General features: G+C 33.3%; 3 protein-coding genes across 3 annotated transcripts; 1 reads left to right on the plus strand and 2 right to left on the minus strand.

Annotated features, from left to right (window-relative positions):
* Positions 1-33,553: 33,553 nt before the first annotated feature.
* Positions 33,554-37,253, plus strand: LOC139876659 (uncharacterized). The gene is made up of 4 exons (XM_071864017.1): positions 33,554-35,184; positions 35,268-35,479; positions 35,574-35,818; positions 36,375-37,253. Exons 1-4 carry the CDS (start codon positions 33,635-33,637, stop codon positions 37,155-37,157), a joined length of 2,790 nt encoding a protein of 929 aa, XP_071720118.1. The 5' UTR covers positions 33,554-33,634; the 3' UTR covers positions 37,158-37,253.
* A 1,511-nt stretch (positions 37,254-38,764) lies between these two features.
* LOC139876661 (acyl-coenzyme A thioesterase 2, chloroplastic) lies at positions 38,765-43,893 on the minus strand. The gene is made up of 5 exons (XM_071864019.1): positions 43,359-43,893; positions 42,610-42,787; positions 41,118-41,584; positions 40,433-40,561; positions 38,765-39,130 (listed from the first exon to the last, which is right to left on the minus strand). Exons 1-5 carry the CDS (start codon positions 43,728-43,730, stop codon positions 38,969-38,971), a joined length of 1,308 nt encoding a protein of 435 aa, XP_071720120.1. The 5' UTR covers positions 43,731-43,893; the 3' UTR covers positions 38,765-38,968.
* A 2,009-nt stretch (positions 43,894-45,902) lies between these two features.
* LOC139876660 (probably inactive leucine-rich repeat receptor-like protein kinase At5g48380) lies at positions 45,903-49,591 on the minus strand. The gene is made up of 3 exons (XM_071864018.1): positions 49,378-49,591; positions 47,687-48,527; positions 45,903-47,083 (listed from the first exon to the last, which is right to left on the minus strand). The coding sequence occupies exons 1-3, from the start codon at positions 49,401-49,403 to the stop codon at positions 46,073-46,075; spliced, it is 1,878 nt and encodes a 625-aa protein (XP_071720119.1). The 5' UTR covers positions 49,404-49,591; the 3' UTR covers positions 45,903-46,072.
* Between the last annotated feature and the right edge of the window lie 11,357 nt (positions 49,592-60,948).

Genomic DNA, 60,948 nt, shown 5'->3' on the forward strand with positions numbered 1-60,948 from the left:
ACCCAGTCAAGCGTATGTGGTTATATATAAATACGTCAAATTATAAGTTTGTATATTAAATTAACAAGGTATTGTTTAGTTAATATAAAACCCATTAATAGCCCATAGTCTAATTTCCACAAGTGTCGTTCTTTTATCCAAACCCCAATTATGGTACAAAGCCCAATTACCCAATTTTAATATTTTTAGCCCAACATCATGATTACTTCGGTATTAAATAAGCATAATAATAACTTAGCTACGAGACATTAAATTAAAAATGTTGAACATAACTTACAATGATTAAAAATAGCGTAGCGTTACACGGACATAATTTCGACTTACACCCTTACAACATTCGCTAACATACCCTTATTATTAGAAATTAAAATTAAAATTAAAATTAAAATATAAATATATATATATAATACGTTTAGATAGAGAGATTGATATATGATATATAAAACGTTCAGAATGCGTTGCCTTTTATAGGCATTTTCGAATTTGGCTGCTCCGCAACTCGCGGCACTTTTGCACTACAAACTCCGCAACTCGCGGAGTTCGTAAAACCAGCTCACACAAGTTTGGATCCTAGTCTGCCGACGGTTTTAATATAAATATAATATATATATAATTTATATAATTAATTATATATTATATTATATTTATATACATAGTTAACTTGTAATTTTTAGTCCGTTGCGTCGAGCGTTGAGAGTTGACTCTGGTCCCGGTTCCGGATTTTCGAACGTCCTTGCGTACAATTTAATATCTTGTACTTTGCGTTTTGAATCTTGTACTCTTGTAAATTCGAGACGTTTCTTATCAATAATTGGAACCTCTTTGATTGTATTTTGTACTTTTGAGCTTTTTGGTCGTTTGCGTCTTCAATTCGTCGAATCTATCTTTTGTCTTCACCTTTTATTATTTAAACAAATATCACTTGTAAATAGAACAATTGCAACTAAAAGCTTGTCTTTCTTGAGGAATAATGCTATGAAATATATGTTCGTTTTTAACATTATCATATTCTCAGCCCAAAAATATAGATTGCAAAAGCAATTAAAAAGGGAGCAAATGAAACTCACCTTAGCAGCACATAAGGTCATTTATCAAAAAGTTACCGAAACTCGGAATGCAAAATTAATCATAGATCTCAACCTATAAAATATATGTTGATCAATACATGTCTAATAAGCTAGGTTGGGTCATAGTGTATCACAATCCTAATGCTCGAGATTGACATACAAAAGTTATCAAAAGTCATTTCAAAAAGTCAACCTGGCCCAATATGATCTTTTAAAACCTATACTATAGTTTGAATGATCATGGTAATCGAAAATAATTTAACATTTCACATGGTTTCCCAATTCTTGAATAATTAGACTATAGTTTTATAAAGCTTTAAAATATGATAAAACAGTCAATTTCAATTTTGACAATTATTCAACAAATCGAGACGTGCCTTATATAGAAATTCATTTACTCGATTAGTAATATTTGAAAATCCAAATTATCAATCTTATAAACAAGTTGTTTAAATATCAATTGCAGATTCAAAAGCAATTTCAATTAATGTTAATCATAATTCAGTTGTCCATATCTTTTAATTCGTTCATCGAAATTACGCGATCTCTAAATGAAAAGTTATTGATTTTTCGCCAGCTTTCCAAAAACATGCATATCATATACCTTATATCAGTAATATATATATTAAATTCGTGATCTATCATAAACTATTTAATGACAAAATTAATCGTACTAGCATGCATAATCCTATATACTCGAGCACTAGTCAGGGATACACTATTAATATATAATAGATAAGATATAAATGCTTACGTATCAATATTGTGATTTAGTATTGTAGGAAAGTACGTAGACGCAACGGAGATGATAAATACTAGTTTGACTCACGAGCAAAACCCTTGAACAATACCCAAAACCTCCTTAGTAATAACCCATAGTTTCCTTAGCTCTATCCCGCTTGAAAACCCATTTTGAAAGTGACACGCTCATGACCTCGTCGTAGTATTTTAAGTGATATAATTAGTAATAATAATAATACTACTAATAATAATAAAATAAATAATAATAATAATCTTAATAATAATAATAATAATAATAATAATAATAATAATAATAATAATAATAATAATAATAATAATAATAATAATAATAATAATAATAATAATATTAATAATATTAATAATATTAATATAAATAATAAATAATAATATTATTATAGAGGGAGTAGTATATGTGTAAAAATAACTCGAGCAGAAACTGGCCTTTTATAGGCAACTTTTTAGAATCTGATGCCCATGCGATCGCATGGGTTTTTAGTGTATTTGCCATACGATCGCATGGCCACCTGATCCAGCTCAAATTATTTTTGTTTTCTTGTTTGTCGACATAATATTATATAATATATATATAATATATATAATTTAAATAATTAATTATATATTATATTAAATTCATGTGCATAGTTGACTTGTAATTTTCGTTCCGATGACTCGTACGTTGTCACTCGACTTATGTCCCAGTTCCGGTTTCTTGAACGCATTTTCGTACGCTTAGAAAACTCGCTATTTACGTTTTGTGACTCGTACCTTTGTCAAAATATAGTCTTAAATTATCAATAAACTATATCATTCAAAGTGTATCTTAAACTTTCGAGTGTTTTGGTCATTTACTTCTATAAATCACTGTCTCGCTATTTGTTAATATATATATAATAACAAATCGTTTTATGACCAAGTTAATATATATTTTCAACATTCATAAACACGTTTTAAATATACGTCGCAAGTTATTCATATAATTAATATTCCAACTTATCATATATATTTAAATAAATATTTAAACCAATAAGTTTAATGTACGGTATCAAATAATTAATACATTGTTACGTTTTCAAGTTATAGTATATATATATGTATATATACATATAATTGTTCGCGAATCGTCAAGAACAACCGAAAGGTATTTGAATATATGAAAGTAGTTCAAAAAATTTGAGATTTAGTTTTACAGACATTGCTTATCGTGTCAGAAATGTTAATCATACAAAGATTAAGTTTAAATTTGGTCAGAAATTTCCGGTTCATCACAGTACCTACCCGTTAAAGAAATTTCGTTCTGAAATTTGAGTGAGGTCGTCATGACTAACAATAAAAATGTTTTCATGACGTATATGTGTTGATAAATAGAGTTTTATCACCGTTGAATAATATGGATAAAACAATCCGATTATTCGAAGCGTATGAGAGAAGTTATCGTAAAAGAGTGAAATGAAGAATAGAGATTCGTCTTAACTCTTGAAAAATTAACGATTGATTTCCGTAATTTAAGGAATATAAAATCTTCATAATCTAAATAAGATTTGATTCTTCGAAATTTAAAGAAATTAAGATTTCTTTTGATTAAATGCGTAATTTGCCTTGATTGCTATGCTTGATATTTCGCTATAAATTAACCTCTTCCATTTCATTATTTTCATCACTCTTACATCTTCTTCCTCATTTCCTATTTTCAAAAGATTGTGAAAAATGCTTCATCCAGTTCTGATTCTTGATATACTCCTAACTTTCATATCTGTCATTCTTCTTTTTCATCTACCATCGGAGGAATCTGCTTACTTCTACTTTGCCCTTGGGGTTATAATGCTTTTAATTCTCTCTTGTCTTTATGTTGCGATAAACATTGATATACACAGTTTGTAATTTATGTGTTGTTATCGGGCTTTATATTCTCCCTTATATTTCAAAGTTCATGCTTCTGTCTTCTATAATTATTGTCATCCCCAGTTAATGCTTTCTTTTATTTGCTGCGATTTATACCCCAATTTCTATTTCGGAGTTTTGTCCCTTCGTTTCTTCTTCTTGTGACTAAGCATTGCTTGTAATGGTCCAGAATTCACATATATGAATCTCGGAATGAACATTGTTAATGTTCTAAGAAGAAAATGGTAATGGCACTATCTTGATTTGTTAAATTACCAGAATATCCCGGAAAAGGCCGAATCATCAAGAAAAATATTTTCTTGAGAGGTTAAGTAGGATACAAGAGTCGTGTAACATGGCACATGATGACGTTATGATCTGTGAATCATCACATTCCATTTAGAAACTCAGCATGACTTATTATAATATAATCACGTTGATCAAGTGTCATTATATTATACTAACTCATGCTTCAGCTCCCAACACCACTTCAAAAATATTCATATTTTAAACTCGAAGGTTTCAGAATTTAGAAACTAAAATAGTTTCTTTTATGATGTAATACATATATCATAAGGAGAAAATTGATTTCCGATAAGAATGATTATGGAATTATCTCCAGAAATATGGAGGATATTTATAATGAAAGATACGATGATATCTTAGAATTTCTAATATCATAGGATGATGAAGAATATTGTCGGATTTAGATTCGAAAGCAAGGTATTCGTTAATGGCTTCAGCAAATACTGAATCATTTGGATTCTTGAAAGGCAGGTTTCGTCCTTGTGATTTATCCACAGCCTCCTTCATACTTTCCTCAATCCGTTTTTCAGTTCCAAACCTTTTCTTTTTCTGAGCTTTGCCAACATACTATTCTTTATCATCAAACTTTTTACTGTTAAGGTCGTTTATAGTTTTTGCTGCTTCATCAATACTTTTCAAAATTTCGAGAACTAGTTCGCAGTTTAGGGTGTTTTTCAGAAACTTCGCATTCGGAGTCTGTAAGTCTTGGAGGTAAACATTATATGTATATATATAACTGTTGGCGTAAAATTACTACGAAATTCAAAATACTGATTGCTAATTCTCAGTAGTTGGTATGACAATTGTTGTTACAAGTCGTAGATGAGTACTTGATATAGTTTCAATGAATAAGTATCGTGATTTTTCGGAGAGGCTTAACGATCAATGAAGTTGTTGATAAGTTTACTGCTAATGTGGCGAGATATGAAAGATTTCCCGGTAACAATGATGAAGGGGTAATCGTTAAAATAAGGCTTATTCGAATGAACAATTGAAGGTGATTTGCTGAAGTAGTGACAAAACTGTCTATTTTGAAAAGGGATTGAAAAGTTATTTTAGCTAATAAATGCCAAAGGGTCTGACACGGATACGTGTTAAACTATGACTTTGATTTCGAGGGTTCTTCGGGTACAAGACTGTGGTTAACATGTGGTTGGATCATCATCTCGATGATTCATTATTTGAAGCGTCTTCAGGAATTTTGAGGGATTTGAACATAGATTGTAATCGTTAATATTCATATGATGTTCTAGGAATTTGAATGATACAAATACTTTTCTGGGTTCTATGATGTTCTAGTACAGTTTTAAAGTCAAAGTATAGCTTCGAAAGATGTAGGAATCTAAGAATGATGTCTTTTGTTAAATCTTGACTTGGATTTTGATTTGTCAAAATCAAAATATGTAATCAAATTTGGATGAGGATGGTTGCTTTGATTTTTATAAAAGAATATATATTGTTGTGAAAGTAGTGAGTATAGTTGATGATTTATTGAATCAGAATCGAAGAATGTAACATATTAATAGTGAATTTATATATCTCTCGAGTATTACCTACCCGTTAAAATATTCTCACCATTAACAGTTTGTACAAAAGAGTTTTCTTAATTACATTCTTTATGAAAATACACCTACATATATATTTTCTTTAGATGTAATCATGATTTTAATGAGTTAACATAATATTAATCTCATCTGGTTTTCGACTAGGACTAGAATATAATCTCTAAAACTTTTAGAAACTACATATTCTCTGCAGAATATTTCTTCGATGAAGTTATGAATCAATACTTCAACGTTTGTTGTTGTTGGTATTCCTTGGTATCTATGGTGCGTATGACGTTGATGTTCGAGGTACAGATTGTGATATTGAGGTGTGCGATGCGGATGTTGTTGTTGGTGGTGGTGATTGTAGTGACCCGAACTTTTCCATGTTTATATATATTAATTGAGATTGATATTTACATGATTAAATGTTTCCAACATGTTAAGCAATCAAACTTGTTAAGACTTGATTAATTGAAATATGTTTCATATAGACAATTGACCACCCAAGTTGTCCGGCGATTCACGAACGTTAAAACTTGTAAAAACGACATGACGATATATATATGGATATACATATGGTTAACATGAGATTATGATAAGTAAGTATCTCCATAAGTATATTAACAATGAGTTATATACATATAAACAAGACTACTAACTTAAGGATTTCGAAACGAGACATATATGTAACGATTATCGTTGTAACGACATTTAAATGTATATATATCATATTAAGATATATTAATATATCATAATATCATGATAATATAATAATTTAACATCTCATTAGATATAATAAACAATGGGTTAACAACATTAATTGAGATCGTTAACTTAAAGGTTTCAAAACAACACTTACATGTAACGACTAACGATGACTTAACGACTCAGTTAAAATGTATATACATGTAGTGTATTTAGATTTATTAAAATACTTTTGGAAGACTTCAAGACATATATCAAAACACTCATACTTAACGAAAATGGTTACAGTTACTTTCCCATTCTTTTCTTTCATCAAGAATTCTAGTCGTATTCTTACCCGTATTTACACAGCTTCAAAACGTACTTACTATGGGTATATACCAATAGGAACTAGCATGGGATTCCACTCTTGATTATGTCATGTATGACTAATCAATTTTAACTTCTACCATGAGCTAGTCAACTAACTAGAACTCCTTTTAACCCCACTCACCACTCACTAATTACCACTCATCATTCACTCCATTTCACTTCCAATTCTCTTTCTAATTCTCTCTCAACACACACACACTATTATGAACGTATTTTTCCAGTAGTTAATCATCATCTTCATCAAAAATCACTTCAAGAATCAAGCTATAATCATCATAGGAAGAACACTTCAAGAACACTTCAAAAATCCCTTCAAGGTTACTAATTTACTTCCAAGCTTTCTAATCCATTCCAAGTAATCATCTAAGATCAAGAAACCTTTGTTATATACAGTAGGTTATCTTTCTTATTCAAGGTAATATTCATATTCAAACTTTGATTCAATTTCTATAACTATAAACTATCTTAATTCGAGTAAAAATCTTACTTGAACTTGTTTTTGTGTCATGATCCTACTTCAAGAACTTTCAAGCCATCCAAGATCCTTTGAAGCTAGATCATTTCTTGTTACTTCCAGTAGGTTTACCTACTAAACTTGAGGTAGTAATGATGTTCATAACATCATTCGATTCATATATATAAAACTATCTTATTCGAAGGTTTAAACTCATAATCACTAGAACATAGTTTAGTTAATTATAAACTTGTTCGCAAACAAAAGTTAATCCTTCTAACTTGACTTTTAAAATTAACTAAACACATGTTCTATATCTATATGATATGCTAACTTAATGATTTAAAACCTGGAAACACGAAAAACACCGTAAAACCGGATTTACGCCGTCGTAGTAACACCGCGGGCTGTTTTGGGTTAGTTAATTAAAAACTATGATAAACTTTGATTTAAAAGTTGTTATTCTGAGAAAATGATTTTTATTATGAACATGAAACTATATCTAAAAATTATGGTTAAACTCAAAGTGGAAGTATGTTTTCTAAAATGGTCATCTAGACGTCGTTCTTTCGACTGAAATGACTACCTTTACAAAAACGACTTGTAACTTACTTTTCCGACTATAAACCTATACTTTTTCTGTTTATATTCATAAAATAGAGTTCAATATTAAACCATAGCAATTTGATTCACTCAAAACGGATTTAAAATGAAGAAGTTATGGGTAAAACAAGATTGGATAATTTTTCTCATTTTAGCTACGTGAAAATTGGTAACAAATCTATTCCAACCATAACTTAATCAACTTGTATTGTATATTATGTAATCTTGAGATACCATAGACACGTATACAATGTTTCGACCTATCATGTCGACACATCTATATATATTTCGGAACAACCATAGACACTCTATATGTGAATGTTGGAGTTAGCTATACAGGGTTGAGGTTGATTCCAAAATATGTATAGTTTGAGTTGTGATCAATACTGAGATACGTATACACTGAGTCGTGGATTGATTCAAGATAATATTTATCGATTTATTTCTGTATATCTAATTGTGGACAACTAGTTGTAGGTTACTAACGAGGACAGCTGACTTAATAAACTTAAAACATCAAAATATATTAAAAGTGTTGTAAATATATTTTGAACATACTTTGATATATATGTATATATTGTTATAGGTTCGTGAATCAACCAGTGGCCAAGTCTTACTTCCCGATGAAGTAAAAATCTGTGAAAGTGAGTTATAGTCCCACTTTTAAAATCTAATATTTTTGGGATGAGAATACATGCAGGTTTTATAAATGATTTACAAAATAGACACAAGTACGTGAAATTACATTCTATGGTTGAATTATCGAAATTGAATATGCCCCTTTTTATTAAGTCTGGTAATCTAAGAATTAGGGAACAGACACCCTAATTGACGCGAATCCTAAAGATAGATCTATTGGGCCTAACAAACCCCATCCAAAGTACTGGATGCTTTAGTACTTCGAAATTTATATCATATCCGAAGGGTGTCCCGGAATGATGGGGATATTCTTATATATGCATCTTGTTAATGTCGGTTACCAGGTGTTCACCATATGAATGATTTTTATCTCTATGTATGGGATGTGTATTGAAATATGAAATCTTGTGGTCTATTGTTACGATTTGATATATATAGGTTAAACCTATAACTCACCAACATTTTTGTTGACGTTTTAAGCATGTTTATTCTCAGGTGATTATTAAGAGCTTCTGCTGTCGCATACTTAAATAAGGACGAGATTTGGAGTCCATGCTTGTATGATATTGTGTAAAAACTGCATTCAAGAAACTTATTTTGTTGTAACATATTTGTATTGTAAACCATTATGTAATGGTCGTGTGTAAACAGGATATTTTAGATTATCATTATTTGATAATCTACGTAAAGCTTTTTAAACCTTTATTGATGAAATAAAGGTTATGGTTTGTTTTAAAATGAATGCAGTCTTTGAAAAACGTCTCATATAGAGGTCAAAACCTCGCAACGAAATCAATTAATATGGAACGTTTTTAATCAATAAGAACGGGACATTTCAGTTGGTATCCGAGCGTTGGTCTTAGAGAACCAGAATTTTGCATTAGTGTGTCTTATCGAGTTTGTTAGGATACATTAGTGAGTCTGGACTTCGACCGTGTTTACTTGAAAAATGATTGCTTAACAAATTTTGTTGGAAACTATATATTTTTAACATGTGAATATTATGTGATATATTAATCTCTTAACGCGTTTGATATTATGTGATAGATGTCTACCTCTAGAACAAGTCCCATTGACTCACCTAATAATAATGAAGGGTCAAATGTAAATTGGAATGATTCGTGGACTGATTCATAAGTTCCCGAAGAGGAACCGGAAGAAGAGTCGGAACCGGAAGAAGAATCGGAACCGGAAGAAGAATCGGAACCGGATGAAGAAATAGAACCGGTGGGGGAAATAATAAAACGGTTAAGTAAAAGAAAATTCTCAACCAACCGACCAAGGTTAATTATGGTCAATGGTGTTTCCGCCAAGGAAGCAAAATATTGGGAGGATTACCAATTCTCCGATGAATAGGATTCCGACGAGAATTCCGATGATGTTATAGAAATTACCCCAACTGAATTTAAAAAGGCAAAAGAAAATAATAAGGGAAAGGGCATAAAAATAGAGAAATCTAATTCCAACCCCCGATGAACTTTATATGTATCGTCAACCCCCGAAGTCCTTAAGTTGTAACAATGACCCGGGAACCTCTAAACCACCAGGTTTTTCTAAACCAATGTGGATAACGACGGCTCGTATTAGGGGAACATCATATATCCCTAGAAACTTGGCAAAACGAACCAAAACCGAAGAAGAAGAAACAAGCAAGTCGGAATAAGATAGTTGTATTCGTGTGGTGTAATATATGTAATATAGTGTGCTTATGCTTTATGATATATGTAAAAATTTCTTGTATTAATAAGTATTTTTTTATGAATCTAACTCTTGTCTATTTTACAGTATAAAAACACAAAATGGATAGACAACCCAATATTTTAAGAGACCTACCCGGAGACATGATTGATGAAATCTTGTCTAGAGTCGGTCAGAATTCTTCGGCACAACTATTTAAGGCGAGATCAGTTTGTAAGACATTCGAAGAACGTTCCAAGAATGCCTTGGTTTATAAAAGGCTTTCGTTCGAAAGATGGGGGATATCACATTGGGAAATCCATAAGTTACGATGTATTTACTTTGACGCATATATTACGGGGAACCCAAATGCTATTTTACGCAATGGGTTAAGAAATTATTTTGACTCAATATATCCGAATATTGGACTTCGTGATTTATAAAAAGCGGCTAACATGCAACATAAAGAAGCATGTTATGCTTACGGATTAGTAATGTTCGCTTCTCACCAAAGTGAGAACAAGAACATCGGGCTACAACTATTAAACAAAACGTTCCCACAAGTGACGGAGTCGGTAATTGGGGTAAGAAATGAGGTTTTTAGATTGTTACGGGACTGTTGGACATTACGTAACCCTCGTCCCTTTGACGACGTTACAACACGCTGTCTTATCAACGGCCATAACGGTTATGTTCCACAAGACCAAGGATGGGAAGTAATCCTAGTAAAACCAGAATGCATGACTTGTTTCTGGACGTATGAATTACGTGTCTTTATTGCCTTTGCTGAACGACTTGTGTACTAGCTAGAATTATCTTCACAACCATCTTGTATCAAATTTATTGTGTGCTATATTTCATGCTATATGTAAAATAAGCGGTATTGTAAGTTTGTAAAATATTGTGTAAAAGTTTGAACGCGAAATATTATTATAATCAGTTTTTCATATAGAATTGTAGTAGTTGAATTGTATATTAGCTACTAAGTATGAACTTAACGGGTAGGTACTACCCAAATTTAAACTTATAAAACGCTAATATGAAGAAAAAGCTTTTATAAATGAGTTCATATTATGCTACGAAATACTATTAACTACTCTTAATATTCTGTATGATTAACTTGTTCCATTTGACTATTTTGAAGGAAATGGCACCGACTACTCGACACACCGTGAATATGAATGAAGAGGAATTCCGTACTTTTCTAGCTTCAAACATAGCCGCAGTACAGGCTGCGCTACATACCAACAATAACCTTGGATCTAGCAGTACAGGAAATCGTGTAGGATGCACCTACAAAGAATTCACTGCCTGCAAACCTTTGGAATTTGATGGAACCGAAGGACCGATCGGATTGAAACGGTGGACCGAGAAGGTCGAATCGGTGTTTGCCATAAGTAAGTGTACTGAAGAGGACAAAGTGAAGTACGCTACGCATACCTTCACAGGTTCTGCATTAACATGGTGGAATACCTATCTAGAGCAAGTGGGACAAGACGATGCGTACGCACTACCGTGGTCAGCATTCAAGCACTTGATGAACGAGAAGTACCGTCCCAGAACCGAGGTCAATAAGCTCAAGACAGAACTTAGAGGGTTACGAACCCAAGGATTTGATATTACCACGTACGAAAGACGATTCATAGAATTGTGCCTATTGTGTCCGGGAGCATTCGAAGATGAGGAAGAGAAGATCGACGCGTTTGTGAAAGGATTACCGGAAAGAATCCAAGAAGATATAAGTTCACACGAGCCCGCCTCCATACAACAGGCATGTAGAATGGCTCACAAACTAGTGAACCAGATTGAAGAAAGAATTAAAGAACAGACTGCTGAAGAGGCCAATGTGAAGCAAGTCAAAAGAAAGTGGGAGGAAAACGGTGATAAGAATCACCAATACAACAACAACAGCAATTACAACAATAATCGCAACAATTATCCCAACAATCGCAACATCAATCGCAACTACAACAAATGGCCAACAACAACAACAACAACAACAACTACAACAATCATCCCAATAACAATAATAACCGCAACAACAACAACAATCAGAAGCAGCTATGCCAAAGGTGTGAAAAGTATCACTCGGGGTTCTTCACCAAATTTTGCAACAAGTGTAAAAGAAATGGTCATAGCGCGGTGAAGTGTGAGGTCTACGGACCAGGGGTTAATAGAACGAAAGGAACAAATGGTGTCGGAACGAGTAATGGCGGAGCAAGTAGTGTCGGAGCAAGTTATGCCAATGTAGTTTGTTATAAATTTGGAAAACCGGGCCACATTATTAGAAATTGCCCGAACCAAGAGAACACGAATGGACAAGGCCGCGGAAGAGTTTTCAATATTAATGCGGCAGAGGCACAGGAAGACCCGGAGCTTGTTACGGGTACGTTTCTTATTGACAATAAATCTGCTTACGTTTTATTTGATTCGGGTGCGGATAGAAGCTATATGAGTAGAGATTTTGGTGCTAAATTAAGTTGTCCATTGACGCCTTTGGATAGTAAATTTTTACTTGAATTAGCAAATGGTAAATTAATTTCAGCAGATAATATATGTCGGAATCGAGAAATTAAACTGGTTAGCGAAACATTTAAGATTGATTTGATACCTGTAGAGTTAGGGAGTTTTGATGTGATAATCGGTATGGACTGGTTGAAAAAAGTGAAAGCAGAGATCGTTTGTTACAAAAATGCAATTCGCATTATACGAGAAAAAGGAAAACCCTTAATGGTGTACGGAGAAAAGGGCAACACGAAGCTACATCTTATTAGTAATTTCAAGGCACAAAAACTAATAAGAAAAGGTTGCTATGCTGTTCTAGCACACGTCGAGAAAGTACAAACTGAAGAAAAGAGCATCAATGATGTTCCCATTGCAAAAGAATTTCCCGATGTATTTCCGAAAGAATTACCGGGATTACCCCCACATCGATCTGTTGAATTTCAAATAGATCTTGTACCAGGAGCTGCACCAATAGCTCGTGCTCCTTACAGACTCGCACCCAACGAGATGAAAGAACTGCAAAGCCAATTACAAGAACTTTTAGAGCGTGGTTTCATTCGACCAAGCACATCACCGTGGGGAGCTCCTGTTTTGTTTGTCAAGAAGAAAAATGGTACATTCAGGTTGTGTATCGACTACCGAGAGTTGAACAAACTTACCATCAAGAACCGCTACCCACTACCGAGAATCGACGACTTATTTGATCAACTACAAGGCTCGTCTGTTTATTCAAAGATTGACTTACGTTCCGGGTATAATCAAATGCGGGTGAAAGAAGATGATATTCCAAAGACTGCTTTCAGAACACGTTACGGTCATTACGAGTTTATGGTCATGCCGTTTGGTTTAACTAATGCACCAGCTGTGTTCATGGACCTTATGAACCGAGTGTGTGGACCATACCTTGACAAGTTTGTCATTGTTTTCATTGATGACATACTTATTTACTCAAAGAATGACCAAGAACACGGTGAACATTTGAGAAAGGTGTTAGAAGTATTGAGGAAGGAAGAATTGTACGCTAAGTTTTCAAAGTGTGCATTTTGGTTGGAAGAAGTTCAATTCCTCGGTCACATAGTGAACAAAGAAGGTATTAAGGTGGATCCGGCAAAGATAGAAACTGTTGAAAAGTGGGAAACCCCGAAAACTCCGAAACACATACGCCAGTTTTTAGGACTAGCTGGTTACTACAGAAGGTTCATCCAAGACTTTTCCAGAATAGCAAAACCCTTGACTGCATTAACGCATAAAGGGAAGAAATTTGAATGGAATGATGAACAAGAGAAAGCGTTTCAGTTATTGAAGAAAAAGCTAACTACGGCACCTATATTGTCATTGCCTGAAGGGAATGATGATTTTATGATTTATTGTGATGCATCAAAGCAAGGTCTCGGTTGTGTATTAATGCAACGAACGAAGGTGATTGCTTATGCGTCTAGACAATTGAAGATTCACGAACAAAATTATACGACGCATGATTTGGAATTAGGCGCGGTTGTTTTTGCATTAAAGACTTGGAGGCACTACTTATATGGGGTCAAAAGTATTATATATACCGACTACAAAAGTCTTCAACACATATTTAATCAGAAACAACTGAATATGAGGCAGCGTAGGTGGATTGAATTATTGAATGATTACGACTTTGAGATTCGTTACCACCCGGGGAAGGCAAATGTGGTAGCCGATGCCTTGAGCAGGAAGGACAGAGAACCCATTCGAGTAAAATCTATGAATATAATGATTCATAATAACATTACTACTCAAATAAAGGAGGCACAACAAGGAGTTTTAAAAGAGGGAAATTTAAAGGAAGAAATACCCAAAGGATCGGAGAAGCATCTTAATATTCGGGAAGACGGAACCCGGTATAGGGCTAAAAGGATTTGGGTACCAAAAATTGGAGAGATGAGAGAAATGGTACTTAGAGAAGCTCATAAAACCAGATACTCAATACATCCTGGAACGGGGAAGATGTACAAGGATCTCAAGAAACATTTTTGGTGGCCGGGTATGAAAGCCGATGTTGCTAAATACGTAGGAGAATGTTTGACGTATTCTAAGGTCAAAGCTGAGCATCAGAAACCATCAGGTCTACTTCAACAACCCGAAATCCCGGAATGGAAATGGGAAAACATTACCATGGATTTCATCACTAAATTGCCAAGGACTGCAAGTGGTTTTGATACTATTTGGGTAATAGTTGATCGTCTCACCAAATCAGCACACTTCCTGCCAATAAGAGAAGATGACAAGATGGAGAAGTTAGCACAACTGTATTTGAAGGAAGTCGTCTCCAGACATGGAATACCAATCTCTATTATCTCTGATAGGGATGTCAGATTTATTTCAAGATTCTGGCAGACATTACAGCAAGCATTAGGAACTCGTCTAGACATGAGTACTGCCTATCATCCACAAACTGATGGGCAGAGTGAAAGGATGATACAAACGCTTGAAGACATGCTACGAGCATGTGTTATTGATTTCGGAAACAGTTGGGATCGACATCTACCGTTAGCAGAATTTTCCTACAACAACAGCTACCATTCAAGCATTGAGATGGCGCCGTTTGAAGCACTTTATGGTAGAAAGTGCAGGTCTCCGATTTGTTGGAGTGAAGTGGGGGATAGACAGATTACGGGTCCGGAGATTATACAAGAAACAACCGAGAAGATCATCCAAATTCAACAACGGTTGAAAACCGCCCAAAGTCGACAAAAGAGCTACGCTGACATTAAAAGAAAAGATATAGAATTTGAAATTGGAGAGATGGTCATGCTTAAAGTTGCACCTTGGAAAGGCGTTGTTCGATTTGGTAAACGAGGGAAATTAAATCCAAGGTATATTGGACCATTCAAGATTATTGATCGTGTCGGACCAGTAGCTTACCGACTTGAGTTACCTCAACAACTCGCAGCTGTACATAACACTTTCCACGTCTCGAATTTGAAGAAATGTTTTGCTAAAGAAGATCTCACTATTTCGTTAGATGAAATCCAAATCAACGAAAAACTTCAATTCATCGAAGAACCCGTCGAAATAATGGATCGTGAGGTTAAAAGACTTAAGCAAAACAAGATACCAATTGTTAAGGTTCGATGGAATGCTCGTAGAGGACCCGAGTTCACCTGGGAACGTGAAGATCAGATGAAGAAGAAATACCCGCATCTATTTCCAGAAGATTCGTCAACACCTTCAACAGCTTAAAATTTCGGGACGAAATTTATTTAACGGGTAGGTACTGTAGTGACCCGAACTTTTCCATGTTTATATATATTAATTGAGATTGATATTTACATGATTAAATGTTTCCAACATGTTAAGCAATCAAACTTGTTAAGACTTGATTAATTGAAATATGTTTCATATAGACAATTGACCACCCAAGTTGACCGGCGATTCACGAACGTTAAAACTTGTAAAAACGACATGACGATATATATATGGATATACATATGGTTAACATGAGATTATGATAAGTAAGTATCTCCATAAGTATATTAACAATGAGTTATATACATATAAACAAGACTACTAACTTAAGGATTTCGAAACGAGACATATATGTAAAGATTATCGTTATAACGACATTTAAATGTATATATATCATATTAAGATATATTAATATATCATAATATCATGATAATATAATAATTTAACATCTCATTAGATATAATAAACAATGGGTTAACAACATTAATTGAGATCGTTAACTTAAAGGTTTCAAAACAACACTTACATGTAACGACTAACGATGACTTAACGACTCAGTTAAAATGTATATACATGTAGTGTATTTAGATGTATTAAAATACTTTTGGAAGACTTCAAGACATATATCAAAACACTCATACTTAACGAAAATGGTTACAGTTACTTTCCCATTCTTTTCTTTCATCAAGAATTCTAGTCGTATTCTTACCCGTATTATACACAGCTTCAAAACGTACTTACTATGGGTATATACCAATAGGAACTAGCATGGGATTCCACTCTTGATTATGTCAAGTATGAATAATTAATTTTAACTTCTACCATGAGCTAGTCAACTAACTAGAACTCCTTTTAACCCCACTCACCACTCACCAATTACCACTCATCATTCACTCCATTTCACTTCCAATTCTCTTTCTAATTCTCTCTCAACACACACACACTATTATGAACGTATTTTTCCAGTAGTTAATCATCATCTTCATCAAAAATCACTTCAAGAATCAAGCTATAATCATCATAGGAAGAACACTTCAAGAACACTTCAAAAATCCCTTCAAGTTTACTAATTTACTTCCAAGCTTTCTAATCCATTCCAAGTAATCATCTAAGATCAAGAAACCTTTGTTATATACAGTAGGTTATCTTTCTTATTCAAGGTAATATTCATATTCAAACTTTGATTCAATTTCTATAACTATAAACTATCTTAATTCGAGTAAAAATCTTACTTGAACTTGTTTTTGTGTCATGATCCTACTTCAAGAACTTTCAAGCCATCCAAGATCCTTTGAAGCTCGATCATTTCTTGTCACTTCCAGTAGGTTTACCTACTAAACTTGAGGTAGTAATGATGTTCATAACATCATTCGATTCATATATATAAAACTATCTTATTCGAAGGTTTAAACTCGTAATCACTAGAACATAGTTTAGTTAATTCTAAACTTGTTCGCAAACAAAAGTTAATCCTTATAACTTGACTTTTAAAATTAACTAAACACATGTTCTATATCTATATGATATGCTAACTTAATGATTTAAAACCTGGAAACACGAAAAACACCGTAAAACCGGATTTACGCCGTCGTAGTAACACCGCGGGCTGTTTTGGGTTAGTTAATTAAAAACTATGATAAACTTTGATTTAAAAGTTGTTATTCTGAGAAAATGATTTTTATTATGAACATGAAACTATATCCAAAAATTATGGTTAAACTCAAAGTGGAAGTATGTTTTCTAAAATGGTCATCTAGACGTCGTTCTTTCGACTAAAATGACTACCTTTACAAAAATGACTTGTAACTTATTTTTCCGACTATAAACCTATACTTTTCTGTTTAGATTCATAAAATATAGTTTAATATGAAACCATAGCAATTTGATTCACTCAAAACAGATTTAAAATGAAGAAGTTATGGGTAAAACAAGATTGGATAATTTTTCTCATTTTAGCTACGTGAAAATTGGTAACAAATCTATTCCAACCATAACTTAATCAACTTGTATTGTATATTATGTAATATTGAGATACCATAGACACGTATACAATGTTTTGACCTATCATGTCGACACATCTATATATATTTCGGAACAACCATAGACACTCTATATGTGAATGTTGGAGTTAGCTATACAGGGTTGAGGTTGATTCCAAAATATGTATAGTTTGAGTTGTGATCAATACTGAGATACGTATACACTGAGTCGTGGATTGATTCAAGATAATATTTATCGATTTATTTCTGTATATCTAACTGTGGACAACTAGTTGTAGGTTACTAACGAGGACAACTGACTTAATAAACTTAAAACATCAAAATATATTAAAAGTGTTGTAAATATATTTTGAACATACTTTGATATATATGTATATATTGATATAGGTTCATGAATCAACCAGTGGCCAAGTCTTACTTCCCGACGAAGTAAAAATCTGTGAAAGAGAGTTATAGTCCCACTTTTAAAATCTAATATTTTTGGGATGAGAATACATGCAGGTTTTATAAATGATTTACAAAATAGACACAAGTACGTGAAATTACATTCTATGGTTGAATTATTGAAATCGAATATGCCCTTTTTATTAAGTCTGGTAATCTAAGAATTAGGGAACAGACACCCTAATTGACGCGAATCCTAAAGATAGATCTATTCGGCCTAACAAACCCCATCCAAAGTACCGGATGCTTTAGTACTTCGAAATTTATATCATATCCGAAGGGTGTCCCGGAATGATGGGGATATTCTTATATATGCATCTTGTTAATGTCGGTTACCAGGTGTTCACCATATGAATGATTTTTATCTCTATGTATGGGATGTGTATTGAAATATGAAATCTTGTGGTCTATTGTTACGATTTGATATATATAGGTTAAACCTATAACTCACCAACATTTTTGTTGACGTTTTAAGCATGTTTATTCTCAGGTGATTATTAAGAGCTTCTGCTGTCGCATACTTAAATAAGGACGAGATTTGGAGTCCATGCTTGTATGATATTGTGTAAAAACTGCATTCAAGAAACTTATTTTGTTGTAACATATTTGTATTGTAAACCATTATGTAATGGTCGTGTGTAAACAGGATATTTTAGATTATCATTATTTGATAATCTACGTAAAGCTTTTTAAACCTTTATTGATGAAATAAAGGTTATGGTTTGTTTTAAAATGAATGCAGTCTTTGAAAAACGTCTCATATAGAGGTCAAAACCTCGCAACGAAATCAATTAATATGGAACGTTTTTAATCAATAAGAACGGGACATTTCAGTGATGGTACTGTTGGTGTTACTGATGGTGGTACTGTTGCTGCCGGTGCTGCCGCTGGTGTTTGTAACCTTTGCACCATATTCTCTAAAGCCACTACCCGAGCGCGAAGCTCGTTGACTTCTTCTATTACACCGGGGTGATTGTCGGTTCGGACAAGCGGATGAATAAGATCTAGAATTTGAGATATCATATAATCATAATGAGATACTCTGGAAATGAGGGAGAAAATGGTGCTTCGGATAGGTTCACCGGTAAGTGCTTCAGGTTCTTTGCTAAGAGGGCAATATGGTGGATGGAAGGGATCACCTTCTTCTTGTCTTCAATGACTAAGTAGGCTACGAACCCATCCCCAATTCATCTAGAATAGATGATGGCTAATTGGTTGATCCATTTCGGATACACTGTCTTCGGAGTTCAGGTGAATATCCATATCGGAATAGCTGTCGGAATCTAAGGAATTTGAACTAGATACGTGATCCATCTTGTATAATTAGAGAATTGATTTTTGATATGAAGTAGATTATAGAATTTAGATTGGTACTCTTCAATACATAATTTACATATGTATATATAATACCAAAATCCATAAATCACGGAGAAATTTTCGGAAGATGTCAGGAAAAGTTTACAGTAACAGATACGCTAAGATATGAATTTTTGTCTATACACTATTTATGCAATAAATGCAGGAAAACGTGTCTAGACTTAAGAATGATAAACATGTAATTTCCGACAAGAAATGATAAGCAAAACTTTTAACATGCAGACACGGTCGAAGTCCAGACTTACTAATGCATCTTAACAACTATCAGTTAGACACACTCATGCAAGACCTGGTTCGCTAGGACCAACGCTCTGATACCAACTGTGACGATCGCTCCAAATCCATATGGACGAACACGTCAGTCATCGATTTCATTGCGAGGTATTTGACCTCTATATGATACGTTTTGTAAACATTGCATTCTTTTGAAAAGGCACACCATAAATGAATATATAAATCCAAGATTTTTGATGTCTGATGATTTCTACGTATAGACAATCACCGTATATAATAGTTTACAATACTACATCCGTTGACAATGCAGTCAAAATAAGATACATGGTGATGATTTTGTGAATGCAAAGTTTTCTTGAATAAAGCATCTATGACTCCATGCACATAGCTTGTATAACGTATAAGCAAACAGCAGAAGACTTCTAGAAACCTGAGAATAAACATGCTTAAAAGTGTCAACACAAAGGTTGGTGAGTTCATAGTTTTAATGTTGCACATAAATCGTATGTAACGGTGGATCACAAGATTTCAGTTGTTTCATCCAGAAACGTTTATCAAATGATTCTACGTAACAGAGCACCCTGGTAACTAAACTTTAACGTTATAATGATAATTACCCCATTCGTTTTAATACACGCAAACCAACGTGTCATAAACTCAACTAACATACGTCCATTAAAAGGCTAGCGCTCTAGCTCGGACGGGGATGTCAAGCCCTATGGATCCATATACTATTATTCGCGCCCACCAGTCCACATCCTATGTACTGGCAGCTACCAGTTACCAAAGCTAAGGGATTTTCGGTTCAAACTCAGTGTAGAATTAAGTATGTACTTGTATCCATTGCGTTTAAATATATTGCATGTATTCTCAGCCCAAAAATATAGATTGCAAAAGTAATTAAAAAGGGAGCAAATGAAACTCACCTTAGCAGCACATAAGGTCATTTATCAAAAAGTGACCGAAACTCGAAATGCAAAATTAACCGTAGATCTTAACCTATAGAACATATGTTGATCAATACATGTCTAATAAGCTAGGTTGGGTCATAGTGTATCACAATCCTAATACTCGAGATTGACATACAAAAGTTATCAAAAGTCATTTCAAAAAGTCAACCTGACCCAATATGATCTTTTAAAATCTATACTATAGTTTGAATGATCATGGTAATCGAAAATAGTTTAACATTTCACATGGTTTTCCAATTCTTGAATAATTAGACGATAGTTTTATAAAGCTTTAAAATATGATAAAACAATCAATTTTGACAATTGCTCAACAAATCGAGACGTGCCTTATATAGAAATTCATTTACTCGATTAGTAATATTTGAAAATCCAAATTATCAATCTTATAAACAAGTTGTTTAAATATCAATTGCAGATTCAAAAGCAATTTCAATTAATGTTAATCATAATTCAGTTGTCCATATCTTTTAATTCGTTCATCGAAATTACGCGATCTCTAAATGAAAAGTTATTGATTTTTCGCCAGCTTTCCAAAAACATGCATATCATATACCTTATATCAGTAATATATATATATTAAATTCGTGATCTATCATAAACTATTTACCGACAAAATTAATCGTACTAGCATGCATAATCCTATATACTCGAGCACTAGTCAGGGATACACTATTAATATATAATAGATAAGATATAAATGCTTACGTATCAATATTGTGATTCAATACTGTAGGAAAGTACGTAGACGCAACGGAGATGATAAATACTAGTTTGACTCACGAGCAAAACCCTTGAACAATACCCAAAACCTCCTTAGTAATAACCCATAGTTTCCTTAGCTCTATCCCGCTTGAAAACCCATTTTGAAAGTGACACGCTCATGACCTCGTCGTAGTATTTTAAGTGATATAATTAGTAATAATAATAATAATAATACTAATAATAATAAAATAAATAATAATAATAATCTTAATAATAATAATAATAATAATAATAATAATAATAATATTAATATAAATAATAAATAATAATAATATTACAGAGGGAGTAGTATATGTGTAAAAATAACTCGAGCAGAAACTGGCCTTTTATAGACAACTTTTTGGAATCTGATGCCCATGCGATCGCATGGGTTTTTAGTGTATTTGCCATGCGATCGCATGGCCGCCTGATCCAGCTCAAAATATTTTTGTTTTCTTGTTTGTCGACATGTTATTATATAATATATATAATTTAAATAATTAATTATATATTATATTAAATTCATGTGCATAATTGACTTGTAATTTTCGTTCCGATGACTCGTACGTTGTCACTCGACTTATGTCCCGATTCCGGTTTCTCGAACGCATTTTCGTACGCTTAGAAAACTCGCAATTTACGTTTTGTGATTCGTACCTTTGTCAAAATATAGTCTTAAATTATCAATAAACTATATCATTCAAAGTGTATCTTAAACTTTCGAGTGTTTTGGTCATTTACTTCTATAAATCATTGTCTCGCTATTTGTTAATATATATATAATAACAAATCGTTTTATGACCAAGTTAATATATATTTTCAACATTCATAAACACGTTTTAAATATACGTCGCAAGTTATTCATATAATTAATATTCCAACTTATCATATATATTCAAATAAATATTTAAACCAATAAGTTTAATGTACGGTATCAAACAATTAATACATTGTTACGTTTTCAATTTATAGTATATATATATGTATCTATATACATATAATTGTTCGCGAATCGTCAAGAACAACCGAAAGGTATTTGAATATATGAAAGTAGTTCAAAAATTTTGAGATTTAGTTTTACAGACTTTGCTTATCGTGTCGAAAATGTTAATCATACAAAGATTAAGTTTAAATTTGGTCAGAAATTTCCGGGTCATCACACTAATAATTATAAATTAATTAACTAAATCATAGTACAAATTTAATAACAAAATGTACAAGTGAATTTTTCCAATTCCTTCGTGATACATTATGCTTTAAATAGACTAAATGCATGGCTATCCAAAATTGGCTATACTTTGGCATGGTACCTCCAATTGTGCCAAAGTTGGGTAGTGAGATTGGAAATGTATTAACAATACCATTAGAGATGCTCTAACACGTTTGATAATGTACGCTTGAAAAATAGAAGATTTAGAGTTTTTATTTTCATTGCAGTTGATAACGGTAAAGATGACTTGCTTACCAGTTGCCACTTTGAATTAGAAGACTTAGGATTTTTGTTTTCTTTGCACTTGAAGTAGCGGCAGCCAAGGTTGCAAAATTCGCTATTCGGGGATTAATCGGTTAGGACTTTGGAATGATTAATCGGTAATTCGGGGATTAATCGGATTGTATTGTATACATTTAAATATTAAATTTTAAAAATTTTATGTGTAACTATAGAAAAAAACCATAAATATATAGATAGTTTTTAACATAATTGTATAAAATTGTTCATTTTGCTTCAAAACTATAAAATTTTAGTTTAAATACATGTTAAAATGTTAACCATTTTGATTTTGACTGACTTTGATTACAAAATTTGATTTTGATTTATCAATTGACATTGACCGTTAAATTAAACGAATTTTTGGAAATCGGAACAGATTGCTCCTAAAAATGATTAATCGGGAATTAATCGGCGAGTAATTGGGTTTTTTACAACACTGGCAGCGGCACCCAAAACTACACAACCTTAATTTTTGTGATGTCATTAACTAAATTAGTCTGTATATATTACTATCTACTAGCATATTTAGTTTTGAATATGGGTATTCCAATCTAGCATTGTATGACTAGCATAATTTGTTTTTGTGTTTAATCATATACCTCATGGTGACGACTCGGAAATTTCCGACCAAATTTAAACTTAATCTTTATGTAATTCCGACTTGATAGCAATGAATTTTAATAAATCTTGAACCTCCGGAAAGAGTTTTACACAAGCTTTTGGTCACCCTTTTATTCCGACGATTCACGAACGTCATAACTTGATTTAATTGTTTAATTGTTTAATTATTGTGTATATATATGAATTTATATATATTTAACTTGAAAATATGATAATTAAATATCTCATTAAGTATATTAACAAAGTATTATCTATATTTTTTTATACTACTAATTTAAAGAGTTTTCAAACAATATATATGTTACTATTTAAACGACGTAATTAACTTATGTTAAAATGTATTTACATATAATGTATTACGAGTGTAAATACATCCTTACAAGTATTGAATACACTTTATAATATACTAATACATATAAAGGATAGCTATACTCGTATTTCTGTTTAATTTCTTCAAGAATTCTACTCACATTCATACGGTATTTTTACCCGTATTATACACAGCTTCTAGAAGTATTTACTATTGGTATATACCAATAGAAATCTGCAATTATTTGTGTAATATGTCATCCATGACATAATCAATTTAATATGTCATGAATGACTTACTACAATTTAACTTATCTTAGATATTTTCACTAAAAGCCAAAATTATAAACTTATAAATAAGGACCATTTTAACTCATTTTTACTCCACATTTTCTTAAACTAAAAACATACACTTGAATGCTCTCATATCATAGTTTAATCTCAGAAACTTTCCTCTTCATAATCAAGGTAAAATACTTCTCAAAATCCTTGTTCAATTCCTTGTATAGTTGCTATCTTATTATACTTATAAAACTTGTAAAAACTAGAACTTGTTTTGGTGAACACCAAGCTTGTTTGAAAAACTAATCTAATCTTTCTAACTTAACTCTAATAACACTTATTTATATGTATTATGATGTTATATTAAGTTAATATAAGAACTTATAACTTGTACATATGAAGAACACCTTGAAACTTAACATATATCCTTTAATCTCCATTCGGTAAAAAGCGGGCTGTTTTGGGTTGGGAATTAAAAACATATCTTAGACTTTGAGTTCGAGGCTAAGACTTTGTAAATATGTTAATATATGTAAATAAGACTTCCAGTATTTTTTTCATGATTTTAGACAAAGTGGAAGTATTTTATCAAAAATCATATATTGGGTGGATGCCGGGATTTTTCCAAATCTGTCCACCGACACAAAAAGAGGGTAAAGCTCTAAAAATTACTACTTGGGATAAACTTTTTGAATTTTTTTTGTAAAATTTACTTCTTAGTGAATCCGTAGCAATTTGATTCACTTTAAACGGAGTTGTAATGAATATTTGGCGAGCAAAACAAAATCTGCTAAAATTAACGTTGTATGGACGAAATTTATATTATAAAAACTATATTAACCATATCCTTTTTAACTTTTCCTATATCCTATATATATTTGGACATGTTATCAGTAGTATAACAAAATATTATAATCTTGGTTAATTCTGTGATTGTATATATGTATAATAATATTCTTGGTACGTCCTAACACAATAAGTATACAATACGTTTTGATAAATCCTAAGACAATACGTACACAATACGTCTTAGTTAATTCTAAGACAATACGTATACAATATGTCTCTGGGTTGATGCAAAGACAATACGTATACAATACGTCGTGGGGTAATTCTAAGATTATATATATATATACACATATACTGATTATTGGACTGTTGGACTTTTCGGACTATTTTGGACTACTAACAAAGGACTACTAACAATGGACTACTAACATAAAATGTTAAAAATTATTATATAAGTATTCTATGAACTTGCTTTATTTTATTCATATATCGTATTATTATCTGAATCGTTATTATTGTTATAGGTTCGTGAATCCAAGGACGACGGTCATATTTTTAATAAGTTGAAAACTTATTATTAATATACTTTTACTACTGTGAGTATATAGTCCCATTTTTAAACTCTACAAATATTTTGGGATGAGAATACATGCATTTTATGTTTTACACCATAGACACAAGTACTTAAAATATATTCTACGTTGAGTTGTACCACTTTGCATATCTTCCCTAATAGCTTGGTAACTAATATTTACATGTTGTAAGAACATGCAAGCGCGAATCCTATTGATAGATCTATCGGGTTTGACAACCCCAACCGGGCTAGTCACTCTAGTATCGTAAACGGTTGCATAGTACTTCATTTTTACTACACTTGGTACAGTGTAGGGAGATTTTATAATAAAGGAAATATGCCACATTAATGGTTAAGTATGATTACCGAAGCGCTCAACAACTTATAGAATACTTTTATACACTTGCGAGTGTACATATATTTATAACTATGAAATCTTGTGGTCTATATTTATATCGATGATAAACCTATATATCTCACCAACCTTTGTGTTGACTGTTTACGCATGTTTATTCTCAGGTCCTTAAGAAAGTCTTCCGTTGTTGTATTATCTAAGCAAGCTGTGTATGGAGTCTCATACTTTTATTTAAATAAAGTATTGCATTCATTAAAACTTTTGTCATGTATTATATTCGACTGTTACGTCACGTGTGTAGTATTTGGAAACCTATGTATTTTGGGGATTATTTCTTAAGTAATCGCCCACTTGTTTAAAACATGCATTATATATAATAATGGTGTGCTTTTTATGAAACGAATGCAATATTTTCTAAAACGTATCATATAGAGGTCAAATACCTTGCTATGAGACCAATGAGTAACGCACTGCATTTATAGTAATATGGACGGGTCGTTTCAGTTGGTATCAGAGCGGTGGTCTTAACAAACCATGTCTTGCATTAGTGTGTCTAACGGATAGTTATTAAGATGCATTAGTGAGTCTGGACTTCAACCTTAACTGCATGTCAAAAGTCTTGCTTATCATTTCTAGTCAGAAATCATCTACTTATCACCCTTAGAAAATTACCTGCTTATCATTCTTAGTCTAGACACATCTTACTCCATTGATTACATGAATAGTGTATAGACGAAATTCATATCTTATCGTATCTGCTAATTCATATCTTAGCGTATCTGTTACTGTAAATTTTGCCTAGCATATTCCGTAAATTTTTCCTTAATCTATGAAATCTTTTGTTCTATATATATAGATATTCTATGTAATTAGAATACCATCCGATAGCCGGAAATCATTTCATATCAAAAAATCCTTTATTCAATCGTACGAAATGGAACTCTCTACTAGTTTAAGTCCCTCTAATTCCGATATGGAGTTTCACTCGAGCTCCGAAAGCAGTGTGACCGGAATGGGTCATCCAATTAGCCATCATCTATTTTGGATGAATTGGGGATGGGTTCGTAGTCTACTTAATCATTGGAGACAAGAAGAAGGTGATCCCTTCCATCCACCACATTGCCCTCTTGGTGAAGAACATGAGGCACTTACCGGCGAATCCATTCGTAACACCATTTTCTCTCTCCTTTCCAGGATATGCCGCAACGAGTATAATATTACTAATATTATTGAGGCTATCCGACCTTTACTCCGTATCTTGCATGGTGAATTATTTAGTAAAAAAAACAAAAAAAAATTTACTGTCATGAAAAGCAAAACTTCATTAGCAAGTGCATCCTACATCATTTCATTCCCTTTATAAAGCTCTTGACCTCTCTTTTTATTCAAGAAACTTTAAACATCTTCTTTCACAATACAAAACAAAACAAATTCTCATCATCTATACTTACATCAAACCACTACCAGCACCACCAGCAGCAGTACCAGCAACATCACAAGCCTCAACATCGCAAGCCGCATTACGAGCATCAACATCATACGCACCGCAGGCACTGAGGGATACCAACAATAATGAGTGATGAAGTACTAATTCATTATTTCATTTACGTTGAAGAAATATTCCGCGGCGATTATGTAATCTTTAAAGTTTTAGCGATTATTCATTTCTAGTTCCAACCGTAAACCAAATGAGATTAATATAATATTAACTCATTAAATCCATATTACATCTGAAGAAAATATACATACATATATTTTCATAAAGACTATAATAAAAATTCTTTTGTACAAAATATTACTTGTGAAATTTTATTTTAACGGGTAGGTAATACCCGAGAAATACTTAAGTTCACATTAATATGTTACACTGTACATTTTCAATGATGTTTCGACAATCGTTAATTATACTCTCTCCTTTCATAGCAATATACATCATTTCACAAAATTCAAGACAACCATTTTCCATACCAATTCAATTACATATTCTGATTTTGACAGATCAAAATTCAAGTCAAGATTTAAGAAGTGCCATCAATCTTAAATTCCTACGTCCTTCAAAATCATACTTTAAATTCAAACTATACTAGAACATCACTTTCATTCACAGAACTCATAAAGATATTCGTATCATTAAAGATTCAGGACGAATTCATTATACGGATATTGACGATGACAACCTGCGTCTAAACCCTTCAAAATTCTTGAAAACATCTCAACTAAGGAACAATCGAGAGAATGAACTAATCACACGATATGTACGAAGAATATATGCATATAGATATGCATTCGGAGGACACTTGAACCTAAGCAAAGGTTCAACACATATCCGAGTCAGATCCTTTAGCATTATTATTACCCAAAATAACTTTACAATCCCTTTTCAAAATAGCGAATTTTGTCACAGCTCCAAAAAGACAACTTCGAATTTTCATTCGAAGTAGCCTTATTATAACCTTGATATATACGTTGTCTTTTCGCCATCGTTATTGGGGAACCTTTTATATTCCATAACATTAGTAGTAAGCTTACCAGCAACTTTATTGCTCTTTGACTTAAATCTCTCTGAAAGATCACTATAAAACCTTGTCATGTACCCATCTACATCTTGTAACAATAATTGCCATACCAAACCCCAGGAAGCATCAATAAGTATTCTTGAATCTCACATCATTTCTGCATATACATATAACGTTATTTCCTAGAATTATAATTCTGAAATCCAGAATAGCACTTCAGCCTACGAATCAGTACTATGAAGTTTTGAAAAAGCTGAATGAAGTAGCAGAAACTGTAGACAACCGTAACAGTCAAAAGTTGATGATAAAGAATATTGTGTTAGCAAAGCACAGAAAAAGAGAAGGTTTGGAACTGGAAAACGGATTGAGAAAACCCTGAAGGAGGCTGTAGATAAATCACAAGGACGAAATTTACCTTCAAAGAATCCAAATGATTCGGTGTCTGCTAAAATCCTTAGCAAATACCTTGATCCTTACTCTAAAACCCTTGCGGACAATATTCTTCATCATCCTCTTATCTTAAATATTCTAAGATATCATCGTATCTTCCATTATAAATATTCTTCATATTTCTGAAGATATTTTCATAACCATTCTTATCTGAAATCATTTATTCCTTCGCGTTATCTGTATCACATCATAAAGAAAACTATTTTAGTTTCTAAACATCTGAAACCTCTGAGTGTAAAGTATGTATGTTTTTGAAGTAATGTTGGGAACTGAAGCATGAGTTAGTATAATATAATGACACTTGATCAACGTGATTATATTACAGTAAGTCATGCTGAGTTTCTAAATGGAACGTAATGATTCACAGACCATAACGTCATTATGTGCCATGTTACATGACTCTTACATTCAATCTAATCTCTAAACATATCAAGAACATATTCTATTGATAGTTCTATCTTTTCATTTGGATTCTGGTAATTTCACAAGTCAAATTGTGCTATTACAATTTCTCTCTTAGAGCATCAGCTATGTTCATTCCGAATTTCATATCTATGAATTCTAGACCATTATTCGCTTGACTTGAAGTCTGGAAAAGAAGACGGAAGCATGAAACTCCAAAATATAAGGAAAAATATAAGCACGAAGACAACGCAGAAATTACAAACCGTGTATATCGATGCGTATAGCAATATAAAGATACGGGAAAACTAAGAACACTATAAACCCAAGAGCATAGTAGAAATTAACGGATTCCTCCGGTGGAAGATGAAAAAGAAGAATGACAGATGTGATAGTCAAGAATATATCAAGAATTAAAACTGTATGGATCATATTGACGAATGTTTTGGAAGTATGAATAAAGGAAGAAAGTATAAAAGATGGGAGATGTGGAAATAACGAAACGTAGGAGGTTGATTTATAGTAAAATATCCGACAGAGAAATCGAGACAGATTATTGCATTAAATCGAAGAGGATCATAATTTCCTTAATTGCCGAAGAATCAAATCCTATATAGATTACAAAGATTTTCTTTAATCCGGAGATCAACCGTGATGACGTCAAAAGATAAGACGAATCCCTATTTTCTCATTTCACTCTTTTACGATAGCTTCACTCACACATTTAGAGTAATCGAATTATTTTATCCATATTTTTCAATCATGATAAAACTCTATGAATCAACTTATATTTGTCATAATAACATTCTTATTGTTAGCCATGACGACCTCGATCAAATTTCGGGACGAAATTTCTTTAACGGGTAGGTACTGTGACGACCCGGAAATTTCCGACCAAATTTAAACTTAATCTTTATGTAATTCCGACTTGATAAGCAATGAATTTTAATAAATCTTGAACCTCCGGAAAGAGTTTTACACAAGCTTTTGGTCACCCTTTTATTCCGACGATTCACGAACGTCATAACTTGATTTAATTGTTTAATTATTGTGTATATATATGAATTTATATATATTTAACTTGAAAATATGATAATTAAATATCTCATTAAGTATATTAACATAGTATTATCTATATTTTTTTATACTATTTAAACGACGTAATTAACTTATGTTAAAATGTATTTACATATAATGTATTACGAGTGTAAATACATCCTTACAAGTATTGAATACACTTTATAATATACCAATACATATAAAGGATAGCTATACTCGTATTTCTGTTCAATTTTCTCAAGAATTCTACTCACATTCATACGGTATTTTTACCCGTATTATACACAGCTTCTAGAAATATTTACTATTGGTATATACCAATAGAAATATGCAATTATTTGTGTAATATGTCATCCATGACCTAATAAATTTAATATGTCATGAATGACTTACTACAATTTAACTTATCTTAGATATTTTCACTAAAAGCCAAAATTATAAGCTTAAAAATAAGGACCATTTTAACTCATTTTTACTCCACATTTTCTTAAACTAAAAACACACACTTGAATGCTCTCATATCATACTTTAATCTCAACAACTTTCCTCTTCATAATCAAGGTAAAATACTTCTCAAAATCTTTGTTCAATTCATTGTATAGTTGCTATCTTATTATACTTATAAAACTTGTAAAAACTAGAACTTGTTTTGGTGAACACCAAGCTTGTTTGAAAAACTAATCTAATCTTTCTAACTTAACTCTAATAACACTTATTTATATGTATTATGATGTTATATTAAGTTAATATAAGAACTTATAACTTGTACATATGAAGAACACCTTGAAACTTAACATATATCCTTTAATCTCCATTCGGTAAAAAGCGGGCTGTTTTGGGTTGGGAATTAAAAACCTATCTTAGACTTTGAGTTCGAGGCTAAGACTTTGTAAATATGTTAATATATATAAATAAGACTTCCAGTATTTTTTTCATGATTTTAGACAAAGTGGAAGTATTTTATCAAAAATCATATATTGGGTGGATGCCGGGATTTTTCCAAATCTGTCCACCGACACAAAAAGAGGGTAAAGCTCTAAAAATTACTACTTGGGATGAACTTTTCGAATTGGTTTTGTAAAATTTACTTCTTAGTGAATCCATAGCAATTTGATTCACTTTAAACGGAGTTGTAATGAATATTTGGCGAGCAAAACAAAATCTGCTAAAATTAACGTTGTATGGACGAAATTTATATTATAAAAACTATATTAACCATATCCTTGTTAAGTTTTCCTATATCCTTTATATATTTGGACATGTTATCAGCAGTATAACAAAATATTATAATCTTGGTTAATTCTGTGATTGTATATATGTATAATACTATTCTTGGTACGTCCTAACACAATAAGTATACAATACGTTTTGATAAATCCTAAGACAATACGTACATAATACGTCTTAGTTAATTCTAAGACAATACGTATACAATACGTCTCTGGGTTGATGCAAAGACAATACGTATACAATACGTCGTGGGGGTAATTCTAAGATTATATATATATATATATATATATATATATATATATATATATATATATATATATATATATACATATACCGATTATTGGACTGTTGGACTTTTCGGACTATTTTGGACTACTAACAAAGGACTACTAACATAAAATGTTAAAAATTATTATATAAGTATTCTATGAACTTGCTTTATTTTATTCATATGTCGTATTATTATCTGAATCGTTATTATTGTTATAGGTTCGTGAATCCAAGGACGACGGTCATATTTTTAATAAGTTGAAAATTTATTATTAATATACTTTTACTACTGTGAGTATATAGTCTCATTTTTAAACTCTACAAATATTTTGGGATGAGAATACATGCATTTTATGTTTTACGCCATAGACACAAGTACTTAAAATATATTCTACGTTGAGTTGTACCACTTTGCATATCTTCCCTAATAGCTTGGTAACTAATATTTACATGTTGTAAGAACATGCAAGCGCGAATCCTATTGATAGATCTATCGGGTTTGACAACCCCAACCGGGCTAGTCGCTCTAGTATCGTAAACGGTTGCATAGTACTTCGTTTTTACTACACTTGGTACAGTGTAGGGAGATTTCATAATAAAGGAAATATGCCACATTAATGGTTAAGTATGATTACCGAAGCGCTCAACAACTTATAGAATACTTTTATACACTTGCGAGTGTACATATATTTATAACTATGAAATCTTGTGGTCTATATTTATATCGATGATAAACCTATATATCTCACCAACCTTTGTGTTGACTGTTTACGCATGTTTATTCTCAGGTCCTTAAGAAAGTCTTCCGCTGTTGCATTATCTGAGCAAGCTGTGTATGGAGTCTCATATTTTTATTTAAATAAAGTGTTGCATTCAATAAAACCTTTGTCATGTATTATATTCGACTGTTACGTCACGTGTGTAGTATTTGGAAACCGATGTATTTTGGGGATTATTTCTTAAGTAATCGCCCACTTGTTTAAAACATGCATTATGTATAATAATGGTGTGCTTTTTAGGAAACGAATGCAATATTTTCTAAAATGTATCATATAGAGGTCAAATACCTCGCTATGTGACCAATGAGTAACGTACTGCGTTTATAGTAATATGGACGAGTCGTTTCACTCATGTATTTACTTTATTTTATAAATATCTACTTTTTTTCAATATGCCATTCAACACTTTACCTCATTATTTTTTCAATTTATCAATACGTCTGATACGTTAGCGCCAAACACTCATCTCCCAACATGCCAATTTTACACCTCACCATTGGAAATGTCTAAGACGTCATATTATCCTTTTTTTTTTTTTAACAGTTTGAGAGACATCGAATACTCTCATTTGCACCTACACATGCTAGGTAGAAAACTCCAAGGATCGATCCCGGGTTGCTTGGCAACTAATCGCGAGTCCCGGATTACTTGGCAAGTAATCGCGGGAATCCCGAAGAAGACCCTACTCCTCAGAATAGAATCCAGATTGCTTGACAACTAATCGCGAGCCCACCCTACTAAAACTCGATACCACTCGGCTGGAAGGCCGATGGTAAGACGTCATATTATTATCTAGTTAAATTTAAGTAAATTTAATTTTACTCCGTACTTCGTAAAAAAGCTAACATGGAGTATATATAGTAAAAAATCAAATTACTGCATAATCATTCACACAGAAAACACACAACACATTCATTCATGGACAAAGACACACTCTTCCTTCAATTACTCCTCAATCCATCTGCATAACCCTACCTACATTATCATTTCCTCACTTAAATCCCCAAAATGAAAACCCTAATTTTCATTTCAATTTTCATCTCCATTTTCACACCACCATGCACCACCACAACCACCACCATCAACCGTCGCACACTCCACCAACCATTTCTCCCACTAAACTCCCCCACCGTACCTCCACCTCCTTCCGACGTCCCATTCACTCCTTCCACCGCCGCATCTCCTCCTGAAAACCGCCCATTCTTCCCGGAACTCCAATCTCCACCGCCACCACCACCTGGTCCACCGTCAGCTTCATTTCCAGCTAACATTTCATCACTTAATCTTCCGAGTTCTTCGAAATCGAAAGCCGTTTCATCAAAACTGATCGCAACCGCCATAACACTTGTGGTTGCTGCTGTAATTGTAATCGCAATCGTTGTTTATTTAAGATTCAGGAATCAAAGTAAGTATGATCATGAAGATTCTGTTATTGATGATAAAACTCATACTTCTGATCATAGTAGTAGTAGAAGAGTAGTGATTATCAATACTAATACTAATTCTAATAATCGTAATAATAATAATTTTAGTAATAATAATAATAATTTTAGTAATAATAACAATAATAATGTTGATAGTATACCTAAATTAAATCGTCCATCACAAACTAGTGCGGAGTTTTTATATTTAGGTACAGTTGTTAATTCACATAATGTGCTAAATAATAACAGTAACAATAATAATGACACTTCGAATAATGTTGTTGTTGATGCGAGTAAACGGAAATTAGATTCGCCTGATCTCAGCCCGTTGCCGCCACTTTCGACGACTGTCGGTGGCGGCTGTGGGCTTAGTCAGAGTGATTTTAAGAACACTAATTTTGTAAATGGAGAAGTTGATTCGTTACGAGATGAGGAATTTGAGGAGTTTTATTCGCCTCGAGATTCGATTGGAACCGGAACCGGATCCGGATCCGGATCCAGGTCAGCTTTTGCGGCTGTTCCGGTGCAGAATTACGAAACTTCACCAGTGATAATCGGGTCGGGTTCTTCATCATGTTCGTCTTCTAGTTCCGGGTCGCCGGTGAGGTCAGTTTCGTTAAGTATCTCACCGCCTATTAGTTTGAGTCCACGGCCGAAGTCGCCGGATCTTTTCGCGATTCAGACAGCTCCACCGCCACCACCACCGTCTCGCTCAGCTCCACCGCCACCACCACCACCACCACAGCCGCCACTTGTATTTTCAGATATTAGATCAAGCAACGATAGTAAAGAGTCTTCACCTCGAATATTGGATACATCGAACACATCTAGTGAACGATTCTCACCTCCACCGGCGATAATTCCTCCGCCGCCACCACCGCCGCCGAAGCATTGGGAAGCTCAGAGTCCGAAAACTCCGGCACCTCAAATTCAGCCGCCAGTTTTAGTTACACCTGCAAGACCAGTATCACTATTAAACGATCAACCATTGGTATCTCCGATTGATATGTTGCCGGAAACTAACGAAAACCTTGAAACCCCAAGACCGAAGTTGAAACCACTTCACTGGGATAAAGTAAGGGCGAGCTCCGATCGTGAAATGGTCTGGGATCAACTCAAATCGAGCTCGTTCAAGTAAGATATATCAAATTGTTCATAGAATTGATTTCTTTAGTTTGAAATTGCTTTAGTTTATGATTTATGCTTTTTAATAACAGGTTAAATGAAGAAATGATCGAGTCGTTGTTTATCGTAAAGACACCAAATTCAAGTAACTCAAACGAAACCCCGACCGTAAAACGTTCAATTCTTTCGTCACCCGCCAGCAATGAAAACCGAGTTCTTGATCCGAAAAAGTCACAAAACATTTCAATTTTGCTTAGGGCACTCAATGTGACAATTGAAGAAGTTTGTGACGCACTTTTAGAAGGTAAATTGCTACTATTTGGCTAAACTTAATTCAGTTTGTTATTTTATTTATTTAAATTTAAATTTAAAATTATTAATATTGTATCGTTATACAGGCAATGCAGATACTCTTGGAACCGAGCTACTTGAAAGTTTATTGAAGATGGCACCAACAAAAGAAGAAGAGCGAAAGTTGATCGAGTATAAAGATGATACTCCCGTTAAGCTGGGGCCCGCTGAGAAGTTTCTAAAGGCGGTTCTAGATCTGCCGTTTGCGTTTAAAAGAGTCGAGGCAATGCTTTACATATCTAACTTTGAGGCCGAGGTTGAGTACCTTAAACGATCGTTTCAGACTCTTGAGGTATATTTCGTTTCTATAGTTTGCTTATTATGGAACTTTTGCAATGCGTGAATCGTTGTTTCTCTTCATTGTTGACCATTGTTGTAAAAACCCACGATTACTCCCGATTAATCCCCGATTATTACTTTTTTAATAATAGAAATGACCCGATATTTCAAAATCCGTTTAATTAATTGGTCAAGACGAGGTCGAGACGGATGTTTGAAATTTTCATGCTTGAAATATATATAAAAAGTCAACGTTGGTCAACATCTGTCTCCTGACCGTCTCGGCCCCGTCTCGCGTCTTTTTCAACCTTGGTTTAATGGGTCAAAATCAGATTTGATGGTCAAAGTCAAAGTTGGTCAACATTTTAACATGGATTTAAATTAAAATTTTAGAGTTTTAAACAAATGAACATCTGGTAGCTAATTTTGCAACCTTGTTGTTGGCATTGGAACGAAAAATTCGGAATGTGAGGTTTTATTATAGCATGTTAGTTATAGCCTTTATAGGTAACTTGACATTTATTATTTAATGTAATTATTTTTTTTGTAATAAACGGTAACGTTTACAGGTAGCGTGCGAAGAGCTTAGAAACAGCCGAATGTTCTTGAAGCTTCTAGAAGCTGTTCTTAAAACTGGAAACCGCATGAACGTTGGAACAAACCGTGGCGATGCACATGCATTCAAACTCGACACACTTCTCAAACTCGTCGATGTAAAAGGCACCGATGGAAAAACGACTCTTTTACATTTCGTCGTTCAAGAGATCATCAAAAGCGAAGGGGCCCGCCTTGCAACAAACGAAACCGAACCCGACACTCGCAAACTTGGTCTACAAGTTGTCACAAGTATTAGTTCAGAACTCTCAAATGTCAAAAAAGCCGCATCTATGGATTCCGAGGTTCTTAATAATGATGTCATCAAACTGTCAAAGGGTATTTCCGACATTTTACAAGTCGTGAGGTTATGTGAAAACGAAACGAGGTTTACCGAGTCAATGAACAAGTTTTTAATAATGGCGGAAGAGGAAATTATTCGGATACAAGCTCAAGAAAGTGTCGCGTTTTCGGTAGTCAAAGAAATAACTGAATATTTCCATGGAAATTCGGCTAAAGAAGAAGCGCATCCATTTAGAATATTTACGGTCGTTAGAGATTTTTTAACGGTGCTGGACCGAGTCTGCAAAGAAGTTGGTTCAATAAACGAGCGGCTCGTGATTAGTTCGGCTTATAAATTTCCAGTTCCAGTAAACCCAATGTTTCCGGTTCCAGTAAATCCAACATTACCTATAAAACGACAGTATAGTTTGTCGGACGATGAAAGTGATTCATCATCTTCATTTCGACTGTCGTAGGTAAGGGCATTTTTGTCTTTGTCATGTTGTATTTGTATCTATAAGTTTAGAAGATTTTAAACATTAAATCGGTTCTATAGATATATAGATAAATATATATATATATATATACAGAGGAGATTGTAAGAATATCTCTGTAAAAACAAGCTTTATATCATATATATTAAAAGTTGTTCCTTGGAAGTTGGAATTAGATTTTTTGTATCCTTAATTCCTTTGTAAATTATATGTGATTTTCTAAGCTCTCAACCAACTTGTTCATATTTTGTGTTCATATTTACTTAATACCCTCACATGTTTGCCACATGCCATGAATTAATGGATAAAATTAACGGCTGGCGGAAAATTGGACTATCCGTGGAATAAGTCCATAGTTCTTAGTTATTTATTGAAAAAATAAGTTTAAACTATCAGTGTGTTTTTTTTTTATAGCAAATCACAAGGACAATCTTTGTAATTGTCTTTGCAAAAAGTAACATTTTGTGGACCTGAAAAATTGACATATATTATATGATCATGAATTCATGATATTGTCATAATGGCAGAGGATATGTAATTATATGCTTTACAAGACAATAAAAAATGGTATCCTATGGTGGAAATGTTATCAGATTGGATCTTTGTATAACGTTATAATTAGTAAATTTTTAATTTAATATAATTGTTTGCTTACCTATGTCAGGTCTGTTATGAGGAATTCATGCATGATACATACTTTATATAGATATAGATATAGATATATATTCTAGAACATATGCACATGTAGGCAGGGGATGAGAGAAGACAGAAAAATGAAAGAAGAACCACACGATGTATCGACCAAAAAGATTGAAGATGCAGAGGGAAGACATTTTACCCTTCATGCATGTGACTCATAATACATTATTATCTAATTATGCCTTTTTTATTTTACTATATATCTTGGTCGATTCAATTAATTTTTTATTCTTTTTTATTAGTGTATGAAAAAATTGTAACTAAAAGTTTGACTCATGTCTTGTAGCAGCGAATATTGATGGATTATTTAAAGGTTCCTATTTTAATGTATCAAATGTTGCAAGGACCATCAATTATAATGGAATATGACCATTTTGAACCGATTGTTAAGGTTAATTTTTATGTACGTTATGTATCTTTTCGTGTAATAAATTACTCCGTACCATTTTTCGTGTAAAATGTACATTAGATTACGTTTTACCTGTAGATAATACTAAAAATTGAAGCTACTAATAGACCTAACCATTTGTAGAATGCAACATGGAAGAAAAGATTGACTGAAGATGATTCACATCTCAGTACAGATAAATGTCAAATGTCATGTTTCGACATTTTAAACTCCTCATTTTCAACTGATTTAAATATTTTTTGTTTGTGCTATATGATTTTTTTATTTTATTTTTTGGATTGTGTTTTTTATTTGTATAACTTTCATCAAGTATAACACAAAGAAAGAAATTTAAACTTAAAGTTGACAAACAAAGACTTTCAATAGTTGAAACAAGACATTGGGCGGAATAATTTCGATAACAAATGTCCAAGTACAAGGGGTGAAAAGAAATACAGAAGAAAACCTTAAATTATTTCGCATATACAATGTTCTTTCATAATTTTGGCAAGCAGAAAAACAAATTAGCAATTACTAAATCACAATAGTTGAAAATTCACATTTTGACTGCATTGTGCTCGAATTCTTGTCAGAGTTCAAAAATATCAATCTGCAACTGTACTACAGTTCTTATTAATAATAATTTCTACTTTTATATTTATTTCATGTTTAATATGTAAGAGTTTCAATTCATTGATGTTGAAATTCAGTTACTTTCCTTTGGCACCATCGAATCAGCATCCATACGTTCAAGGATCCTGCGGGCTTCTTCTTCTGTAGCTGGAACCACTTTTCGAATTCTAAACCCATTGTTGTTGGCTTTAGCCTCTGGACGCACAGTAAATGTGAAGTAGAATGTGTTGGAAACCTGAACACAAATAAGTAGACAAATGACATTTCCATTTATATTTCCACACTTTGTGATTCTTCTAGCTAACGATAACTTACTTTTTGTTATTTACTAATTACTTTGTTTCTTTTGCAATAAACGACTGGTGGGTTGCAACCAAAAGCCAATAAAGACTTCTCAAAATGCTGATCGGATTTTAGTAGCAAGAGCAATATTACTAATGGATTGGCTTAATGGATTGGCTTTTAGATGTTTGTTTTTCAGTCTGCAGATCTTATTATGTTTTATGTTTGCGCGCCCGCAAACGTTTTTGTCTGCAAACTGTTTGTTTTTTCTAAAGACATAAAATATAATAAAGTCTTGTTCTGTCTGCAAACTCGCATACATAGAAATATGCTTCTAAGTGCTTCAGACAAAATTAAGTTATATTGCAGACACAAAAAAAAACTGTCTTCACTATTCAGAGACCTTTAGGCAACATCTTTTCTACAGACATAGAGAAGACTGACGCCCAAAAATCCCAGATCTTCAGATAAAAACATTTTAAAAAACAAACAACACCTTAGCCTTTGACAAACTTAACGACATGAGTCTTTTTTGGCATACATACACCACATCATCTTACTCGCAAATCAATTATTTTAGAAATATTTATATATAAAAGTCAACGTTGGTCAACGTTCGTCTCGACCTTTCAAGGTCGAGACCAACTCAAGTCTTTTTCAACCTTGCATACAGACAAATTATTCTCGTAAGTTGCATGCCTTGCAAGTCTATTGCCACACTCAAAAGTCTGAAGTCTTTAAAAGTAAAGTCCAGGTCCAGCTCCGGGTCGGAGAATATAAAAACTTTCCAGCTTGTTTATGAAGTGTTTACCAATCTATATTCCGCAATACCCAAAAAAGGGTAAATTTTCGGTATCACTCTGTTCGATAGATAAACATTCTATTATTGATTAATTTATTTATTTAGTGAAAAATGGAGAACCTTGCAGGTGCTCAAAGAACTACCTCTTGGCATCTTCACGTTCCACTAAATAAATAACAGAATCTTTGTCTATCTAACCAAGAGATAACAAAAATTTACTATTTTTCCGGTATTGCTGAATATAGATCGGAAACATTTCATGAACAATATTCGCCGATCCGGAGCTGGACTTTACTTTTAAAGACTTCACGTTTCTAACGATTTGTTGATAATTATGTTGTTTTTGTTGATATTATCTACAAGAACGATTACTAGTTTGCAGTCAGAAAATTTTAGGAGGCATATTAGGATTTTAGATTCATAAGAAAGCTAAAAATTTAGAGTAAAACGAACCTCACTAGACCTCAGTTCGGGCCTTGTAACGTGTGCAACAACCTCGACATTAATTAAAGGTTGTTCTGCATGTTCAAATTCTGTATAGAGGACACACGACTTGAGACGCAGGAAATCACCAACATCCACCTGACAAAAAAAAAAAAAAAGATTTACAATACTAACAGACACACAAGCTTAGCCTGTTAGTGGTTTTTTTGGGGGCAATTCTACCCGTTTACATGTGTGAGGGTCGATCTCGGCTAATGATTAAATCCATGTATTCTGATGATTGGATCCATCATGAACCTTTTTAAAGGTGGCAAGATAAGCAGGTTTATATACGGGTCAAGAGTGAGGAAAATTTTGGTACGCATCAAAACCGGAAGGGGCAAAGTGACCAGAAACACATTTTGTCAAAAATATGTGTCAAATATGATCATGAAATAAATAAAAAATTACGCCTTTAGTCCATGTGGTTTACCCCAGATTACGCGGCTGGTCCCTGTACCTTTTTTATGGTGGTTGGTCGTTGTGGTTTACACAAATAACGTGGGTGGTCCCTGTCTTCAAATAAATCCGTTAATTCATGACATGTGTTGCGCACATGAGGGGTATATTCGTCAAAAATTTTGAATAAAACAATTTAAGGGGTCAATGAATGAAAACTGGCTTTATTAAGTAACGTTTGAAATAAGCTACTCACAGGTCTTAGAAAGTCAACATGGTCAACTTCAAGAAAATGGGGCATCAATCCAGCAAAAGCATACGCTGTCGAGAAAGCCAACTCAAACGCTCGATGCATCAAAAACCCTCCAAAAATGCGCCCGTGTAGGTTTCGTTGTTGCGGTTGGCATATCAACGAGTTTTCAAGACGAGTATCTTTAAGAAGAATGCTATCTCGATTTGCCAATGCAGGCATGTCACAAAAAATACGTCCTTCGGCCAATAACAAGTCAAGTCGGTTTTTATCACCATTTTCAACCCCTTTTTGTTCTAATTTCTTTAATTTTCTCAACTCGTTTCTTGCTTCTGCATCTTTGTAAAGCAACTTTTCTGTCTCTGTTTCTGGTGAGAGTCGATTCACCGGGGCCGCTTTCCCGGTTGTGGAATCACGGGCCACAAATATAAAGTTAGCCGTTAAAGCTACGGTTTCTGAAATATTATCGACATCTGCAATAAAATGAATAAATAATTTTTTTTTTTAAAAAGAGAGATTTGACATTTGTAAAACCATTTATTTTCTATAAAAACTAAAGGTGGTAAAATGGGCGGTTTGGGTAAAAACACAAACGGGTTAGGTTGTTTTGCGGGGTCCACATGGGTCAGGTGAAATTGGCCCTGCAACATCTTTTATTTAATATTATTACAACTAGTGTGTCATTAATGATCACATAAGTCGTATTTTTAGTGATAATATAACTCAATGAATACAATTATTTAGGATTTTTTGTTCATTTAAAAAGATTACTTCTGATGGCTTTTGACCTAATTTAAGTGATCACTTTTAAGCTTTCTTTTATACTTATTTGGCCTGTTTGACAAATATAACCTGAACTGACCCGTTCATAAGTTGATCAAACTGTTCATTTGCTGAGGAAGCTAAGGAAATAACTGTTCAAGCAATTTCCATTTATTTCTTTCCAAATTCTAAAGTTAAATATATGTGATTTAAAGTCACAATATCACAAAAATTAGTTAGTGTTCACAAAAACTTCATGATTCAAATTTTCTAATTAGTTTCAAGTTCTGGTTAATGGAAAATAGAAATGGTGGGTCCTCGAGGTTGATTGTTGTAGTCCGTCTTATGTTCTTCGTTTGGTTTCTTTCCTTGTATCTCCATGTTTTTTCTCGGTTTTTGTTTGATTAGTTTGTTTGTAGTTTTTTTTTTTCGGGTGGTTAGGGAGGCTCGTTTATAGATAGATTTTGTGTAGATTGTTGTTTTTATGTGCGAGCTTCCCCATTTAACCATGTCCTTTTGTATTCTCTGTTGAGGGCGTTTCCCTTTGGAAAACGACCTCGTTTCTATATGAGTTTTCGTTTTTTCGCCAAAAAAAAAAGTTACAAGTTCTATTGTAGGCTTTTAAAAACCAGGTTATGTTATTCTAAGAACACTAGTCTAATGAAATGCATATTAATATAACCCAATTACCCAAGTATCATTAACTTTAAGCAACAAACTAATGAAATAAACGTACCAGTGGATAACTGTATGACTTCAAGTTGGACCTCAATGGAAGACCTCCCGACCCATATAACCGCACCAGCCATTTTCAGATCACCGTCAACACTAATCGTTTTCTTAAGGATCATTTTGTCGACAGATGCAGTAACTAGCAATAGAGGCCTTGTCATACTATCATCATCAGAGCAATGCTATTTTCACACAATACAATAACAAACACATAAATACTTCAATCAGTAAAAGCTAACGTTGCTCAACAATTCTTATCCAACTGATTAAGCATTGGACAAATACTTCATCTTTTTATAACTAATGTTTAAGCATTGGACAAATATTTCATATAACCATATCAATATTCCATTAATAATGATAAAGAGGGAACTTAGATGATCATAAATCTATGTCAAAAGAATGTGAGAAATTATTTTAAAAATCAGCCCCAAAAGTCAAAACCCACAACAAAGTACCCATATGAAAATACACATAAAGACATGAACTTTATAACAAACATAACAAAAGCAATGTGGGAAATAATTATGAAAAGCCACCCCAAAACATATACTCATATGAAAATACACATAAATATATGAGCTTTATAACAAACAAAAGCAATGTGGGAAACTACTATGAAAAGCCACCCTAAAATCCCCCCAAAAAAAAAAAAATATCAGCCATATGAAAAAACACATAAAGACATGAACTTTATCATAAAGACATGAACTTTATAACAAACATAACCAAAAAAAAAAAAAAAGTCAATACCTTGACCGAAATGGTGCCAGCTAAGGCATCAAGATCTTCAAGCAATTTCCCAATTCTAACCTCATTACAAGGATCCCTATATTGTTCTCTCAATATATAATCAGTTGAAAAATTGTATAAAATAGTTGTTCTGCTTTGTGATGGTGTTCTTGTAAGCAATTCACTTTGTGGGGGTGCATCTTTGGGTGGGTCAAGAAGTCTTTCAAAGATTTTAGACCTAGTTTCCCATAATGCAGCTGTAACAGGTGAATGATACATACCTGGCCATAAACTTAATGGTTTTCTAAATGATGAGTTTTCATCATCTGCCCTTGGTGAACTCTCAAATGGTGAAGTAAATGTTGATTTGATACTGATTGTGTTGTAATCCATTTGATTAATAAAAAGGGGTTGTACAAATTTGATTAGGGTTTGGTGAAATTGGTGATAAAGATTGATAATTTTACTTATCGGCAACAAAGATTGTTAATTTGACAGAAAATGAGGATGGGTTTGTGCAGGGAAGTTAAATTATGTCAATTGTTCAAGAATTGGGGAGAAAATACTCGTTAATTAAAAATTATGGTTAGAACATGGTAAACGGCAATATTCCAGACACATTTGGGGAAAAAGTAGGTAACATTTGCATTGACAACTCCAAAGTATGCAAAATGTTACCCTATAGGCCCCTTGACTATTTAGGCTTTTGTCACCTATTTGACCTTTCCCACTATTGTAGTACTACTTACTATTTATTTTTTATTTTATTTTTTAAAAACCTAATAAAATAAAATTAATAAAATTAATTAAACATTAAACAATAAAAGAAAACATGAGTCCTAACCAACAACATCCTAAATAAAATGAAACATGGTGAAAATTTATCAAACGCAACCGTAAACACCTAAGAACCGGCTACACTACACTACACCATTCTCACATGCTTAAAAGCAGTGTTGTAAAAAACCCGATTACTCACCGATTAATCTCCGATTAATCATTTTTAGGAGCAATCCGTTTCGATTTTCAAAAATCCGTTTAATTAAACGGTCAACGTCAATTGATTGATCAAAATCGAATTTGGTAATCAAAGTCACTCAAAGTCAAAAATGGTTAACATTTTAACATGAATTTAAACTAGAATTTATAATTTTGAAGTAAAATGAACAATTTTAGACAACTATGTTAAAAATGATCTTTATATTTATGATTTTAGTCTATAGTTACACATATAATTATTAAAATTTAATATTTAAATGTATACAGTACAATCCGATTAATCTCCGATTAATCCCCGAATTGCCGATTAATCCTTCCAAAGTCCCGACCAATTAATCCCCGAATAGCGAATTTTGCAACCTTGTTCAAAAGACAACAGCATGACCCCTCAAACCTGCAAGCATCCGAAAAAACATATGTAGTACGTGTTAGATCACTCCCCTCATCAAATGTTATTATGACCCTCCTCCGTAACATGAATTGCATGGCCTCCATGTTTGGTGAAAGCTCAATAATAAAGAAAAGTGAGGCCACTTATTTCTTTTTTATTTCGTGTGTATAATAAATGTATTATTGATAAGTGTATGTTTCATATATATACGGAGTATTTAGTTATTCAATTATGAATAATAGTGCTTCAGTTTTTCTTCAATGAGTTGACGTAGTGCTCAACTGTCACTTTTTCACGTCGTGAATTAGAGTGCTCTATAGTCACAATTGAAGATAGAGTGCCACATGTTGATCGACCAGTGTTAGATTGAGACGGAGGGACTACAATTTTAGCGGATATGTTAAAAGGGAATATGAGAATATGAATAACTAGCCATCACAAAGCATATAACCTACATTTTACTAGTTTATTGCCACTATCAATTAAATCTTACACAACGATGGTAACATTAAGCTCAAGTTAATAAAGTCAACTACTTTAATGAAGATTCTAATTCTAATTTTAACCTAACCACCCCAAACTAAAAGTACACATAGTTTCATGTGTGTTCTTGTTGAAGTTGTACACCCTCTGTCCCATATCAATAGTCCACCACTCCACTTTTCCTTTTTCGTCCATTCTAAATTAATAGTCAACTTTCATAAATGAAAAAGAATAATTGGTTAAAGTACTTTTATACCATTGCTTTATCTAAATAAGACAAAAGTATAGGTAAAAAGTAATTGGTAAAACTGTAAATTAGGGAAAAAGTAACAAAAAGTGTTTCACTCTGGGTAGAGAAATGACTTGTCTTTATTCTCGGATAGGGAAAGGATTGTCTACATCTCACCTCTCCATACACCACTCATGTGGTATTGGGTTTTGTTATTGTTGTAACAAAAAGTACATGTGATAGACATTTTTTTTTTTAAATTGTGTGTTTTTTGTCTGTAGACTATTAAATTGAGACGGAGGGAGTACTAAAAATGAACAAGTTACAAAAATAGCAGAATTTAACTAACCATAATATATGAGCTGATTATGATACTGCAAACTAACTGTTATAAACATAAGAACTCTAAGAAAACTTTATACATATTATAACTAGCTTTCGCAGCTCGAACATCAACTCCTCCTTGCTTCAAATACATATTAATTTCCTCTTAAAATTCGGTTACATACAACAAATTTAAAAACCTATAGTTCTTTAACCCATATATAATCACTAATAAAGCATTTATTCAAACATCAAACTTCATATAATTACACAACGCTTACATAATCGCTTACGATTTTACCTTATCAATCAGTACTTTCTAGTCTCCCGAGAAACAATGAGTTCTATGTCACCATCACCAACATCAGTAGGCATCATAATCTCATCATCAGCTGAAAAATGATAATGCTGACCAATCGCACGTAAAAGTTGGTAAACTTCAAACATTGTGGGCCGTTCTTTATGATTATCTGGCAAAACACAATTACACGCGAGCTTAAGAACCTGAAAAACCTCGTTTTCGACACCTTTTCCGACCAATGAATCGTCAATTGCATCATGAAGTTTCGATTCTGCAGATAAAATCGACATCCATTCGACTAGATTACCTTTAAAGCTTTCGGGCGCTTTACTCACATGGGTCGGTTTCTCACCCGTTACTAATTCAAGAAGCACTACTCCAAAACTATAAACATCACCTTTTGGTGTGGCTACAAGCGTCCGCGCGTATTCGGGTGCTACGTACCCGATATCGCCGAATTCACCGTTCACGAAAGTACTCAAATGAGTATCGACCGGGTTCATAAGCCTAGCGAGCCCAAAATCAGATATTTTGGGCTCGAATTCATGATCTAACAAGATGCATTTTGAACTTATGTTTCTATGAAGAATGCGCGGGTTGCAGTTATGGTGCAGCCATGCGAACCCTTTGGCTGCACCGACTGCAACCTTTAGCCTCATAGACCATTCCATATGTTTTTTCTCATCGGTTACGAGATGCAAATTATCATGTAAAGTACCGTTCGCCATGTATTTGTAAACTAAAAGGCGTTCTTGTTTCGTGACACAAAACCCTAAAAGTGGGACGAGGTTACGGTGTTTAACGCTACCGAGTGTAGCCATTTCGGACGCAAATTCCTTTTCGGAGTGTTGAGTATCTTGCAATCTTTTGATCATTAGCGAGCTTCCGTCTTCGAATATTGCTTTGTATAATGAACCCGTTCTTCCTGATCCAATGATGTTACTTTTGCTAAAACTGTTGGTAGCCTTCATTAAATCACTTAATCTCATCTTCGAAACTGGATTATCAAACATTGAGAGCTGCACACGTGTCAAAAGGTTTAGTACATTTGATTTGACAATAACAAGAATCGAAATGAGCAGATAACTCAAAATAACTAGGCACAGGTGGCAATTTCGACCTAATTACGTTTATTTGGGTTGAACGAAACTATTTTTTTTACTCAAACTAGTCAAAGGGGTGAAATATTGCATACATAGCTTAAAAAGAGAAAAAAAGATTGAAACTTAACAATGTTGGTAGTCATACATGGCACACTAATAGTGTGTATAAAATTGGAGTATCACATTTATACAAAAATTGTGTGTTTAAAACCCAACCCGGCCCCAAAATTACACATTTTAACCTAAAGCCATTACGACTTGTTACTCATATAAAGTTGTAAGGTTTTTCCCTGTTCTGGTTATCCGGGAGGGCAAGTATTCTGACCCCATACTGAACCACCCATCTTTTCAAAAGGGTAGTATAGAAGAATATTTAACTTGAAAGAAAATGGGTCAAACGGGTCAAGAGTTAGCAAGAGTGTACGATAACACCTATTCAAAAAACTATATGATCTTCAAAAGGATGTAACTTTTAAACCGTTTTTGGACCTAATATATGTTTATGGTCAATAATCTTGCCTTAATGGTTTTCGTTCCTTTGATACTTCGGGCCCATTTATTTTCATCGGGATCCTCTTCCTTCTTTCTAACAACTTTATGCATAAAGAACATCATCCCGACACCTATGATTAGCACCGCAAACGTAGCACCGCCAATTGCCGCCCCGATAATCACACCCGATTGTTTTTTCTTACTTCCTTCACAAGGAGTTAAAGGCTTCCCACATAACCCTAAATTTCCAGCATAACTATCTGCTGAAACATTAGGAAAGTTTGGAACTTGGCCCGTTAAACGGTTATTTGCAACATTAAAGTCCTTAATACGATCAAGTTTGCTCAAATTTAACGGAATCTGGCCCGTAAATTGATTGTGATCGAGCTTAAGAACGTTAAGAAACGAACAGTCACTGATACTCGCCGGGATCTCACCCGAAAAACTGTTAAACGAAAGATCAAGACTCGTTACAAACTGAACAACATCGGTCATGTTGTTAGGAAGCGGCCCGTCAAGATTATTGCTTGAAAGATCCAAACCCGTTAACGCAGTACAGTTTTTTAGACCCATTGGAAACCGACCCTTTAAACCCATATCGGAAAGTCGAATATTTAGAACTTTACTCTCGTCAATATGCCAACATTCGACACCTGTAAATCTACAAATGAAACCTTCAGTTGTGTTACTGAAATCCCATGTAGTTAACAGATTTTGTGGATCTTGAAGTGATTGTTTAATGGATCTTAGGCAATCGATGTCACTTTGAACAGCATTACTATACCTACTGGATATAAGCATCCATAGAAACACAAGAATTATCGTTCGACTATTGAGTGGCATTCTGCTTGTCCCTTTTGCCTTTTGCCTAAAATTATCCAGCCATGTAAAAGTCAAGTATATCTCTCATAAAGTCAATATACTCAAACAAAAAAGGACCAACAAACCAAAAAACCTAAAAACCTAACTCAAAAAATCAAATGGAGTAACAAATATTACCAATCATAATCACCTCAAGAACAATATGTACCATTTCTGAATGCTTTACATAACTTAAAGTAATAATTCAATATTCAATATGTATATATATCAACAAAATTGAGATATCATAAACTCTAATCAAATAACACTCAATCAGTTCTGTATCCTCTACAATCAACAAAACCTCATAATCAGCTAGAAATCCATATGAGCTCCATTAAATTTCAGATTAAGTCAAGATTTTTAGCAGCTATAATAATAATTTATCAAAACTGTATTCCCACAAAGTAGCAACATTTACAAAAGAGAACATCAAAATGAATTCAACTAATCTAAGATTCCATATGAATCCCATCAAACCCATAACCAATTTAGCATAAAGTCAAGATTTTTCCCAGCTATAAGACTTAATCAAAACTGTATTCCCACAAATTAGCAACACCCACAGAAGAAAACATCAAATGAACTCAACTAATCAAAAACCCATGTGAATCCCATCAAACCCGCATCCAAATCAGCATAAAGTCAAGATTTTTAGCAGTTATACGCCTATACTACTCAAATCAACACTCTATTCTCACAAAATTAGCAACAAACCCAGAAAACAAAACATCAAAATCAACTCAAATAACATAAAACCCATATGAATTCCAGCAAACCCACATCTAATTTCACATAAAGTTAAGATTTTTAACATATAAAAAGAAACAAAATGACAAAAAGGTGAAAAAGCTTACAGAGTGAGATTCAAGATCTTCAACATGTATGAATGAAAAATGAAAGAGTGAATTAATGGGTGTAAGAAAAAAGTGATGTTGCTAATCGGGTCAAAGAAGGAAAGATATCATGAAGTTTTCAAAACGACGACTAATAATGAGTAGTGCTTGACTCGAAATTGTTTTGTTTTGTTACTATTTGTGAAATGCGTGTGAAGTGATGACTTTTTGGGGATTTTTAGAGTGTAATTTGGTCCTGAAATTTGTAAATGATGACTGACTTATAATCTTTCAAAGTTGTGATCATTTTATCATGTACGGTTGTGTGGTGTGTGATAATGTATATTTTTACTTAAAATTATACTTTGGGTATTTAATTTAATTATGTATATGTATATATGTATTATATGTATTTGATGCAAGTAATAATTTAACATTAGAATTTAGGAAGCCAAATATAAAGATGGAATTTCATGTGTGTGCTCTTAAAACATTATTTATGTAGTGATTTTATATATACTTAAGTATATATACTATCTGAAAATTGAATAATTTTAAAGGTGACCCCAATGATAAATATATTGGATGAATCATGTGACTTCAACAAATCAATTAAATAAGTTGGTTTGTGTAACGAAATTTTTTTAATAAATCAATTTTTATTTTAAGAACATAAATTTATAATATCAAATGACCTTTATCTTAACATATTTTAGATATCAACTAGTGTTCGAACCCTCGCTTCGCGCCGGGGGTTCGGTTTTTAATGTATTTTATTGCATTTAGTTTGTAAAATTTTTTTGTGGCTAACGATGATGTCGTTGAAGCGCAACTCGAGTCGAACTAAAAGGTATAACCCGTGAAAGATTTAAATGTTATCTAAAATTAACAATATATGTGCATCTCCGCCTTTCGCTATGGAGTTGTCGACTTTTAAAAATTTAACGGAGAATTAACGTGTATGATATTTAGCGTTTTTTTAAAAAAGCACTCGTTTTGCGTATAGCTAGTGACATTGTGTTCCTAAAATTATTTCGAGTTTAACGATGGTGGCGGAAATATTTAACTCGTTGCGAGTGCAAAGATATGGCCCGTTGAATATTTGGGTGGAGTTTGTTTAAGATTTTTTATGAGAATGGTTAATTGAAACTTTACCCCCTGTTTGGGGGGTGGATTTGATTTTTTGAATAAAGTGTGGGGTGTTTGTGGTTGAATTTTGAAGAAAAAAAGGGCGAAAAGTCGGAAATACTCCTGGATACTATTCATTTCCCCTATGTAATTTAGAGTGTAGGTATAATAACTCTTTATATGAAACCTTTTGAGTTGAATTTTAGTTTTTTCTTTTAATATAACTAAAAAAATTATCAATTAATATAGGTAGATAATAAAATTGATATAAACCTAGTGGTAGTGAGGTGTGAGCAACTAAATTTCTTTGGTAAGATAAATAAAATGCTGTCAATATTTTATTTATTACATTAATTACTCTTTAACGATATTTCCACTACAAATTTGATAAGTTCACCGTTATAGATTTCTATTTATCCATAGTACAAGGTAAATTCATCAAATATAACTATAAAAAATATCATTGTGACCCTTTACTAAAAAAGAGGTAAATACTTCTGACAGTTCTGAGTATCATATGTACCTAAGTCTTTAACTTTCAAAATCAATTTTGTATTCAAAATATTGCTTGATAAAGTTTGACCCTATCAATCTTGACTAATATATAAACAAACTCAAATGACTCCATAAAAATCTTCACCATGAAATATCTAATCTGATCTAACTAACCAATGTAGCAATAGCTCGGTGGTACTCGGTACCTTTAAAGCTGCGAAGCTGCGACTCACCATGTGGAAGCTTGAACCTAAAACAGGCGCAAGTTAAATCTCCACTCGCGGCAAGAATGTACAACTCTTGTGATAGTGGGATGATGATTGCTCCTGTCACATATGTGGGGGCCCGGTGGAGGTAATTTTCCGGCATCCGACTCTTTCGGAGTGGGTCTGGTGGGTTTCCAAAGAAAACACAGGGTCAAGGTGTCGCTGCCAAATATACACACTCATTTATTTCGACAAGTATTTCTGTAACTATTTATAATAGAAACATTAATTAACAATCACATTTAACATTTATGTAATAAATCAGAAAGCAATGAATAACATTATTGCACATTGATCTAACATAGAGTCTATTCAGGATGTCTCGATCGTGACTCGATAATTGCAAAACGGGATAATTACCCGAGGAAAAAATGTGTTCACGATGTCTCGATTATATCTCATTTGTCACATCAACACTGAAACAACCCTCAAAACAGACATGGTGGGAGATACTCGTATTAGTTAGTCACTGCTTTTAAACTTACAAGGGACTTCAATTTCTTTATACAATTCGAGGTCGGACGGTTCGTTGCTTGTATCTAAAGATTACATGTTTTGCTCGTTGCCCAACTCGCCCATTTTACCACCACTACCACCTTTTGTTTTAGTTTGATCTAAAATGTTACTATGAAAGAAAACCGACTAACAAAATTTGATTTTTGACTTGTTTGATCCATTCAACCTGTTTTTACACAATCATGATTAACATTCAACATGTTTTCATTATGGCTGTTCTTGTGAATTTACCTAAATGACTCTTTAGACAATTAGACTTAAGAGGCAAAGTATAACCCAAACTGACCCATTTATCTATAGCTAGGTCTAAGTTGCCACCTCTACTTATGAAGTTACGGGTTGTTTGTTTGTGCTTCTAAAGATGATAATCACTTGATTCAAAATAATGCTACCTTTTTCTATATTAAGTAGTTGCCCCCTCTGATGGGAAAATGGTCACAACGGGCAAACTACAAAGCGGAAACAAACCCGTTTGACAAGCATTTCCCGACCCGTATGAACCCGTGAGGAAACTAACAAATAAGGTATACCACAATCACCACAAATCAGCCCCAATTCTGTCCCAAATCAGCAAATACGAAATAATAAAGCACACACAATACACACGAGACTTTTTATGTGGAAAACCCCTCAAAATCGAGAGTAAAAACCACGGGACTCGTAAGCCACTTAAATTCCACTATCATCAACAAGGAGAGCAATACAATAATCCTTCTCTAGATCAACTAGAGGTATACAACATCATCATACTCTTGAACAACAATAATCAACAAGTATATGAAGAAATTAAAGACAAAAGAGTAATAACATCACCCAAAATTCTGCTACTGTTCGACCTGCTGTAACTTGAGCTACAGACCTCTTTAGACGAATTCAACGGTTGAAAACCTTGGCACTGATGTCAGGAAGACACAGCCCAAATTTGATGAAGATTCAACGGTTAGATCTTCGGGGATCGTCTCTTTTCTGTCCTGCTGTCACTGTAGACGGAAATGGAGTTTTTTTTCACTCTTTTTCTTGATCTCAATCTGATCTCTCTTTCTCGTATCAATTGAAGATAGCTGGACACAATTCAAAATAATGCCCTCAAATGTTTGACCAAGTCAACAAACCATTTGGGCCTAAATTGTTGGGCTTTAGACTTTGGGTTAAAGCTTCATCATATTGGAAACCCACTAATAAACCCAACAAATCTCCCCCTTTCCAATTATGAGGAAGAGTTCGCCATCCCGGCGATCGAGCAACATACCTTGAGCTTCTCACTTGCTAAAGCCTTTGTAAACATGTCGGAACCATTATCATCGGTGTGAACTTTATCAAGTTCAAACGAACCATCTTCAAGGCGTTCTCTAATCCAATGATACCGCACATCTATATGTTTTGTCCGCTTATGATACATAGAATTTCTAGCCAAATGAATCGCACTCTCATTATCACAAAGAACCACATATCGTGATTGCTTAAACCCAAGGTCTTGTAGAAATCTTTTCATGCACAGTAGTTCTTTGCACGCTTCTGTTGCTGCCATATACTCAGCCTCGGTTGTAGACAATGCAACACACTTTTGTAACCTTGATTGCCATGAAACTGCTCCCCCGCGAAAGTCATCAAATATCCAGAAGTGGATTTCATGTTATCTTTGTTTCCTGCCATATCTGAGTCTGTATAACCAACAAGCATCGGCTTTCCATTTCCAAATGTGATACCCAACTTTGAAGTACCTCGTAAGTATCTCATAATCCATTTAACTGCTTCCCAATGCTTCTTACCCGGATTTGACATAAACCGACTAACAACACCTACCGCATGAGCTATATCAGGCCTAGTACACACCATAGCATACATCAAGCTACCAACCGCTGAAGCATATGGAACTTTATCCATCTCCTCAACATCCTCCTTTGAAGTAGGGCAATCTCTATCTGTTAGCTTAAAGTTGTTAGTAAGAGGAGAACTAACCACTTTAGCATTCTCCATGTTGAATCTACTAAGCACCTTTTCAATGTATTGCTCTTGTGATATATGTAACGTCTTAGCACCTCTATCTCTAAAAATCCGAATGCCAAGAATCTGTTTTGCTGGTCCTAAGTCTTTCATAGCAAAAGACTTGCTCAATTCTCGCTTCAACTGCGCAATTCTTTTCATATTTTTACCAACAATCAACATATCATCAACTGATAATGCTAAAAACGAACATATATTTCATAGCATTATGTGACGATCGCTCCAAATCCATATGGACGAACACGTCATTCATTGATTTCATTGCGAGGTATTTGACCTCTATGTGATACGTTTTGTAACATTGCATTCGTTTGAAAAGGTATTTCATAAATGAATATATAAATTCCAGGTTTTTTTACATCTGATGATTCCTACGTATAGACAATCACCATTTAAATGGTTTACAATAATACATCTGTTGACAATACAGTCAAAATAAGATACATGGTAATGGTTTGATGAATGCAAGTTTCTTGTATATAGCATGTATGACTCCAAGCACATAACTTGTATCACGTATGAGCAAACAGCGGAAGACTTCTAGAAACCTGAGAATAAACATGCTTCAAGTGTCAACACAAAGGTTGGTGAGTTCATAGTTTTAATATTACACATAATCCGTATATCAATGTGGATTACAAAAGTTCAGTTGTTTTATTCAAAACGTTTATCATTATGTTTTAAATAAAAGGTGGATCACAAGATTTCAGTTGTTTCATCCGAAACGTTTATCAATCGGTTCTACAAAATTGAGCACCCTGGTAACTAAACTTTAATGCTTATATAATTTGTACCCTTTGTATAATCATCTTAATAATACACGCAAACCAACGTGTACGCTTCTCAAATAGCATACGTCCGTTAAAAGGCTAGTGCTCTAGCTCGGACGGGGATATCAAGCCCTATGGATCCATATACTACTACTCGCGCCCACCAGTTCTTATAACCAGCAGTTACTAGTTACCAAAGCTAAGGGATTTTCGGTTCAAACTCGGTGTAGAATTAAGTATGTACTTGTATCCATTGTGTTTAAAATAAATTGCATATATTCTCAGCCCAAAAATATATATTGCAAAAGCAATTAAAAAGGGAGCAATGAAACTCACACATATAAATATTGTAAACCAGTTAATAAAGCATTTGCATGTATTCTCAGCCCAAAAATGTAGAGAGTAAAAGGGATCTTATGAAACTCACACAAATCAGTTTTAGTTTTTGTATTCATTTCATAAAACAGCGCATGTATTCTCAGTCCAAAAATATGTATAAAAAGGGATCAATGAAACTCACTGTTTAATATTGATATACAATATTGTAGGAAAGCACGTAGACGCATCGGAGATGATAAACACGAGGTTTGATTCACAAAAATACCCCCGAACATTACCCATAATTTCCTTGGCAATAACCCATAATTTCCTTAGCTCTAGCTCGCTTGGAAACCATTTTGAAAGTTACTTGGACAGCACTCCGTCGTAATATTTTAGGTACATTTTTATTTTTGTATCGCAAAAATAATAATACTAATAATAAAAATAATAAGATTAATAATAATCTTATTATTAATAATAATAATAATAATAATAATAAAATAAATAAATACGGAGTAAAAATAAATATCTGTGTGTTTTTTTTTTCTTTCTTTACTCGGCAGAAAATGTTGCAATTTATAGAACCTGGCCTGAAATCTGGAGTCATGCGACTCGCATGGAAATGGCCTTCTGGCCATGCGACTCGCATGAGGACCAGGGACAGCTCACATTGTTTTGGCTCCTAGCTTGTCGACATAATATAAAATAAATATAAATATATAAATAATTAATATAATTATTTATATATTATATTTTATTCTTGTGCATAGTAGACTAGATATTTTTGGTCCGTTGCGTCGGGCGTTTCTTCTTGACTCGGGTCCCGGTTCCGGATTTTCAGACGTCCTTGCGTACTATTTTATATCGTGTACTTTGCGTTCCGCAACTTGTACTCTTGTCATTTTTAGACGTTCTTCATCAATAATTTGAACCTTTTTAATTGTATCTTGTACATTTGAGCATTTTGGACCTTTCCGTCTTCAATTCTTCGTTTTCGCCTTTTGTCTTCGCACTTATTAAATATAAACGAATATTACTTGAATATGGAACAATTACAACTAAAATCCTGTCTTTCTTGGGGGATAATGCTATGAAATATATGTTCCTTTTTAGCCTTATCAATAGCCTTAAATTATCCCTTAATTATATCACTCAAAGTGTATCTTAAACTTTCGAGTGTTTTGGTCATTTACTTCTATAAATCATCGTCTCGCTATTTGTTAAAATACATTTTTATAATAGTGTTTTACTGTAGCAAAGTTACTGTAGCAAAGTCAAATTTCACTGTAGCAATTCACTTTAGCAAAGGCAATTTCACTGTAGCAAATAGTGATTTTCGAAAACACTGTTACATTTTGAGTAATGTGGCAATTTGAAAACACTGTAGCAATTTAGTGTTTTACTGGTTCATCTTAAACGCTTTAGTTAACTTATCTAAATATCAATCGAATCAATAAACGAATGTTACTATCGTTTACTAAATAACTTGAAATCATATATATTCAAATAGATATATAAACCAATAAGTTTAATGTACGGTATCATGCAATTAAAACTTTGTTACGTTTTCAAGTTATAGTATATATATGTATCTATTTACATATAATGGTTCGCGAATCGTTGAGAACAACCGAAGGGTAATTGAATAGTTCAAAAATTTGAGATTCAACTTCATAGGCTTTGCTTATCGTGTCGAAGTCATTAATCATTTAAGATTAAGTTTAAATTTAGTCGAAATTTCCGGGTCATCACAGTACCTACCCGTTAAAGAAATTTCGTCCCGAAATTTGAGTGAGGTTGTCATGGCTAACAATAAAAATGTTTTCATGACGAATATGTGTTGATAAATAGAATTTTATCACCGTTGAATAATATGGACAAAACAATCCAATTACTCGAAGCGTATGAGAGAAGTTATCGTAATAGAGTGAAATGGAGAATAGAGATTCGTCTTATCTCTTGACGTAGTAACGTTTGATTTCCGGAATTTAAGGAATAGAAAATCTTCATAATCTAAATAAGATTTGATTCTTCGGAATTTGCGGAAATTAGGATTTCCTTTGATTAAATGCGTAATCTGCCTCGATTTCTATGTCAGATATTTCGCTATAAATTGACCTCTTCCGTTTCATTTATTTTTACCACTCCTACTTTCTTTCCCAATTAATACACTCAAAAGATTGTGAAAATGCTCAATCCAGTTCTGGTTCTTGACCTAATATTGACGTTTGCCACAATCATCCTTCTTTTCCAGCTCCCACCAGAAGAATCTGTTTATTTCTATTATGCTCTAGGGATTGTTGTATTTATCATTCTCCCGTGTCTTTATATTGCTATACGCATTGATATACACAGTTTGTAAAATTATTTGTTTTTATAGGCTTTTTATTCTCCGTTATATTTCAATGTCCCTACTTCTGTCTTCTATAATCATTGTCATTCACAGTTAATACTCCCTCCCATTTGCTGCGATTTATTCTCCAATTTCTATTTCTGAGCTTTGTCCCTTCGTTTCTTCTTCTTGCGATTAGGCATCTCTTGTAATGGTCCAGAATTCGTAGGTATGGAGTTTTGGATGAACATAGTTATTGTTCTGAGAAGGTAATCGTAATGGCACGATCTTGATTTGTCAAATTACCAAAATATCCGGAAAAGACCGAATCATCAAGAAAAATATTTTCTTGATATGTTTAGAGGTTAAAAGAGTTATGTAACATGGTTCATGATGAGGGTGGGATCTGTGAACCTTTATCACGTTCCATTAGAAACTCAGCATGACTTACTGTAATATAATCACGTTGATCAAGTGTCATTATATTATATTAACTCATGCTTCAGTTCCCAACACTACTTCAAAACATCCATTTTTTTTTTTTTTTTTTTTAATTTTTCAGATTTTAGAAACTAAAATAGTTTCTTTTATGATGTAACACAGATAGCGTGAAGAGATAAATAATTTCGGATGATAATAGTTATGAAGATATCTTCAGAAATATCGAAGATATTTATAATGAAAGATATGATAATATCTTAGAATATGTTCCGCAAGAATTTGAAATAAGTAAGGAGCAAGATATTCGCTAAATATTTCATCAAAAACAGAATCATCTAGATTCTTTATGTATAAGTTTAGTCCCTGTGACTTGTCCACAGTTTCCTTTATGGTTTGCTCAATCCGTTTTTCAATTCCAAACCTTCTCTTTTTCTCAGCTTTACCACCATACTATTCTTTATCATCAAACTTTTGACTGTTAAAGTCGTTTACCGTTTTTGCTGCTTTATCAGCATTTTTCCAAAATTCGGAGGACTAGTTTCACAGTTTGGGGTGTTTTTCAGAAACTTCACATTCGAAGTATCTAAGTCTAGAAGATAGATGTTATATGTTTATATATAACTGTTGACGTAGAAAACACTGCGAGATTCAAAATACTGATTGTTAATTCCCGGTGGTTGGTATGGCAATTACCGTTACAAGATGGGGATGAGTACATGATCAGATTTCAAGGTATATATAGTGATTTCCGGAGAGATTTAAATAGCAGAGTGACGGAGTCGCTGGTACATTTACTGCTAATATGATGGGATATAAAAGGTTCCCCGGTAACAACAATAGAAAGGGTAATCGTATATGTCAAGGTTTAATTAAGGCTTATCCAAATGAAGTTGACTTGCTGAAGTTGTGACAAAACTGGATACTTGAAAAGGAATTGTAAGATTATTTTCAGTAATAATAATGCCAAAGGATTTATCACAGATACGTGTTAAAGTTTTACTTAGGTTTCGAGAGCTTTCCAGATGTATGATTATAAGTACAAATCTTTCTTCTCGTAGATATCGTGTAGTTGGTTTGTCTTCTCGTTTGTTCATTAGTTGAAGTGTTTCCAAGAATTTCGATGGGTTTGAACGCAAAATGTAATCATATGATGTTCTAGTACTGTTCTGAATTCAAAGCATGGTTTTCGAAGCATGGTTTTGAAAGATGTAGGAATCTAAGAGTGATGTTTTTCGTTTAATCTTGACTTGGATTCTGATCTATCGAAATCAGAATATGAAATTGAATGAAAATGGTTATTCTGCGATGAACAGATACGTATATCTATAGGTTTGAGCAGTATAGTTAATGATTGCTGAATCAGAATTGAAGAATGTATAGTGTAACATATTAATGTGGAATTTATATATTTCTAGGGTATTACCTACCCATTAAAATATTCTCATCATTAACAGTTTGTACAAAAGGATTTTCAATTACAATCTTTATGAAAATATATGTATGTATATTTCCTTCAGATGTAATATAGATTTAATGAGTTATTAAACTCATTTGATTTTCGGTTGGAACTAGAAACGAATAATCTCTTCTATATTAAAGATTACTTAATCGTCGCAGGATATTTCTCCAATGAAGTTATGAATTAATACTTCATCGTTTATGGTTATTAGTATTCTTCGGTGCCTACGGTACGTATGAGGTTGATACTCGTGGGACATATTGTGAGGTTAAGGTTTACGGTGCGGATGTTGTTGTTGGTGGTGCTGGTACTGTTATTGGTTGTGCTGCTGGTTCTGGTGGTGCTACCGGTGCTGCCTGTGATGCCTGCAAATTGTGCATCATATTCTCCAAAGCCACAACTCGAGCGCGAAGCTCGTTAACTTCTTCTATTATTCCGGGATGATTGGCAGTTGGTACGAGAGGATGAATAAAGTTTAAAATTCTAGTTATCATATAATCGTTGCGAAATATCCTGGAAATTAGGGTAAAGATAGTGTTTCGAACGGGTTCGCCGGTAAGTGCCTCAGGTTCCTCACCAAGAGGTGAATTCGGTTGGTGGAAAGGATCGCCTTCCTCTTGTCTCCATTGATTAAGTTGATTACGAACCCATCCCCAATTCATCCAGAATTGGTGATGACTGATTGGTTGATTCATTCCGGTTATACTGCTTTCGGAACTCAGGTGGAAATTCATATCGGAATCCGAAGAACTCGAATTACTTGCAGAATTCATCTTACACGGTTAGATAAATAATTTTCGATGTGAAATGATTTTCGGATATCGGATGATATTTTAATTACATAGAATACCTTTATATAGTACAAAGGATCCGTAAATTATGGAGAAACTTTCGGAAACTGTCAAGTAAATGTAACAGTAACAGATACGCTAAGATATTCATTTTGTCTATACACTAGTCATGCAATCCATGCAATAAGGTGTGTCTAGACTACAAATGATAAGCAGGTAATTTTCCACACAAGGAATGATAAGCAGGTAATTTCTAACAAAAAAATTATAAGCAACAACTTTTATCATGCAGACATGGTCGAAGTCCAGACTCACTAATGTATCCTAACAATAACCGATTAGACACACTAATGCAAATTCTGGTTCGCTAAGACCAACGCTCTGATACCAACTGTGACGATCGCTCCAAATCCATATGGACGAACACGTCATTCATTGATTTCATTGCGAGGTATTTGACCTCTATGTGATACGTTTTGTAACATTGCATTCGTTTGAAAAGGTATTTCATAAATGAATATATAAATTCCAGGTTTTTTTACATCTGATGATTCCTACGTATAGACAATCACCATTTAAATGGTTTACAATAATACATCTGTTGACAATACAGTCAAAATAAGATACATGGTAATGGTTTGATGAATGCAAGTTTCTTGTATATAGCATGTATGACTCCAAGCACATAACTTGTATCACGTATGAGCAAACAGCGGAAGACTTCTAGAAACCTGAGAATAAACATGCTTCAAGTGTCAACACAAAGGTTGGTGAGTTCATAGTTTTAATATTACACATAATCCGTATATCAATGTGGATTACAAAAGTTCAGTTGTTTTATTCAAAACGTTTATCATTATGTTTTAAATAAAAGGTGGATCACAAGATTTCAGTTGTTTCATCCGAAACGTTTATCAATCGGTTCTACAAAATTGAGCACCCTGGTAACTAAACTTTAATGCTTATATAATTTGTACCCTTTGTATAATCATCTTAATAATACACGCAAACCAACGTGTACGCTTCTCAAATAGCATACGTCCGTTAAAAGGCTAGTGCTCTAGCTCGG

The sequence above is a fragment of the Rutidosis leptorrhynchoides genome, chromosome 11 (genome assembly GCF_046630445.1).
Source record: "Rutidosis leptorrhynchoides isolate AG116_Rl617_1_P2 chromosome 11, CSIRO_AGI_Rlap_v1, whole genome shotgun sequence".
NCBI lineage: Eukaryota > Viridiplantae > Streptophyta > Magnoliopsida > Asterales > Asteraceae > Rutidosis > Rutidosis leptorrhynchoides.

Excerpts from the sequence above, each read along its gene's own strand:
- LOC139876659 (XM_071864017.1), top strand. The coding sequence starts at position 33,635 with ATGAAAACCCTAATTTTCATTTCAATTTTCATCTCCATTTTCACACCA. Across the intron at positions 35,480-35,573 it reads TTGTGACGCACTTTTAGAAG|GCAATGCAGATACTCTTGGA; the intron begins GTAAATTGCTAC and ends ATCGTTATACAG. Across the intron at positions 35,819-36,374 it reads GATCGTTTCAGACTCTTGAG|GTAGCGTGCGAAGAGCTTAG; the intron begins GTATATTTCGTT and ends TAACGTTTACAG.
- LOC139876661 (XM_071864019.1), bottom strand. The coding sequence starts at position 43,730 with ATGGATTACAACACAATCAGTATCAAATCAACATTTACTTCACCATTT. Across the intron at positions 42,788-43,358 it reads CTGGCACCATTTCGGTCAAG|CATTGCTCTGATGATGATAG; the intron begins GTATTGACTTTT and ends GTGTGAAAATAG. Across the intron at positions 40,562-41,117 it reads ATGTTGACTTTCTAAGACCT|GTGGATGTTGGTGATTTCCT; the intron begins GTGAGTAGCTTA and ends TTTTTTTGTCAG.
- LOC139876660 (XM_071864018.1), bottom strand. The coding sequence starts at position 49,403 with ATGTTGAAGATCTTGAATCTCACTCT. Across the intron at positions 48,528-49,377 it reads AAGATCTTGAATCTCACTCT|GCAAAAGGCAAAAGGGACAA; the intron begins GTAAGCTTTTTC and ends GGATAATTTTAG. Across the intron at positions 47,084-47,686 it reads AAGGAACGAAAACCATTAAG|CTCTCAATGTTTGATAATCC; the intron begins GCAAGATTATTG and ends ACACGTGTGCAG.